Here is a 72089-nt window from a genome sequence, read left to right on the forward strand (position 1 = left end):
GAAAGTGCGGCCACTGTATCTTACTCCTCTGTTGACGTAGCTATGTCACTGGTGGTGACCGCGGGCGCAACAGCGCAGATGGCAAAGTGCGACATAAAGTCAGCTTTCCAGCAGCTGCCAGTTCACTCAGATGACTGGGATCTGTTGGGCATACAATTCGGCGGCCACTGGTACGTGGACAAAGCATTGCCGATGGGCTGCTCCATGTCTTGCGCACTTTTTGAATGTTTCAGAACGTTCCTACAATGGTTGTTTACGGAACGGACGGGTCACCAAGGCGTGGCGCATTACTTGAATGACTTCTTTTTTGTCGGCACCTCGGGCTCCGCGGACTGCCAGAAGGCTCTGGACAGTTTCCAAGAGATCACGAGGGATATGGGCGTGCCGCTGGCCCCAGAGAAAACACAAGGGCCTAGCACGGCACTGGCTTTCCTAGGCATTGAACTGGATTCCGTTTTGATGGAAGCGCGCCTTCCGGCGGAAAAGAAACAAAACATGTTGGAGCTGCTGGCGAGTGTGTTGGCACGACAAAAAGTGACGGTCAGGGACATCCAAGTGTTGCTGGGACATCTCAATTTCGCCTGTAGGGTGTGCAGAGTAGGGCGGACGTTCTGTAGGCGACTGGGGAGAGCATTGGAGGGGCAGAGGCCCCCGCACCACCATGTGCGGCTGTCAGCCGGGGTGAGGGAAGACTTGAGGATGTGGCAGTTTTTCCTGCAGCAGTTTAACAGGGTGCCGTTGATGAAAGATATGGACATGGTGTGGGACGTGCAGATTTTCTCAGATGCTGCGGGGAGCAAGGGTTTTGGGCTGTACTGGCAGGGGAGGTGGTGCGCAGAACCCTGGCCCTCAGAATGGTTGGCGGGCGGCAGGAGTATTGCCTTCTTGGAATTCTTTCCCTTGGTAGTGGCGGTCACATTGTGGGGAGCTTTGTTGGCCCACAAGAGGGTCACGTTCAGGATTGACAACATGGCTGTGGTGCAGGTGGTCAACAGGCAGTCGGCAAGGGACGAGCAGGTGCTCAAGTTGTTGAGGGTTTTTGTGCTGGGGTGCTTGAGACATGATATGGCGTTTCGCGCGGTGCATGTGCCAGGTGTGGACAATGACATTGCAGATGCTTTGTCTCGTTCGCAGTGGGGGAGATTCCGTGGGCTCGCCAAGGACGCGGACGTGAATCCGGACAGAATGCCGAACCAACTATGGGAAGTAGGCAACACAGGATGCTACAATTGGTTTTAGGCTCATTAGCACAGTCTACACGGTTGGCATACCGGGCGGCATGGGAGGAGTTTGTCCGTTCGGGGGCGAGGTGGCGGGCTTCCATGGGCGGCCAGACAGGAGGATGTGGTGCAGTTCATATTGGACTTGGTGGAAAGAGGCCTGACGAAGGTGACAATTGGGGGCAAGTTAGCGGGGATCGCTTTTGTCGGGAAGCTGTTGTGGGGCTACGCCCCCTCCGCAGGGGAACTGGGGGCGCGGATTCTGGAAGGGTGGGCGCGGGAATGTGGGAGCATGGCTTGGGTGAGGAAACCACTGTCCTGGGAGCTCTTGGAGGGGGTGATGGGGGTTCTGCCCGGGGTTTGTCTGGACGACGGGGAGGCCATACTTTTTTCCACACTCATGTCTTGGATGTTTTTCGGGGCCTTTCGGGTGTCGGAATTGTTGGGATCCAAAGGGAATCGGGGTCTGGCCTGGGGCGAGGTCTCTTTCGGGGCGGAGGTGGTTAGTATTTGGCTCAGAAAGGCTAAAACGGACCAAAAGAGCCGGGGAAGTGGGTTGCTTTGAAGAAGGGGAGCTCGCCGTCTGTTTGTCCGTTTCGGTGGGGTTTGCGTTGGAAAGCATGCTCGGGGGGCTGAGGGACTTGGTCTTTTTACATCAGCAGGGGTGGGGCGTTAAGGCTTCACAATTACTGGCCGTGCTGCGTAAGGCGCTGAGGAGACTGGGTGTAGAGGAGAAGGGTTTTGGCACGCATTCTGACAAGCTTTGCCTTAACTTTCTTTCTACTTTAAAAGATGCTGGATTAAGCCAATTGGTTTCTCAACCTACGCACAAAGCTGGTCATACTCTTGATCTTGTTTGCTCGAATTTCTCAAACATCCTGATTGAGGATCCCTATCCGGTGATTTGGTCGGACCATTTTTTTTTGTTTTTTGCTATTCATTTTTGCCAGCATGTGAGACCTAGAATTGCCCCTAAGGCGGTAGGACGTAATTGGAGTAAGATCTCCCCTGTCGCCCTACATCTTGTAAATACCACTCCCACAGACGCCCCTGATTTAGATTCACGCCTGACTAACCTCAACGGCTGGGTCACCTCTGCTATGGACTCGCTCGCTCCTATGCGACCGATTAAAACCTTTCGAGCAGCTCCCTCCGCCCCATGGTACTCCGACGAGCTTCGGAAATATAAATCTTCTTGTAAGCTGTTGGAACGCCGGTGGAGGTCATCCTATTCTATTGACACAAAACTTAAATATAAACTGGCCCTCAAAGAATACCGTAGGAAAATAATTGAGCATAAAAAACGTTACCTGGAGGAGAAAATTATTAGAGCGCATGGCTCGGCCAGGGAAATTTTTTTCAAAGATCCCTTGGCTCTTAAACAGTGTCTTCCGGTCTCTCAGGCCCTTTGCTCCCGCCTCTCTGACTTCTTTGAAGACAAGATCGCGAAGATCTATGACACATTCCCCAAGAACAATGATCTAGGGAGTGAAACGCCTTTACCTGACCGCATCGAGTCTTCTTCCACCTTTTCAGACTTTGAGGCAATCTCACTGGAACACTCACTGATGGAACTGTCTAGATGCCGCTCCGGCTCACCACTTGACCCTTGGCCAGCCAAGCAATATAAATTATTGGCCTCTTTTCTTAATCCCTTCCTCAACTACATCTGGAATGACTCGCTCAAAATCGGAATTTTCCTGGAGTCTTGGAAACATGCCCAACTGGTCCCGATTTTAAAGAAAGCTAATACAGATCCTAATGAGCCGGTGAACTATCGACCCATTTCTCTGCTCCCAGCCCCTGCCAAGGTCCTTGAAAAGCTAGTGCAGCAACAACTGGCAGGTTTTCTTGAATCCCACGGCCTACTTCATGAATCCCAACATGGTTTTAGAAAGTGCCATAGCACTGAGTCTGCCCTTATAGAAATGGCCGACTCTGTGCGGTGGAAACTGGATGGGGGTTCCAGAGCGGTGCTGGTGCTGCTCGACCTGTCGGCAGCATTCGACACCGTCTCTCACCCCATCCTGATTGACCGTCTTCGGTCGAAGGGCATTCAGGGGAAGGCCCTGGAGTGGCTGACCTCTTTTTTGTCTAATCGCACCCAGGCAGTCTATACTCACCCTTTTACTTCTGTTAGCTGTACCCTGAAATGGGGTGTCCCTCAAGGCTCGGCTTTGAGCTCACTATTGTTCAATGTCTATTTTTCTCCTCTGGCTGAACTAATTGCTAGGTCGGGCATCATAGCTACTTCCTATGCAGATGATATTCAGCTGCTTTTCTCCTATGAGAGTGCCACGCAGACTACTTTTGATCCTCTGAAGGATTGTCTGCGGGACATTTCAAAATGGATGGACCATAACTGCGTCCGCATGAATGCGGCGAAAACGGAGGTTCTCTTTTTCCATCAACCCTCCCCTCTTGATGCAACACTCTGGTGGCCGCAGGAACTTAGGCTTCCCCATGTCCCTAAGGACTCTGTAAAAAATCTAGGGGTCAAGTGGGACTCAAATCTTTCTTTTAGCAACCAAATACAGACCGTTTCAGCCGCTTGTTTTTCCAAGATCAGGATGATTAGGAAATTCATCACCTATCTCCCTAGTGACACCAGGAAAACCATAGTCCAGGCATTGATTACATCTCACCTGGACTATGCGAACGGCCTGTATTTAGGGTTGCCCGCGGGCCTCCTACATCGGTTCCAGACAGTCCAGAATGCGGCTGTTCGGCTGGTCTGCGGGGTTTCCCTATGCACCCATATTTCGCCACATCGCAGAGCATTACATTGGCTACCAATCCATCAAAGAGCTGCATTCAAAGCCATGACCTTAGCCCATCGAGCAACTAGGGGTAGGGGATCGGCCTACCTCTCTGTTAGTATCCGTCCTTACTGTAACTCTCGGAACCTCCGTTCCAACTCCCAACATCTGCTTTCCATACCAAGATTCAGGAAAGCACGTTCTGGAGGTAAAACCTTCCAGGTCTGTGCCACAACTCTCTGGAACGAACTCCCGATTGCAATTAGGATGATCCAGGAAGAATTACCCTTCCGTAAGGCACTAAAAACTTTTCTCTTTTGTTAACCCCCCCAGGACTATCACTCTGCTTTCACTCAGAAGCGCCGGGACACCCCGTTGGGGTAGCTGCGCGCTATATAAAATACACAAATATAAATTCCTTCCGAATTGGGGCCGCATCAGAGGCACATGTGAGGGGTTGGGAGAGTGGGGACATCATGCGGTTGGGTAGGTGGTCATCGAATTGTTATCAGCGGTATGTGCGCAGCGAAACTGGGGGTGGGTTTCCTGGTTTTCATTCTTGTTTTTCTTTTCAGGTTCGGTTATGGGACCCCTTGCCAGGGAGATGTCCATTTGGATTGTGGGGCACTCGTTTGTGAGGCGGGCGCAGGTCCAGGCCCGGGAGAGTTACTTTGGGGACAGCCTGGGGTTCAATAAAGATTTATTCTCGGTGGCATGGCGGGGAAGGGGTGGCATGCGATGGAAGGAGTTGGTAACAGTATTGAACGGGATTTTGAGGGGGGGTCGGTGCCCGGATGTGTTGGTTTTACATTTGGGGGAGAATGACATGGTCAGGGAGACAGGTTTGGCGCTGATGCGGGCTATGAAAAAGGACTTGGTCTTGATCTAGGAAAGATGGGCAGGGTGTTCCATTGTATGGACTGAATTTGTTCCACGGAGGAGTTGGAGGGGGGCTGTAAACCCTGGGGCGGTGGATAAAGCGAGGAGGAAGCTCAACACGGAGATGGTGCGGTTTTGTCGTCAGGTAGGGTTAGGACGGGTGGCTCATAAGGACCTCCGGTATGATGCGCGGGAGCTCTTTCGGGATGATGGGGTACACTTGTCCCGGATGGGGATGGACCTTTATCTGTTGGAGTTGCGGGAGGTCCTAGTGCGGTTGCTAGGGGTTTACAGGCGTTAAGTGTAGCAGGCGGTTCCGCAGGGTTTTTGGGGGGGGGGGGCAGAAAAAAGGGAGGAAGGGGCGTATCCGCCGACACTTCCCCCTTTTGTCTGGGTGGCGGGGTGGTTGACAGTTGGCCGGGATTGGCTAGAGTTTGTTGTTATAGGTTTGGTAGTTTGGGTCCAGGAACAGGGAAAAGGTAACCAGTTTGGATAAGTTTAGATTAGAGGTTGGATAGTTACAGTTGCACAGAAGACAGGTAGGGGTTACGGTCAGGGGAGTTTGGGAGTTGGAAAGGCTACATGGTGTAGGATTGGGTTATATGTTGGTTATGGAATGTTATGTTGTATTTTGGGGGATGGGGGAACTGATGTGGGGATAGTAGGGGTGGGGGTAAAGACCAAGGGGTCAGGAAGTTATTGTATAGCGAGGCGTTAGTTTTGTAAGGCAGTGGCCAAGGACTTAAAATTGTGATATGCACCTGTTTCAATAAAGCGGCCTTTTTTACACACAGTAAGTGGTCTGGTGTCGGCTTGCCCCTCCTCCCCCCTTAATCTCCCAATGGGAGCTTGGGGGGCGGACGAGCACAGCGAGGTCCGCTCCCCGGGCAGATTGGGAGGGGGGAGGAGGGGGTGTGGCCGAAGCGACCATTTTGTAAGTTTTGGGCTACATTTGGGAATAGCCCAAATGTAGCCCAATTTTCGTAAAAAGTAGCCCAAGGACTATATATGACAGTTACGCGCTTTCCCAGCCACCATTTTAGGTTTGGTGACCTGGTGGCTGGGAGCGCTAGTAGCAGGTTAAAAAAAAATTCCCCTCCCGCCCACCCTAATTTTATGGGTGGAAGGGGTGTTAGGTCCTTGGGGTGGGGTTATAAAGGGGGAAATCTGGTGGGCAGCATTTGTTGGAACAGTTACATAGGGGCAGTTGATGTATTGTCGCTTGGAACAGGTGCAGGCGGGGTGGTTGACAGTTGGCCGGGATTGGCTAGAGTTTGTTGTTATAGGTTTGGTAGTTTGGGTGCAGGAACAGGGAAAGGGTAACCAGTTTGGATAAGTTTAGATTAGAGGTTGGATAGTTACAGTTGCACAGAAGGCAGGTAGGGGTTACGGTCAGGGGAGTTTGGGAGTTGGAAAGGCTACATGGTGTAGGATTGGGTTATATGTTGGTTATGGAATGTTATGTTGTATTTTGGGGGATGGGGGAACTGATGTGGGGATCGTAGGGGTGGGGGGAAAGACCAAGGGGTCAGGAAGTTATTGTATAGCGAGGCGTTAGTTTTGTAAGGCAGTGGCCAAGGAGTTAAAATTGTGATATGCACCTGTTTCAATAAAGCGGCCTTTTTCACACACAGTAAGTGGTCTGGTGTCGGCTTGCCCCTCCTCCCCCCCTTAATCTCCCAATGTTGAAGAGGTTGTTGGTTGTCATTTTGAAAATAGCTCTGGTGTCACCTGCTACGCTAATGTAGTGCTGAATGTTGTATTTTATCTTGAAAGTTTGCAAGAGCAGATAATACTAAACCATGAAAAAAGATTTTGTTCTCTGCTGAGTTTCCTTTATGAGAAGTTGAGTAATGATAAAACTAAAATAGAAAGTGCCTCTGATGTTAGAAATCTGTCCGTCTGTGGGCACGGACGGTGCAGGTAAGGGGGACGAAGGGAAGAGCGACACGGGGGTGACGGACAAGAAGGGGACAGGCGACGCTAAGACAGGGGAAGGGGAGACGAAGTTGGAAAGTAAGGAGCTGAAGATCAAACGGTTGCCGTATATGGGGGTCACAAAGCCCTTGGGGGCGCATCTGATGGTGACGACTAAAGAGAGGATCTGGAAAGGGGAATACGTGGAGGTGCTCAAACTTCTGCACAGGGAGGTCAGGGCTAAGGAGGGCTCGAAGGAAGAGGAGTTTGAGTTGGCAAAGGGGCCTAAGGTGCCGTTGACGATAGAAAATTGGACGGCGGCTTTTCTCATTTACGCTAGTGTGTATTGTGAGAAATTTCCAGAGAGGTCGGTGGCCATGTTTAAATATATGGATGTCATTCGGAAGGCACAAATTACAGGGGGTGGATATGCATGGGCGCAGTACGACGAGGAGTTCAGGGCGCGCATGGCTTGGGATACGGAGGCAAAGTGGGGAGAGCTGGACACGGATCTGTGGCAGCACACGATGGGGCTCGCGGGGTCGGGGAAGACCATTTTTACGGCCAGCGGGCTACCGCTCGTGTATCAGCCCTTTCGAGGGGGTCCCACCCGAGGGGGGGGTGGGAGGAGCAGGCAGAGGTACGACAGGAGAGAAAGGTGCGTGCTGGGACTATAATAAAGGAATGTGCACGCGGGAATATTGCCGTTTTCGGCACGAATGCTCAGGCTGCGGAAAGCGGCATGCGTTGGTCAAGTGCTGGGGGGCCCAGGGACAGTTGCCAGGGGGTCAGCAGTGGCAGTCAGGCGCCTTCAAGGCTGGGGGACAGCAGCAGTCGCAACAGACGGGAGGAGGGAGGGGGGCTAAGGGGCCTGGGCCAAAGGGCTCATACTCCGGTTAAGCTGGAGGTTTTGTTGGGGGCTCTGGGGGGGTATCCGGACAGGACAGCGGCAGAGCGGCTACGGTTGGGATTTCTGGACGGGTTCAGGCTGGGATATGAGGGTCCAAGGGTACGTAGATGGGCAGACAACTTGCGATCGGCACGAGAGCACCCACAGGTGGTACAAGCGAAACAGGATAAGGAGGTACAGGAGGGCCGCATGGCGGGACCCTTTCAGGATTGGCCCCTGCATAATTTGATTTTGTCACCCATTGGAGTGGTGCCCAAAAAAGAGCAGGGTCAGTTTCGCCTGATACAGCATCTGTCATGGCCGGAAGGTGGGTCGGTCAATGACTTTATTGAGGAAAGTGCGGCCACTGTATCTTACTCCTCTGTTGACGTAGCTATGTCACTGGTGGTGACCGCGGGCGCAACAGCGCAGATGGCAAAGTGCGACATAAAGTCAGCTTTCCGGCAGCTGCCAGTTCACTCAGATTACTGGGATCTGTTGGGCATACAATTCGGCGGCCACTGGTACGTGGACAAAGCATTGCCGATGGGCTGCTCCATGTCTTGCGCACTTTTTGAATGTTTCAGCACGTTCCTACAATGGTTGTTTACGGAACGGACGGGTCACCAAGGCGTGACGCATTACTTGAATGACTTCTTTTTTGTCGGCACCTCGGGCTCCGCGGACTGCCAGAAGGCTCTGGACAGTTTCCAAGAGATCACGAGGGACATGGGCGTGCCGCTGGCCCCAGAGAAAACACAAGGGCCTAGCACGGCACTGGCTTTCCTAGGCATTGAACTGGATTCCGTTTTGATGGAAGCGCGCCTTCCGGCGGAAAAGAAACAAAACATGATGGAGCTGCTGGCGAGTGTGTTGGCACGACAAAAAGTGACGGTCAGGGACATCCAAGTGTTGCTGGGACATCTCAATTTCGCCTGTAGGGTGTTCAGAGTAGGGCGGACGTTCTGTAGGCGACTGGGGAGAGCATTGGAGGGGCAGAGGCCCCCGCACCACCATGTGCGGCTGTCAGCCGGGGTGAGGGAAGACTTGAGGATGTGGCAGTTTTTCCTGCAGCAGTTTAACGGGGTGCCGTTGATGAAAGATGTGGACATGGTGTGGGACGTGCAGATTTTCTCAGATGCTGCGGGGAGCAAGGGTTTTGGGCTGTACTGGCAGGGGAGGTGGTGCGCAGAACCCTGGCCCTCAGAATGGTTGGCGGGCGGCAGGAGTATTGCCTTCTTGGAATTCTTTCCCTTGGTAGTGGCGGTCACATTGTGGGGAGCTTTGTTGGCCCACAAGAGGGTCACGTTCAGGATTGACAACATGGCTGTGGTGCAGGTGGTCAACAGGCAGTCGGCAAGGGACGAGCAGGTGCTCAAGTTGTTGAGGGTTTTTGTGCAGGGGTGCTTGAGACATGATATGGCGTTTCGCGCGGTGCATGTGCCAGGTGTGGACAATGACATTGCAGATGCTTTGTCTCGTTCGCAGTGGGGGAGATTCCGTGGGCTCGCCAAGGACGCGGACGTGAATCCGGACAGAATGCCGAACCAACTATGGGAAGTAGGCAATACAGGATGCTACAATTGGTTTTAGGCTCATTAGCACAGTCTACACGGTTGGCATACCGGGCGGCATGGGAGGAGTTTGTCCGTTCGGGGGCGAGGTGGCGGGCTTCCGGGGCGGCCAGACAGGAGGATGTGGTGCAGTTCATATTGGACTTGGTGGAAAGAGGCCTGACGAAGGTGACAATTGGGGGCAAGTTAGCGGGGATCGCTTTTGTCGGGAAGCTGTTGTGGGGCTACGCCCCCTCCGCAGGGGAACTGGGGGCGCGGATTCTGGAAGGGTGGGCGCGGGAATGTGGGAGCACGGCTTGGGTGAGGAAACCACTGTCCTGGGAGCTCTTGGAGGGGGTGATGGGGGTTCTGCCCGGGGTTTGTCTGGACGACGGGGAGGCCATACTTTTTTCCACACTCATGTCTTGGATGTTTTTCGGGGCCTTTCGGGTGTCGGAATTGTTGGGATCCAAAGGGAATCGGGGTCTGGCCTGGGGCGAGGTCTCTTTCGGGGCGGAGGTGGTTAGTATTTGGCTCAGAAAGGCTAAAACGGACCAAAAGAGCCGGGGAAGTGGGTTGCTTTGAAGAAGGGGAGCTCGCCGTCTGTTTGTCCGTTTCGGTGGGGTTTGCGTTGGAAAGCATGCTCGGGGGGCTGGGGGACTTGGTCTTTTTACATCAGCAGGGGTGGGGCGTTAAGGCTTCACAACTACTGGCCGTGCTGCGTAAGGCGCTGAGGAGACTGGGTGTAGAGGAGAAGGGTTTTGGCACGCATTCTGACAAGCTTTGCCTTAACTTTCTTTCTACTTTAAAAGATGCTGGATTAAGCCAATTGGTTTCTCAACCTACGCACAAAGCTGGTCATACTCTTGATCTTGTTTGCTCAAATTTCTCAAACATCCTGATTGAGGATCCCTATCCGGTGATTTGGTCGGACCATTTTTTTTTCTTTTTTGCTATTCATTTTTGCCAGCATGTGAGACCTAGACTTCCCCCTAAGGCGGTAGGACGTAATTGGAGTAAGATCTCCCCTGTCGCCCTACATCTTGTAAATACCACTCCCACAGACGCCCCTGATTTAGATTCACGCCTGACTAACCTCAACTGCTGGGTCACCTCTGCTATGGACTCGCTCGCTCCTATGCGACCGATTAAAACCTTTCGAGCAGCTCCCTCCGCCCCATGGTACTCCGACGAGCTTCGGAAATATAAATCTTCTTGTAAGCTGTTGGAACGCCGGTGGAGGTCATCCTATTCTATTCACACAAAACTTAAATATAAACTGGCCCTCAAAGAATACCGTAGGAAAATAATTGAGCATAAAAAACGTTACCTGGAGGAGAAAATTATTAGAGCGCATGGCTCGGCCAGGGAAATTTTTTTCAAAGATCCCTTGGCTCTTAAACAGTGTCTTCCGGTCTCTCAGGCCCTTTGCTCCCGCCTCTCTGACTTCTTTGAAGACAAGATCGCGAAGATCTATGACACATTCCCCAAGAACAATGATCTAGGGAGTGATACGCCTTTACCTGACCGCATCGAGTCTTCTTCCACCTTTTCAGACTTTGAGGCAATCTCACTGGAACACTCACTGATGGAACTGTCTAGATGCCGCTCCGGCTCACCACTTGACCCTTGGCCAGCCAAGCAATATAAATTATTGGCCTCTTTTCTTAATCCCTTCCTCAACTACATCTGGAATGACTCGCTCAAAACCGGAATTTTCCTGGAGTCTTGGAAACATGCCCAACTGGTCCCGATTTTAAAGAAAGCTAATACAGATCCTAATGAGCCGGTGAACTATCGACCCATTTCTCTGCTCCCAGCCCCTGCCAAGGTCCTTGAAAAGCTAGTGCAGCAACAACTGGCAGGTTTTCTTGAATCCCACGGCCTACTTCATGAATCCCAACATGGTTTTAGAAAGTGCCATAGCACTGAGTCTGCCCTTATAGAAATGGCCGACTCTGTGCGGTGAAAACTGGATGGGGGTTCCAGAGCGGTGCTGGTGCTGCTCGGCCTGTCGGCAGCTTTAGACACCGTCTCTCACCTCATCCTGATTGACCGTCTTCGGTCGAAGGGCATTCAGGCGAAGGCCCTGGAGTGGCTGACCTCTTTTTTGTCTAATCGCACCCAGGCAGTCTATACTCACCCTTTTACTTCTGTTAGCTGTACCCTGAAATGGGGTGTCCCTCAAGGCTCGGCTTTGAGCTCACTATTGTTCAATGTCTATTTTTCTCCTCTGGCTGAACTCATTGCTAGGTCGGGCATCATAGCTACTTCCTATGCAGATGATATTCAGCTGCTTTTCTCCTATGAGAGTGCCACGCAGACTACTTTTGATCCTCTGAAGGATTGTCTGCGGGACATTTCAAAATGGATGGACCATAACTGCGTCCGCATGAATGCGGCGAAAACGGAGGTTCTCTTTTTCCATCAACCCTCCCCTCTTGATGCAACACTCTGGTGGCCGCAGGAACTTAGGCTTCCCCATGTCCCTAAGGACTCTGTAAAAAATCTAGGGGTCAAGTGGGACTCAAATCTTTCTTTTAGCAACCAAATACAGACCGTTTCAGCCGCTTGTTTTTCCAAGATCAGGATGATTAGGAAATTCATCACCTATCTCCCTAGTGACACCAGGAAAACCATAGTCCAGGCATTGATTACATCTCACCTGGACTATGCGAACGGCCTGTATTTAGGGTTGCCCGCGGGCCTCCTACATCGGTTCCAGACAGTCCAGAATGCGGCTGTTCGGCTGGTCTGCGGGGTTTCCCTACGCACCCATATTTCGCCACATCGCAGAGCATTACATTGGCTACCAATCCATCAAAGAGCTGCATTCAAAGCCATGACCTTAGCCCATGGAGCAACTAGGGGTAGGGGATCGGCCTACCTCTCTGTTAGTATCCATCCTTACTGTAACTCTCGGAACCTCCGTTCCAACTCCCAACATCTGCTTTCCATACCAAGATTCAGGAAAGCACGTTCTGGAGGTAAAACCTTCCAGGTCTGTGCCACAACTCTCTGGAACGAACTCCCGATCGCAATTAGGATGATCCAGGAAGAATTACCCTTCCGTAAGGCACTAAAAACTTTTCTCTTTTGTTAACCTCCCCAGGACTATCACTCTGCTTTCACTCAGAAGCGCCGGGACACCCCGTTGGGGTAGCTGCGCGCTATATAAAATACACAAATATAAATTCCTTCCGAATTGGGGCCGCATCAGAGGCACATGTGAGGGGTTGGGAGAGTGGGGACATCATGCGGTTGGGTAGGTGGTCATCGAATTGTTATCAGCGGTATGTGCGCAGCGAAACTGGGGGTGGGTTTCCTGGTTTTCATTCTTGTTTTTCTTTTCAGGTTCGGTTATGGGACCCCTTGCCAGGGAGATGTCCATTTGGATTGTGGGGCACTCGTTTGTGAGGCGGGCGCAGGTCCAGGCCCGGGAGAGTTACTTTGGGGACAGCCTGGGGTTCAATAAAGATTTATTTTTGGTGGCATGGCGGGGAAGGGGTGGCATGCGATGGAAGGAGTTGGTAACAGTATTGAACGGGATTTTGAGGGGGGGTCGGTGCCCGGATGTGTTGGTTTTACATTTGGGGGAGAATGACATGGTCAGGGAGACAGGTTTGGCGCTGATGCGGGCTATGAAAAAGGACTTGGTCTTGATCTAGGAAAGATGGGCAGGGTGTTCCATTGTATGGACTGAATTTGTTCCACGGAGGAGTTGGAGGGGGGCTGTAAACCCTGGGGCGGTGGATAAAGCGAGGAGGAAGCTCAACACGGAGATGGTGCGGTTTTGTCGTCAGGTAGGGGTAGGACGGGTGGCTCATAAGGTCCTCCGGTATGATGCGCGGGAGCTCTTTCGGGATGATGGGGTACACTTGTCCCGGATGGGGATGGACCTTTATCTGTTGGAGTTGCGGGAGGTCCTAGTGCGGTTGCTAGGGGTTTACAGGCGTTAAGTGTAGCAGGCGGTTCCGCAGGGTTTTTGGGGGGGGGGGGCAGAAAAAAGGGAGGAAGGGGCGTATCCGCCGACACTTCCCCCTTTTGTCTGGGTGGCGGGGTGGTTGACAGTTGGCCGGGATTGGCTAGAGTTTGTTGTTATAGGTTTGGTAGTTTGGGTCCAGGAACAGGGAAAGGGTAACCAGTTTGGATAAGTTTAGATTAGAGGTTGGATAGTTACAGTTGCACAGAAGACAGGTAGGGGTTACGGTCAGGGGAGTTTGGGAGTTGGAAAGGCTACATGGTGTAGGATTGGGTTATATGTTGGTTATGGAATGTTATGTTGTATTTTGGGGGATGGGGGAACTGATGTGGGGATCGTAGGGGTGGGGGTAAAGACCAAGGGGTCAGGAAGTTATTGTATAGCGAGGCGTTAGTTTTGTAAGGCAGTGGCCAAGGACTTAAAATTGTGATATGCACCTGTTTCAATAAAGCGGCCTTTTTTACACACAGTAAGTGGTCTGGTGTCGGCTTGCCCCTCCTCCCCCCTTAATCTCCCAATGGGAGCTTGGGGGGGCGGACGAGCACAGCGAGGTCCGCTCCCCGGGCAGATTGGGAGGGGGGAGGAGGGGGTGTGGCCGAAGCGGCCATTTTGTAAGTTTTGGGCTACATTTGGGAATAGCCCAAATGTAGCCCAATTTTCGTAAAAAGTAGCCCAAGGGCTATATATGACAGTTACGCGCTTTCCCAGCCACCATTTTAGGTTTGGTGACCTGGTGGCTGGGAGCGCTAGTAGCAGGTTAAAAAAAAATTCCCCTCCCGCCCACCCTAATTTTATGGGTGGAAGGGGTGTTAGGTCCTTGGGGTGGGGTTATAAAGGGGGAAATCTGGTGGGCAGCATTTGTTGGAACAGGTACATAGGGGCAGTTGATGTATTGTCGCTTGGAACAGGTGCAGGCGGGGTGGTTGACAGTTGGCCAGGATTGGCTAGAGTTTGTTGTTATAGGTTTGGTAGTTTGGGTCCAGGAACAGGGAAAGGGTAACCAGTTTGGATAAGTTTAGATTAGAGGTTGGATAGTTACAGTTGCACAGAAGGCAGGTAGGGGTTACGGTCAGGGGAGTTTGGGAGTTGGAAAGGCTACATGGTGTAGGATTGGGTTATATGTTGGTTATGGAATGTTATGTTGTATTTTGGGGGATGGGGGAACTGATGTGGGGATCGTAGGGGTGGGGGGAAAGACCAAGGGGTCAGGAAGTTATTGTATAGCGAGGCGTTAGTTTTGTAAGGCAGTGGCCAAGGAGTTAAAATTGTGATATGCACCTGTTTCAATAAAGCGGCCTTTTTCACACACAGTAAGTGGTCTGGTGTCGGCTTGCCCCTCCTCCCCCCTTAATCTCCCAATGTTGAAGAGGTTGTTGGTTGTCATTTTGAAAATAGCTCTGGTGTCAACTGCTACGCTAATGTAGTGCTGAATGTTGTATTTTATCTTGAAAGTTTGAAAGAGCAGATAATACTAAATCATGAAAAAAGATTTTGTTCTCTGCTGAGTTTCCTTTATGAGAAGTTGAGTAATGATAAAACTAAAATAGAAAGTGCTTCTGATGTTAGAAATCTGTCCGTCTGTGGGCACGGACGGTGCAGGTAAGGGGGACGAAGGGAAGAGCGACACGGGGGTGACGGACAAGAAGGGGACAGGCGACGCTAAGACGGGGGAAGGGGAGACGAAGTTGGAAAGTAAGGAGCTGAAATTCAAACGGTTGCCGTATATGGGGGTCACAAAGCCCTTGGGGGCGCATCTGATGGTGACGACTAAAGAGAGGATCTGGAAAGGGGAATACGTGGAGATGCTCAAACTTCTGCACAGGGAGGTCAGGGCTAAGGAGGGCTCGAAGGAAGAGGAGTTTGAGTTGGCAAAGGGGCCTAAGGTGCCGTTGACGATAGAAAATTGGACGGCGGCTTTTCTCATTTACGCTAGTGTGTATTGTGAGAAATTTCCAGAGAGGTCGGTGGCCATGTTTAAATATATGGATGTCATTCGGAAGGCACAAATTACAGGGGGTGGATATGAATGGGCGCAGTACGACGAGGAGTTCAGGGCGCGCATGGCTTGGGATACGGAGGCAAAGTGGGGAGAGCTGGACACGGATCTGTGGCAGCACACGATGGGGCTCGCGGGGTCGGGGAAGACCATTTTTACGGCCAGCGGGCTACCGCTCGTGTATCAGCCCTTTCGAGGGGGTCCCACCCGAGGGGGGGTGGGAGGAGCAGGCAGAGGTACGACAGGAGAGAAAGGTGCGTGCTGGGACTATAATAAAGGAATGTGCACGCGGGAATATTGCCGTTCTCGGCACGAATGCTCAGGCTGCGGAAAGCGGCATGCGTTGGTCAAGTGCTGGGGGACCCAGGGACAGTTGCCAGGGGGTCAGCAGTGGCAGTCAGGCGCCTTCAAGGCTGGGGGACAGCAGCAGTCGCAACAGACGGGAGGAGGGAGGGGGGCTAAGGGGCCTGGGCCAAAGGGCTCATACTCCGGTTAAGGTGGAGGTTTTGTTGGGGGCTCTGGGGGGGTATCCGGACAGGACAGCGGCAGAGCGGCTACGGTTGGGATTTCTGGACGGGTTCAGGCTGGGATATGAGGGTCCAAGGGTACGTAGATGGGCAGACAACTTGAGATCGGCACGGGAGCACCCACAGGTGGTACAAGCGAAACAGGATAAGGAGGTACAGGAGGGCCGCATGGCGGGACCCTTTCAGGATTGGCCCCTGCATAATTTGATTGTGTCACCCATTGGAGTGGTGCCCAGAAAAGAGCAGGGTCAGTTTCGCCTGATAGAGCATCTGTCATGGCCGGAAGGTGGGTCGGTCAATGACTTTATTGAGGAAAGTGCGGCCACTGTATCTTACTCCTCTGTTGACGTGGCTATGTCACTGGCGGTGACCGCGGGTGCAACAGCGCAGATGGCAAAGTGCGACATAAAGTCAGCTTTCCGGCTGCTGCCAGTTCACCCAGATGACTGGGATCTGTTGGGCATACAATTCGGCGGCCACTGGTACGTGGACAAAGCATTGCCGATGGGCTGCTCCATGTCTTGCGCACTTTTTGAATGTTTCAGCACGTTCCTACAATGGTTGTTTACGGAACGGACGGGTCACCAAGGCGTGACGCATTACTTGAATGACTTCTTTTTTGTCGGCACCTCGGGCTCCGCGGACTGCCAGAAGGCTCTGGACAGTTTCCAAGAGATCACGAGGGACATGGGCGTGCCGCTGGCCCCAGAGAAAACACAAGGGCCTAGCACGGCACTGGCTTTCCTAGGCATTGAACTGGATTCCGTTTTGATGGAAGCGCGCCTTCCGGCGGATAAGAAACAAAACATGTTGGAGCTGCTGGCGAGTGTGTTGGCACGACAAAAAGTGACGGTCAGGGACATCCAAGTGTTTCTGGGACATCTCAATTTCGCCTGTAGGGTGGTCAGAGTAGGGCGGACGTTTTGTAGGCGACTGGGGAGAGCATTGGAGGGGCAGAGACCCCCGCACCACCATGTGCGGCTGTCAGCCGGGGTGAGGGAAGACTTGAGGATGTGGCAGTTTTTCCTGCAGCAGTTTAACGGGGTGCCGTTGATGAAAGATGTGGACATGGTGTGGGACGTGCAGATTTTCTCAGATGCTGCGGGGAGCAAGGGTTTTGGGCTGTACTGGCAGGGGAGGTGGTGCGCAGAACCCTGGCCCTCAGAATGGTTGGCGGGCGGCAGGAGTATTGCCTTCTTGGAATTCTTTCCCTTGGTAGTGGCGGTCACATTGTGGGGAGCTTTGTTGGCCCACAAGAGGGTCACGTTCAGGATTGACAACATGGCTGTGGTGCAGGTGGTCAACAGGCAGTCGGCAAGGGACGAGCAGGTGCTCAAGTTGTTGAGGGTTTTTGTGCTGGGGTGCTTGAGACATGATATGGCGTTTCGCGCGGTGCATGTGCCAGGTGTGGACAATGACATTGCAGATGCTTTGTCTCGTTCGCAGTGGGGGAGATTCCGTGGGCTCGCCAAGGACGCGGACGTGAATCCGGACAGAATGCCGAACCAACTATGGGAAGTAGGCAACACAGGATGCTACAATTGGTTTTAGGCTCATTAGCACAGTCTACACGGTTGGCATACCAGGCGGCATGGGAGGAGTTTGTGGGGCGAGGTGGCGGGCTTCCGGGGCGGCCAGACAGGAGGATGTGGTGCAGTTCATATTGGACTTGGTGGAAAGAGGCCTGACGAAGGTGACAATTGGGGGCAAGTTAGCGGGGATCGCTTTTGTCGGGAAGCTGTTGTGGGGCTACGCCCCCTCCGCAGGGGAACTGGGGGCGCGGATTCTGGAAGGGTGGGCGCGGGAATGTGGGAGCACGGCTTGGGTGAGGAAACCACTGTCCTGGGAGCTCTTGGAGGGGGTGATGGGGGTTCTGCCCGGGGTTTGTCTGGACGACGAGGAGGCCATACTTTTTTCCACACTCATGTCTTGGATGTTTTTCGGGGCCTTTCGGGTGTCGGAATTGTTGGGATCCAAAGGGAATCGGGGTCTGGCCTGGGGCGAGGTCTCTTTCAGGGCGGAGGTGGTTAGTATTTGGCTCAGAAAGGCTAAAACGGACCAAAAGAGCCGGGGGAAGTGGGTTGCTTTGAAGAAGGGGAGCTCGCCGTCTGTTTGTCCGTTTCGGTGGGGTTTGCGTTGGAAAGCATGCTCGGGGGGCTGGGGGACTTGGTCTTTTTACATCGGCAGGGGTGGGGCGTTAAGGCTTCACAACTACTGGCCGTGCTGCGTAAGGCGCTGAGGAGACTGGGGGTAGAGGAGAAGGGTTTTGGCACGCATTCTGACAAGCTTTGCCTTAACTTTCTTTCTACTTTAAAAGATGCTGGATTAAGCCAATTGGTTTCTCAACCTACGCACAAGGCTGGTCATACTCTTGATCTTGTTTGCTCGAATTTCTCAAACATCCTGATTCAGGATCCCTATCCGGTGATTTGGTCGGACCACTTTTTTATCCCTTTTGCTATTCATTTTTGCCAGCATGTGAGACCTAGAATTCCCCCTAAGGCGGTAGGACGTAATTGGAGTAAGATCTCCCCTGACAGTGTCGCCCCACATCTTGTAAATACCACTCCCAAAGACGCCCCTGATTTAGATTCACGCCTGACTAACCTCAACTGCTGGGTCACCTCTGCTATTGACTCGCTCGCTCCTATGCGACCGATTAAAACCTTTCGAGCAGCTCCCTCCGCCCCATGGTACTCCGACGAGCTTCGTAAATATAACTCTTCTTGTAAGCTGTTGGAACGCCGGTGGAGGTCATCCTATTCTATTGACACAAAACTTAAATATAAACTGGCCCTCAAAGAATACCGTAGGAAAATAATTGAGCATAAAAAACTTTACCTGGAGGAGAAAATTATTAGAGCGCATGGCTCGGCCAGGGAAATTTTTTTCAAAGATCCCTTGGCTCTTAAACAGTGTCTTCCGGTCTCTCAGGCCCTTTGCTCCCGCCTCTCTGACTTCTTTGAAGACAAGATCGCGAAGATCTATGACACCTTCCCCAAGAACAATGATCTAGGGAGTGATACGCCTTTACCTGACCGCATCGAGTCTTCTTCCACCTTTTCAGACTTTGAGGCAATCTCACTGGAACACTCACTGATGGAACTGTCTAGATGCCGCTCCGGCTCACCACTTGACCCTTGGCCAGCCAAGCAATACCAAGCAATATAAATTATTGGCCTCTTTTCTTAATCCCTTCCTCAACTACATCTGGAATGACTCGCTCAAAACCGGAATTTTCCCGGAGTCTTGGAAACATGCCCAACTGGTCCCGATTTTAAAGAAAGCTAATACAGATCCTAATGAGCCGGTGAACTATCGACCCATTTCTCTGCTCCCAGCCCCTGCCAAGGTCCTTGAAAAGCTAGCGCAGCAACAACTGGCAGGTTTTCTTGAATCCCACGGCCTACTTCATGAATCCCAACATGGTTTTAGAAAGTGCCATAGCACTGAGTCTGCCCTTATAGAAATGGCCGACTCTGTGCGGTGGAAACTGGATGGGGGTTCCAGAGCGGTGCTGGTGCTGCTCGACCTGTCGGCAGCATTCGACACCGTCTCTCACCCCATCCTGATTGACCGTCTTCGGTCGAAGGGCATTCAGGGGAAGGCCCTGGAGTGGCTGACCTCTTTTTTGTCTAATCGCACCCAGGCAGTCTATACTCACCCTTTTACTTCTGTTAGCCATACCCTGAAATGGGGTGTCCCTCAAGGCTCGGCTTTGAGCCCACTATTGTTCAATGTCTATTTTTCTCCTCTGGCTGAACTCATTGCTAGGTCGGGCATCATAGCTACTTCCTATGCAGAAGATATTCAGCTGCTTTTCTCCTATGAGAGTGCCACGCAGACTACTTTTGATCCTCTGAAGGATTGTCTGCGGGACATTTCAAAATGGATGGACCATAACTGCCTCCGCATGAATGCGGCGAAAACAGAGGTTCTCTTTTTCCATCAACCCTCCCCTCTTGATGCAACTCTCTGGTGGCCGCAGGAACTTAGCCTTCCCCCTGTCCCTAAGGACTCTGTAAAAAATCTAGGGGTCAAGTGGGACTCAAATCTTTCTTTTAGCAACCAAATACAGACCGTTTCAGCCGCTTGTTTTTCCAAGATCAGGATGATTAGGAAATTCATCACCTATCTCCCTAGTGACACCAGGAAAACCATAGTCCAGGCATTGATTACATCTCACCTGGACTATGCGAACGGCCTGTATTTAGGGTTGCCCGCGGGCCTCCTACATCGGCTCCAGACAGTCCAGAATGCGGCTGTTCGGCTGGTCTGCGGGGTTTCCCTACGCACCCATATTTCGCCACATCGCAGAGCATTACATTGGCTACCAATCCATCAAAGAGCTGCATTCAAAGCCATGACCTTAGCCCATCGAGCAACTAGGGGTAGGGGATCGGCCTACCTCTCTGTTAGTATCCGTCCTTACTGTAACTCTCGGAACCTCCGTTCCAACTCCCAACATCTGCTTTCCATACCAAGATTCAGGAAAGCACGTTCTGGAGGTAAAACCTTCCAGGTCTGTGCCACAACTCTCTGGAACGAACTCCCGATCGCAATTAGGATGATCCAGGAAGAATTACCCTTCCGTAAGGCACTAAAAACTTTTCTCTTTTGTTAACCCCCCCAGGACTATCACTCTGATTTCACTCAGAAGCGCCGGGACACCCCATTGGGGTAGCTGCGCGCTATATAAAATACACAAATATAAATTCCTTCCGAATTGGGGCGGCATCAGAGGCACATGCGAGGGGTTGGGAGAGTGGGGACATCATGCGGTTGGGTAGGTGGTCATCGAATTGTTATCAGCGGTATGTGCGCAGCGAAACTGGGGGTGGGTTGCTGTAAATAAAAAAAAATAAAAAAAGGAGAAGAAGAGTTTTTAGGGGGTGTTTTCCTGGTTTTCATTCTTGTTTTTCTTTTCAGGTTCGGTTATGGGACCCCTCGCCAGAGAGATGTCCATTTGGATTGGGGGGCACTCGTTTGTGAGGCGGGCGCAGGACCAGGCCCGGAAGAGTTACTTTGGGGACAGCCTGGGGTTCAATAAAGATTTATTCTCGGTGGCATGGCGGGGAAGGGGTGGCATGCGATGGAAGGAGTTGGTAACAGTATTGAACGGGATTTTGAGGGGGGGTCGGTGCCCGGATGTGTTGGTTTTACATTTGGGGGAGAATGACATGGTCAGGGAGACAGGTTTGGCGCTGATGCGGGCTATGAAAAACGACTTGGTCTTGATCAAGGAAAGATGGGCAGGGTGTTCCATTGTATGGACTGAATTTGTTCCACGGAGGAGTTGGAGGGGGGCTGTAAACCCTGGGGCGGTGGATAAAGCGAGGAGGAAGCTCAACACGGAGATGGTGCGGTTTTGTCGTCAGGTAGGGGTAGGACGGGTGGCTCATAAGGACCTCCGGTATGATGCGCGGGAGCTCTTTCGGGATGATGGGGTACACTTGTCCCGGATGGGGATGGACCTTTATCTGTTGGGAGTTGCGGGAGGTCCTAGCGCGGTTGCTAGGGGTTTACAGGCGTTAAGTGTAGCAGGCGGTTCCGCAGGGTTTTGGGGTGGGGGGGCAGAAAAAAGGGAGGAAGGGGCGTATCCGCCGACACTTCCCCCTTTTGTCTGGGTGGCGGGGTGGTTGACAGTTGGCCGGGATTGGCTAGAGTTTGTTGTTATAGGTTTGGTAGTTTGGGTCTAGGAACAGGGAAAGGGTAACCAGTTTGGATAAGTTTAGATTAGAGGTTGGATAGTTACAGTTGCACAGAAGGCAGGTAGGGGTTACGGTCAGGGGAGTTTGGGAGTTGGAAAGGCTACATGGTGTAGGATTGGGTTATATGTTGGTTATGGAATGTTATGTTGTATTTTGGGGGATGGGGGAACTGATGTGGGGATCGTAGGGGTGGGGGTAAAGACCAAGGGGTCAGGAAGTTATTGTATAGCGAGGCGTTAGTTTTGTAAGGCAGTGGCCAAGGAGTTAAAATTGTGATATGCACCTGTTTCAATAAAGCGGCCTTTTTCACACACAGTAAGTGGTCTGGTGTCGGCTTGCTCCTCCTCCCCCCTTAATCTCCCAATGTTGAAGAGGTTGTTGGTTGTCATTTTGAAAATAGCTCTGGTGTCAACTGCTACGGTAATGTAGTGCTGAATGTTGTATTTTATCTTGAAAGTTTGCAAGAGCAGATAATACTAAATCATGAAAAAAGATTTTGTTCTCTGCTGAGTTTCCTTTATGAGAAGTTGAGTAATGATAAAACTAAAATAGAAAGTGCTTCTGATGTTAGAAATCTTTTAGATGTATGTTCTGGATGTACACAGTTTACACAAAATGTCCAGCAAGATGCACAGGAATTCTTAATGTATATGCTTATGGTACTGGAAGATGAAGGGGTAGAAATAGAAAATATGTTTGGTCTCTCTTATAAATCGGAACATTGTTGTGAAAACTGTTTGAACACATGCAGCTCTAATGTTGATTCTGAAAGGTTCATATATTTAACATTACCAGAGAGTAAATCAGTGACTTTTAGTAAATTAGTTAAAGATGCAAATCACAACATGGAATGTTCTCAATGTAAATCAAAAATGTTATCAACGTTATTTTTAAAGAAATATCGACAGTATATAATTTTAATGATGCAACGTTGTAGAGCTGATGGAACAAAATTGGACACATTAATAAAGAAGTTTGTAGTAAATCAATTATCAATATCAGGAAAGACTTTTGTTGCAGTTGCAATAATTTTCCATGATGGACCTTCTATAACTTCTGGTCATTACACAGTTTATCTAAAATGTGAAAAAGGCTGGACACTGTGTAATGATTCTCAATTGATTTTCAAGCAACGTTTGCCTGCAGAATTACCAAATTCCTACTTAATTTTTCTAAAACCAAAATTTTAGATACAAATTGCAGCATCTGAAGAAACCATTATTTCGATTTTATTGGATTACCATTGGATATTTCACCAAAAAAGAATTTAAAAATTACCATTTGGCCTCATGGAAAGGTAACTGTTTCTATTGTGGACTTCTTTGACAGATATTATTTTGGTGTATGTGCTTAAGCAACAAGATTTACAGACGTTATTTATTGTAAATAGTTATTGTTCTTAGAAGATATTTGTAATATATATATTACATTTCTATCAAGGTATGTTTTACTGAGGATAGATTCAGGGCTTTTTTAAACAATATTTCAGATTGTTTATTTTTTTGCCCGCTGTTAAGTGATGAATGCAATTGATATCACTATTTTCAGTGAAATTCAATATATTCTGAAAACAGCAAAAAAGGGCAAAAAATTACTTTGTTAAATATGAAGATATGTGTACTGTATTCTAAAATGTATTGATAAATATTACTACTTTTTTCTTTTTTTTTCAGGTCGAGAAAGAAAATTTAGGAAATTGAATCCATTTTTCTTGTAATTAAAAAACCCCATTTATTTCTAATTAAGTTATTTTGTTGGTCAGGTAAGTTTAAAATATCTGTATTTGTCACCCCTTCACTTTCATGCTCCCTTTTCTTCACTTCTCCTCACTCTGCTTTTCTCATTCCTCTTCCCTCTCTCTTCTTACTTTACTGCTCTTTCGTAACTCCCTCACTCCTTCTCTACTACTCCCCTAGGTTTACTGCCTCCATCACTATTTTTTCAACCATGTTTCTCTCCCTGTCTCCATATGTCTCAGTTATTCTTACTGCCTTACTCCTTCTCCTTGCTCTCTGTCTCTGTCTCTCTCCCGTTGTCTGTCTTACCCTTAATTTCCTTAACATCTCTGGAGCAGATTTACAAGCCTCCTGCGCCACCACTACGTCACTTTTCATGACGTACTGGTGGCGCAGGGGCCTCCTCCATATTTACAAGGAGAGGAAAAGCCACCCTGCGTGACTTTTCCTCTCCTCGTAAATACAGCCACTTCACACGCAGCACTGTGCGTTGAAGGGGCGTTCAATGGGTGTTGTTGTGGGTGTTCCCACGCAACACCCATAGAACTAGACACATCTCCAGATTTACGAGAAATCGTAACTCTGGAGATGCATGTGAATGCTACGCCACCCTAGAGGTGGCGTAGCGAGGCACAACGAGGAGAAATGTTTTCATTTCTCCTTGTTTTTTCCTCTTTCAGTGCGTGCTGCATGCTACAGCACGCATTGAAAGAGGAAAAAGCCTCTTGTGATTGTTTTTGTGCAGGAAGGTGTCCCTTCCTGTAGAAGAACAATCTCCCCACCACGCAGGCATGCTTGCAGCATGGTGCAAGGGAGCCTGCGCCGGCGCATGGCTGCAGTTTCTGCGCCAGCGCAGGGGAAGCATAGAGATGCGATATATTCTTGTAAATATGTTGCATCTCTGTGCTTCGAAACTAACGCAGCACGGCGCAGCAAAATTACTTGCTGCACCGTGCTGCGTTAGTTTGTTATTAATCTGCCCCTCTATTTCTACCACTCCTCCTCTCTCCATCACTCATTTTCCATCTATGTACATTTTTTAACCTTCTCCGTCATTCTCCTTCCCTCACCTTCCCTAACTGTCACTATCCTTTACTCATAGTCACTCCTATTCTCCTACTTCACTTCCTCCTGTCTGTATCTCACACCCCTTCACCTTTTCGCATGCTTACCTTCACTCTCCCTCACTCTGCTTTGCTCATTGAAATCCTGACTCCCTTTCTCTCACTCCAGTTTCCTAAATCCCTCCATCCCCTCACTCCCCATCCCTCACTTTCTCTTACCCCTTTTTTAATCCTCATACCTGTTATTTCACCATCACTCCACTTCTCTTACTTTCAATCCCTTTACCCTGCTGTACTTCATCCGCTTCGTCTGTTACTCCCTTTTCCTATCTCCGTCCCTTACTCTCCTTTTCTCACCCCCCCCTCCCTCTCTCTCCATAACTCACTGCCATTCCCTTACTCATTTACTCTTATTACCTGTATCCTCTACCCTTAGTCCTTTTGTTGCAGTCAGTCTTTCACTTCCCTTTCATGACTGATCATAATTTCCTTTTCTCACTCATTCTGTCTGTCCTTTCCTCCTCTTCACTCAGTCAGTCATTTCAATCATTTCAATCATTCATGTATACAGTACACATTCATTCAATCAAAATAAAAAACAGTATATTAGGAATATAGCTTTTTTTGGAGAAGTGAAGTGAGTTCTTAAAAGAACTGTTTTTTTTGTCTTTTTTTTGTTTTATGGTTTTTTTTTTAGTTTTTTTAATTTTTTTTTTTTGGGGGGGATTTTTTTACAGCACCAAAACAAAACTGGGAATCAAAAAACTGCTCAAAAGGAACAAAAAAAAAATATTATGACCTGGAGCATGTGTGCTGCTGTATACGGTTTTCAATTAAATTTATGCTACTCTCTCCGTAGCAAATTACCTCATTGCAATGAATGTGCACTTTTTGGAACAGGGGCCGGATGTCAAGAGGCCTTGTGCATGGTGAATCTGCGGCCGCAGATGATGTGCTCGGCTGAGAAGGTCCAGGTGGAGGGTTCTCCCTTAGGGCTCTTGTGGTTTCACGAGCATACCGAATTGGATGCATTGATTTATATGCCTGAGCATGCAATAAATGCTGAAGGAGTATTTTTTGGCCGGATCCCCTCTAGACAGGACACTTCCGCAGATTGTACAAGTGACCTTTGGCTCATTCACTTTTTTTTGCCCCTCTGGAAAAGTAAAATAATTCAAAATAAAAGAGTGCTTCTGTTTGCTCTTTCTTGGTGGTTCTTGAAAGGTCTCCTCACTGTCTGAAGATGACTGGTGTTCTGCCATTTCACTGGAGTAGCTCTTTAGCAACCTTCTCTCAGGAAATAAGTAGAAATAGTGAGGGGAGTGGGAGTGGGTGTGGTTTTTGAAGATTCTGGAACAGAAACTACTATGAACCAATGAAAAGTGTTGTTTCGCAATCACATGATTTGCTGTGAGTGCTCCGTGCGTGTACCGTGCGCGCACGGAGCACGCACGCCTGCGCACTCGGAGCACGCACGGAGCACGCACGCATGCGCACACGAAGCACTCATGCGCACACGAAGACGGTGCGCGCACCGTACGCGCACGGTGCATGCACGCACACATACGCGCACGGTGCACGCACGCATGCGCGCACGGTGCACGCACGGATCGGAAATGAATTACTTTGAACCCGATTTCCAAAACATAAAAAGGAGGCAGGGAAGACACTCCCTGACCCCCTAGACCTTCTCAGGGGGTCCCTAAAGGACCTCGTAAATAAAAAAAAACCATTTTGTTTGATAAAAAAAGAAATCGGCCGTGCGCGCGTGCGCACCGTGAAGAACCCTTAAAAAAAAAAAAAAACATTTTAAACTGTTTATAAGCTTATAGAAGATATTAGCTATGCTGTTCAACTTTATCCAAATTAAAAAAAAAGAGCTGAGCCATTCCATAGTACAGGATACAGTCAATCTATAACTATATACATAGGTAGTTTATTGTAATATAAATATATAAAAAATATAATATTACATAGATAAATTAGCATTTAAAAAACCTTGCAAATTCACTGAAAAAACCATAGGTTTCACACACGTTATAGTTAGGCATTAGCATTTAAAAAACCTTGCAAATTCACTGAAAAAACCATAGGTTTCACACACGTTATAGTTAGGAATTAGCATTTAAAAAACCTTGCAAATTCACTGAAAAAACCATAGGTTTCACACATGTTATAGTTAGCTGGACATTTCACTCGTACAAAACCATTGAAATTCCCCCGTTATAGTTAGTTCAGCTAACTATAACTCGCGCGACCGCAATCCACTGCTGATGACGTCACATATTACATCACTCATGACATGGTCAGTGACATCACTCATGACATCACTGATGACATCTCAAATGACATCACTGATGACATCATCCTTGTTAAAGAGTGGCAGACCTCCTCTTATCCTAATATAAACTTTGATACACACATTGAAAAATACAAACTAAAGTTTTGAAAACTATAGAGATACCAATACCAGTTAGAACAAACTATTCAGTAATTCCAAAATCTACATACGCATCCACTCATTCATCAACACTTCTATATAGTCACTCATACATGTACTCAGTCATCATATGTACTCATACACCTATACATCCTGTTACACACCTACACTCATACATAGAGTTACTCACACACATAGTCACTCATGCAAATAAACATCAATTTACTTGCATATACAGCTATACACACACCACTACACTTACTTCTACAGAAACGTACACATACTTACTCTCTTAAACAATCACTTATAGAAACACATGCTTATTTATACAGGAACTCTTCCAATCTCTCACTCTCATATATCCTTCATATATCCTCACTTATATACTCACATATACTAGTTCAAAACATATGGACTTACCCATAAAAACACTCGAGACAGGCCTCGGTGAGGTCTGGGGATGGATCGGTGGTCCTGGTGACGGAGTCAGCCTCGTGCCATTCCTCTCACTCTTCCAGGAGGGCTTCTTCAAGGTCAGCCACTCCTATGTTCGCAAGTCTCCTTCAAGACAAAAGGAGGTCCCTTCTGCTGTTCAGTTGTCCCCAAGATGGCAGCTGCCCTTACATCACTGGCAGGACTCAGGGGCGACAAGGCAAATGCAGGAGTATGCCGGTCTGGTTCATAGATCTCCTCTTCAGAGATTGGTGGACGAAGTGGACAGAGTGAGTTCTCCCAGGCATAGGCACGAGAGGTCCCCTGAGAGACGGCACTATAGATCGCGTTCCCCCAGGCGAGAAGAACGCGCAGTCAGATCACGAGAAAGGAGGCACCGTGCTCATCGGCGAAGTAGAAGAACACCATCTACTTCCTCGACTTCCTCTACCCGGTCCTCCAAGAGGGATTATTCCCCCACACTATTGGACAGCCCGGTTTCCAGGGTCTCTCCCATAGATGACCTTAATACATACCATGAGGGGTGCTCAGAAGCTCAACATTGAGATGTCTGTCCTGCAAGTCACGACAACAGTGATTTTCGAGACTCTTCATCAGAAGACTGCATCTCGGCCATTGCTTCCATTGATTCCTGGGTTCCTTGACCCAGTCATGGACACTTTTTTAACTCCAGCAACCATCAAAGCGGTGCCGGCTCGCATCCTAAAGAAATATAAGCTGGCTACCTCGGATCCGGTCTTCGTCAAGACGGAACCTCCTGCAGACTCAGTCATCGTGGCGGCAGCAAAGAAGACGCATGCTGTAACGGCCACTTCTTCTGTTCCACCGGATAAAGAGAGCAGGTCTCAGGACTCGTGGGGTCGCAGAGCCTGCACTTCTGCAGCTGCATCCCTTAAGGTCTCCAGCGCGGTTGCGTTGCTAGGCCGTTATGACAGAGCTCTCTGGGACTCTTTGGAGCGGTTCAAAACCAAACTCCCAAAGGAAGACCAAAAGGATTTTGACTAGATAGACACTGAGGGATCTTTGGTGGCAAATCAAATGATTAGCACAGCGGCAGATGGTGCGGTGCTATCAGCGCACTCTTACGCACATGGAATATGCGCCAGGAGATTATCCTTGTTAAGATTGACAGGGCTAAAACCGGATGCGCAGCAGAGGATCTTGAACCTCCCATTCTCTGGCTCTTCTCTCTTCGGCACACATGCAGATGAAGAGATGAATAGAATGAAGACCGAGTTGGACACCCTCAAGGCGGTTGGGTTGGAGAAAAAGAAGAAATTTAAACGCCGCTACAGATCCAACCAGCGCAAGGGGCCTCAACAGAGGGTTCAAACCCCTCAGTGGTCCCAGAACAAGAACCAGGGGAGGTCCCAGTTTCGGGGAGGAAAGTCCAACAGGGGTAGAGGGGGTCACCAGCAGCAGTCCTCCACCACGGCGAGAGCGGGAGGGAAGTCATGAGCAGTGGCTTCCTCTGCCGCCGTTGCCCACTCCAGTGGGAGGAAGTGCTTCACAACATCTGGCAGAGTGGGACAGCATCACAAAAGATCGCTGGGTGCTGAATATACTGCGCAATGGATACGCGCTACGTTTCTGTGCGCTTCCAAAGGACATACCACTGAAAAAGTCTTGTCCTCACCAGTTAAAGCTGCTTCAAAAGGAGGTGAGGGCTCTTCTTCAAAAGCAGGCTATAGAAGAGGTTCCGCCCTCTCAAAGAGGAAAAGGAGTTAACTCCAGGTACTTTCTTGTCCCCAAAAAAGATCAGGAGCACAAGTTTCGACCGATCCTGGACCTTCGACTTCTGAACAAGGTCATAGTGAAGGAGAAGTTTCGCATGTTGGCCCTTCACCAAATATGTCCACATCTGCAAGTAGGGGATTGGATGTGTTCGGTGGACCTCCAAGATGCGTACTTTCACATTTGCATTGCAAAACGTCATCGCAAGTACCTACGGTTTGTGGTCGGCCACTAACATTATCAATTCAAGGTTCTGCCCTTTGGACTCAAGTCGGCTCTGCGAGTCTTCACCAAATGCATGGCAGTGGTGGCAGCTTTTCTTCACAGAAAAGGTCTCTTTGTCTATTCATACTTAGACGACTGGCTGCTGAAAGGTCCATCCCCGCTGCAGGTGAGGCACGACTTCCAGATCAGTCTACAACAGTTGCACGATCTCGGCCTTCATGTCAACATGGAGAAGTCAGTGCAGCAGCCCACCCAGACCATCCACTACCTCGGCTCCGTTCTGGACACAAGCGTGGGAAGAGCGTATCCTTCAGACAGAAGTGCAGGCTTCTGCTCCAGGTGCAGAATCCGACAGTCCGGCAGGTGGCATCCCTGCTAGGATCCATGGCGTCCTGCATCTTTCTCGTTCCCAACGCCAGGCTGAGGATGCGGCCTTTGCAGCAGTCTCTGGAGGACCAGTGGGATCAGTCAACAGGTCGCTGGGAAGATCAGATATGTCTCTCCCAGGCGGCGAAATCCTCCCTCACATGGTGGACTCAGCAGCGTAATCTGATGGTGGAAGTCCCACTTCCAGTGCAATCGGTGGTAGCAGACGCGTCTCTGCAAGGCTGGGGGGCACACATGGTGTGCCTTCAGATACAAGGACGGTGGTCGGCGAAGGAACAGACCTATCACATCAATATGCTGGAGCTACGAGCAGTCCACCTTGCTCTGAAAGCTTTCCTACCGGCAATCGAGTCCGATTCGGTCCTGGTACAGACCGACAACATGACGACCATGTTCTACCTAAACAAACAGGGTGGAACTCGGTCGCGTCCTGTTTCCCTGGAGTCACAGGCGATCTGGCACTGGCTTCTCGCCCGGAACCTCTCGGTGGTGGCAGTACACCTTCCAGGAGAGCTAAATGTCAAGGCAGACGCACTCAGCAGGCACTTCGAAGATCAGCCTGACTGGATGCTACACGACGAGGTAGTGGCGGACCTTTTCCATCGTTGGGGTCGTCCGGAAATAGATCTATTCGCAGACGACGAAAACACAAAATGCCACGCCTTCGCGTCCAGATTCCACCGTCCAGGGACAAGGGGGAATGCGCTTTTGATGGACTTGTCAGGGACATTTGCCTACGCCTTTCCTCCTCTGCCCCTGATCCCGAAGGTGGTGTCCAAGCTACTCAGATCCAGCATGACGATGATTCTGATAGCTCCAGACTGGCCACGGCAGTGGTGGTACCCGGACCTTCTTCATCTGTCGGTACTTCCACACAGGAGACTACCTTGCAGGCCGGACCTGCTGACCAAGATTGGCAGGAGGATTCTTCATCCCAACCTTCCCTCGCTGAACTTGACAGCATGGCTCCTGAGGTCCTGCAATACGGGCATTTGAAACTGCCTCCTGATTGCATGAATATTTTGAAAGAAGCGAAAAGACCCTCCACAAGAGCGTCATATGCGTTTAAGTGGAAGAGGTTTTTTCTTTGGTGTAGAGAACATCACCTTGATCCTACGAAGAGGCAGGAGGATGTCATTCTCCATTACCTTCTGTACTTAGCAAGATCGGGTTTAAAGTATGCTTCTATCAGGGTGCATTTATCTGCCATTACGGCGTACAGGAGATTACCTAATCAGCCCTCCTTTTTCCAAATGCAGGTGGTCAAGGACTTCTTACAGGGTTTGAAGAAAGCGTATCCCCCTGTTCGAAACCCTTCTCCTCCGTGGGAGTTGAACCTGGTGTTATCTAAATTGATAGGCCCACCTTTTGAGCCAATCCACAGAGCTTCCTTGCAGCATTTGTCTTGGAAGGCCGCTTTTCTGGTAGCCATTACATCAGCGCGCAGGGTAAGCGAGATCCAAGCGCTGTGTACCAATGAGCCTTACACTGTTTTCCACCATAACAGAGTAGTTTCAAGGGCACATCTTTTCTCCCTAAGGTGGTGTCTGATTTTCATATCAATCAGTCCATTACCCTTCCATCTTTTTTCCCAAATCCAGCGACCCCGGCTGAGCGGTCGCTTCATTCCTTAGACCTCAAGAGGGTGCTTAAGTTCTACTTAGAAAGTACCAAGGGCATAAGGAAGACAGATCAGTTATTTGTCAATTATGGCGCCATGAGAACAGGCTTCCCAGCCGCTAAGAGATCCATTTCGAGATGGCTTGTATCCTGCATTACCTTAGCTTATCAGCTGGCGAAAAGACCCTTACCGTTGCCTCCTAAGGCGCATTCCACTAGGTGGAAGGCGGCCACAGTTGCTTTTTTACATGACGTCCCATTGTCAGAGATTTGCAAGGCTGCAACCTGGAAATCGGTTCATACCTTTACGAGGCACTACTGACTAGAATCTGATTCCAGGACTTATGCTCAAGTAGGCCAAGCCTTCTTGAGGAATCTGTTTGGATAGTTCTTCTTTTTTTGCTCTATCCGAGCTTGGTTTTCTAAGCTTACTGATCACATTTATGTGTTCTCCTTTGCCCGCAGGGAGATGAGGTGAGGCTCGCTATTCTATTCTAATGCTTATGACTATTGATGAGGATCCCCTGGAAGAGAAGGATTAGTTACTTACCTGTAATCCTAGTTTTCTTCCAGGGGTATCCTCATCAAAGTCATAAGCAACCCTCCCGCCTCCCCGAGGAAAAGGATTGTTATATTTTGAAGATATTGTTAACTCTTTGTACCATGGCTTTTTCAGTCTCCGCAAAGAACAACTGACCTAACTGTCACTCCTGAGGCATGATGGGAAGCTGGGGGTCAGGAGTGCCTTAAAGGCACGGTGTCAGTTTATTGCTATTCAGCTACAGGTTAGCTTTTCAGTCTTTTTAGACTGGGTATTTGCAATGCAGCCTGGGAGCTTCCTATGCTTTCAGTGATTTATGAGAATGTCTACTGTTTGCTGAGCATTAAAACAGTTTCTAAACAAATGTTGTTGTTGTTTCTCCTGTTTCTGATGCATGTTTGTCATGTATGGTGGAAATTCCTTACAGCATGATTCAGCTCTGGTGTTTATTAGGCTGCAATTGCTTATTTTTATATATATATATGTATATATATATGGATATCACAATAAATCCACTGCGTCTCACTTTCCAGGTGCTGGACGAAAGAACAAACAGCTGGAAAGTGAGACGCAGTGGATTTATTGTGATTATTGGGGGTGGCTACCCCTGCCGTGTGCCCGCCGTCAAAAGAGGCTCGGGAACAGCCACCAATTCGGGGAATATATATGGATATATATATGTGGGGCACATATAATATAGTGTTTCCGGGGTCCCGCGCATGGGCGGGAATATACTAATGCTTATGACTTTGATGAGGATACCCCTGGAAGACAACTAGGATTACAGGTAAGTAACTAATCCTTACTTACCTTCAGTAATGCATTATCTGGTAGAGACATAGTCTAGCCGCAGATTCCTTAATCCCTTACCCATTGTTCCTACTCTGCGAACGACCTATAATGTACAGGTTATACCCTTTTTCAGCACTGGTAATATACACCAGTGATCACTGTTTCACGTAGTTGTGTGATTCAACAAACCATTTGGTTTCACCTCATACATCTTGGCTTGGTATTGGCATACAATTCATTTCCATTTTCTGGTGATTGCTTCAAAGATACATTGATCTTTTTTGGCACACTGTTCCTCCAGCCAGTCTCTTTAGTGGCTCTGTGTTTTGGCGCGGAAGGTTTAACAGAATAAACTGACATCCGCGCGACAGAGAACTTATTGGACCCCACGTTATGGAGTCGTACAACGTCATCCTGCGGCACTCAGAGGTACTGCTGAAAAATGTCCGGATCCAGACTGGCTCCTGAAGAGAATTCAAAAGTTAAGAAATCTGCAGCTAGACTGTCTCTAGCAGATAATGTTTTACCGAAGGTAAGTAACTTGTTCAACTTGTAATAACTGACACCAATGGCAATGCTTATTTCAGCCATGTATATGTATATCTCATAACTGTTTGTTCCCAAACAAACATTGGGAATTGTACAAGACAAAATAACAAAAAACATAGTGTGATATTTGTGAATCAATGTTCCACCACCTTCAGAAATATGCAATGCCCAATTTCTTTTTGGTTTTTACAGACTTGAAAGTTAAAGTCCAACAATAGTGCGCTTTGGTACAGCCTGACTGCTAGTCTATATGGAGTGCCTACATACATGCAATATTTTGGGTGCACTGATGAGGGGTGTTGTTTTCCTTTTCCAGAAACTGGTGAGCTATCTCTTTTTAAAAGTATCTTCCTCTTTCAATATGTATGCTTCTGATGGATACTTCTAAAATGAACAGATGACGTAATGAGATTGCTAGAGCCATATAGCACCCACCCTGTTGCACTGATATAAAATACCTTTTTTCACTCCTGTAGCGTTGTGTAAATACAGAACTCTTTTGGTTCAAGATGGACTCCGTAGATCTGTGACGTAAGCATTGGAGGGTAATGAAGGGAATGTAGCTTTAGAACGTTGAGATCTTGCTTGCACGTTGAAGAATAAAGATGTGTATAACTACTCTCTGAATGTGGCATAGTCATTTGTGAGTACTCGGGCTGAACAGAACTCTACAACTGGCAACAAGTAGGGGTAAGTAACTCGTAGGTCAACAGGGCTCTCTCTCAAAGAGTATGCCATGGTCCAGCAACTTGCGTGCCACGTGTGTTGCAGTCAAAGTGCAGAATTGACACTGGCACCTGTATAGAGTCTCAACAGAATGCCAGCTGGTATAACGCTTGTGTGAAAGAAGAAAGAATCTACACATCGGTGGCCAAAAATCGAATGAAAAGGCCACAAACAGAAGTACTGTGCTACTATGCAAATTAATAATATATGTCATGCAAAGTGAGAACGCTAAAAGTAGATGCAACCAGTTCTTGAAAAACAGAGTATTGTGGCAAACCAGTGGAAGCTAAACTGTAAACTGATGTCCAATGAAGAAGAGATCAACCAGGTGGTTATGAACAGACATTTAAGTGGAAAGCTAATTGAATATCATAAGGTTATCTGCTTATCAAATCATTCAAACACGAAAAGACTTGTCTACTTACTGAAACCACTAAAGAAAGTGATCAGACCACCGCCTGCTATAGAGTGGCCTCAGAGAGAGGACAGGGATTGTGCGTGTGAAGCTGTCCATAAAAGAAGCAGCCTGCCATCAAAAGCTGCAGAGTGGGTGCTCCAATGGAGAGCAAAGGCGAGGTCAAAGCTCCTCCAACTCTCGAGGCTGACCCTGGAGTCAGCACATCACAAAGCTCCAGAGATGGTCTGCATGAGCAAGTTCACCAAGAAGTGTTAAAGAGATCACTGTCGTTCAACAATGCTTATACTGCTGATGCCTTCTTAAAACTGCCATCATCATTTGATACTGACATACAACACAATATTGGCAATTGATGGACTGCTTGGTTAGAGACTTTTGGGGATTTCATAGGTTTCATTGAGGAAACAGATGACAAAAAGATTATCAAGTATCTGAAGAACATGCCTGGTGAAGGGGTAAATGAGGCCATAAAACTGATACCACAAGACAATGACATCAAAGCAGCATTGAATGTCAAGTTCAATCCAATGCCAATTGCAGAATTCGAACAATACATCTTCAGTCAAGAACGCCAGGGAGTAGGTGAAAGCGTCAATGAATTTGTTGAGAGACTGGAGCTCTTCATAAATCACAGTAAGTTCAATTAATTTAATGACGAGGAAGGTACACACGTCAGAGTGATAGATGGAATGTCTATCGGATTCTTTTTGATGACAAATGCTGACGGGAACTTTGAGCTTAAAGCACTTTCTCATGGATGCTCGCTCTGAGGGGCATGCTAATCAACAAGTGGCAGACATGGAGGCTGGAGGTGCCCACAGAGTGCCTCAGAAATGAAAATGAAAAGAAAGCCAAAGCATAAAGCTGAGGGATGCAAAGTGATGTCTCCACAGAAATTATCCTTAAGATAAATTAGTGTTCAATACCTCTTATTATTGATAGATCAACATTATGCCTGAGGAGAAATATGAAGAATGATTTCCATTATTATAACTTGCGCTATCCATATCTAAAGTATATGCACGGGCCGCATTGATACCTTTAAAAAGTCAAGCTTCATTTGTAGCTACGAGGAAACACAAGAAAACAGTAGTGCAAGCGCCTATTCATGTGCTTCAAGGTACGGCTTCAAGTGTCAGTCTACTCAGTATCAACACCGCTAATTATATAGGACGAATATCATTGAACTACAACGTGAATGCTCATCATTTAATAGTAAATCAATTTCCTTTATTATTTCATGGGTTAGGAATGCTCAGGACTATGAAAGTACAGCTACATTTAAAATAGGCTATTTGTCCTATTGCCCAGACACAGGCAAATTACATTTCATTTGCAAGAAGCTGTTGAAAAATAACTTAATTTGCTGCTCAAACACAATATCATTGAACGCTCCACTGGTGCAATGTCATGGGTTTCTCCCATAGTGGTAGTGCCTAAAAGAGAGAGTGAAGGAGCTGTAGGCATTGGCGTTTACATGTGTCAGGCCAACTGAGAGAGAACGATATCCAGGAACGCACATTGCTGATACGATTACTCAATTAACGGTGCCAGTTTTTCTCCAGACTAGACGTAAACAAAAGATATCACCAGTTTGGACTAAAAAACAGAACTGCCAGTACATTACAACCTTTTGTACAGAAATTGCACTGTTCCTGTATAAGTAACTGAGTTTTGGTGTATCCTCTGCTGCAGACGTTTTCCAAGACATCAGTTTTCGAAGCTATTCAGAGAGAGCATGGGAAAATCTCATGCAAGTATGTTGTTTGCTAAATGATGCTTATTTGACTTTGAATGCTGACAAATATGAATTCCCTAAAAGAAAATGTTAATTATTTGGCCATATCTTTTCTGACAGGGGTATGACAACTGATCAAGGCAAAGTGCAAGCACTATCTACTGCTAAGATGGCCACTTACTGTTCTAGATACATACAAGACTTGCCATTGCCAGTGCACCGTTATGAGAATTGACAAAAAAAGAATGTGGTGTTTCAGAGGTGATGAATGGTAGGAACGTTTCAAGAGAATCAAGCAAGCCATCAAAAATGCCACTGAAATGGCCTGCTTTGATCCCAGGCTCCATACATAAGTGATGGTTGATGCTAGCCCTGTTGGGGTGGGTGCCAATTCTTGCACAGCACAATGGACAGCCAAATGCCATAAGGCATATTGTGGCTTATGTCATTGAAATCTTGTCACAAGCTTAACATGATTATTCACAACCTGAGACAGAAAGCTTGGCAGTGGTGTGGGCTTGAGAATATTTTCATGTCTTTTTACATGGAAAGTCTTTCACAGTAGTGACCGATCATCAAGCACTATTGACAATATTTGACAATCCTAAATAAAAGATGCCTCCTCGTACTGAGTGTTGGGGCCTGAGATTACAAAAATACAAATACACAATTGCTCACTGTCCAGGGAAAGATACAAATCGGTCTGATTATTTTTCTTGAGTGCCATTACAATGCCCTGGAACCCCCATCTTAGATAGCTGAAACCAACAAAAAATGTCATTGTAAAATCAAGTGCACCAGCTGCCATGTCTTTAGAACAAACTGTCACTGCTACAAGCCAAGCTAGTGACAGCATGAAATTGAAAGACATTATTGCTCACTAATCTTGAAACCAGCACTCTCGACCACTCACAAACAACAGTGAGTACTTAAAATTCAGAAGTGTCAGAGATAAATTGTCTGTGACTCAGGAAAGCCTCATCTTACGAGGTACATGAATTGTCATTCCTGAGTCTACGACAACAAGTAATTGAAGTAAACCATGAGGGACAGTAGGAAATAGTTGCCACAAAGAGAGCTCTTCAAGACAGAGTCTGGTTTCCTCCTCTCGACAAAAGGGTTCAAAGAGAGTTATAGGCCTGTCACTTATGCAACTGTCTCTCATCACACCTAACTTAGCACCTGTTAAATATGTCGGAATTGGCTAACCATGCTCTGGAGAGAATTGCTGTTGATTTCTTTGGTCTTCTGAAGAATGGAAATAATCTAATGGTCATTGTAGAGATGAGGTGGTCTAGTAGCTGGTGTGGGCGGAGCAGAGTGGGTGGAGACAGGAAGGGGCGGAGGAAAGGGATAGCCAGGCAGTCGAGCGTAGGGCTAAGCTGGTGTGAGGACGTACAATAAAGTGTCCTGAATAGAACCCTTCGTGTCTGTCCTCATTGATGCGCTTAGGACACGACAGCTGGCGACGAGGGTGGGATCGAGCTAGCTGCTCTCCCTGGAACACCAGCACACTAGCGAGTCCGGTGAAGGGCTGGTCAAGGAAACCAGCGGAAGCGCCGCCACTCGCGACACACCCGAAGCGTGTGAAAGCCCCACAACAGAAAAGAACAGGATCGCGAGGTGCGCCCTGTTTGAGGAGAGGCCGGCACCCGGAACAGCAGGAAGGGAGCGACGACGCTGACACGCGTGTCCCCCGAGGCCGATTGGAGCAGTGAGCGCGAAGAGAGACCCTGCCCGCCTACCTGCTGCTGAACAGTGAGTGAAGCGGATGATGAGAGGGGCCGCCTGAGCAGCGCGCAGTCCTGAAATGAATGGAATGAGAGCCCGGCACCACGTGTGAGATCTACGCGCGTCGTTCGGCCGGCGGCCATCTTGAAGTCAGGCGGATTTCCAGACGCCCCATGCAAAACAGACCCGGGCGGCCATTTTGAAGTCAGGCAAAGCTGAAATTCAAACAAGCACAGGCTAATACAAAAAAAAAAAAAAAAAAAAAAAATACAAAGAAACGAGGTACATACCTGAACATAGCTCACAAGATTCCACGTAGGACTCCCTGGGCCTGCATTGCGCCGACGCTGCGCACATCGCACGTGCATCACGATGTCGAACCACGGATCCCCTGCTCATTCTCCAGCGCGCCAGGATGCGAAGCCGATCATCATGGGGCTGTCGCACCTGCGCCCCCCAGAACCTTTAGCGCTCGTGGTTGGGAGCAGCATGGGCCCTCGCTGGGAAGAGTGGATTGAGGACTTTGAGGACTACATCAAGGGCTCGAAGGTGATAGGGGATGAAGATCAAATGATCGCACTTCGGAACCTCGTGGGCAAGGACATCAGCAAGATGATAAAGGAACTTCCTGCCGCAGACGCGGGAACGTATGCAAGCGTGCGTGCAGCACTGGACAGGAAGTTTGTGCACAAGAAGAACGTAGATTACGAACGCTACGTGTTCCAAAGAGCACGTCAAGAGAAGGATGAGGTCATGGGCTCATACATCACAAGGCTGCGGCGACTGGCGCGCCACTGTGAATTCGACAAGTTCTCGACGGACGACGCCATCCGCCTGCGGGTGATCGACGGTTGCCAGTCAGAGACGCTACGCAGGAAGCTACTAAAAAAGAGCCACACATTGGATGAAATAGAAGAGATCACAAGGCTCCATGATCAGACGGAAGAACAAGCCAAGACCATGGAAGCAGGACGCGTGGATCGTAAGGAGGTGGTGTGTCAAGTGCGCACCGACCGCCCTCGCCGGGGGTCGAAAGAACGGGAACGACAAACTCGGCTGCCATCGAGACACCCCCGCCGCTCTGGCCATCGGCGGCCTGACTCGGGGAAGAGAAGCCGGCGTCAAGACTATGGGAAGAAGGCGCCGTTGAGAAGATGCTACCGTTGTGGATACGACTTCCCACACATCGGGGCGTGCCCGGCCCTGGGACAGAAATGCCACAAGTGTGGTCGCGACAATCATTTCGAGACAATGTGCGGGGACTACCGCCGGGAGAAGGAAAAGGCCTCCACGAGGTCTCCAAGAGGCGAGACGCGCCGCCATCACGCGCGTGCGGTACGAGACCGCCGGAAGTCCTCCTCCAAGTCCTCTCAGTCCAGCAGGGAGTCGCGGTCCTCACGATGGTCTAGAAGGTCACCATCCAGAGACTCCGACTCACTTTCAAGTGAACATGAGTACTCCGTTGAATACGCCAACATGATCGCCGATCCAGACCAACTAAAAAAGTACCCTCGGCTGGACATCAGCGTTGGCACGCATCCTACGAAGTTCGTGATGGACAGTGGAGCGTCCCTCAACTACATCCCAGTGACGGAGTACAAAAAGATGAACCCTCGGCCTCGGCTCAATCCCGCACATGTGCGTGTCTACACCTGGATGTCCAGGAAGCCACTCCCTTGCCTTGGGAAGTTTTCAACGACATTGAGGCATCAAACAACGTCTATTCCGGCTGTGATTCACGTCATCGAGGGACCGGAAGCTGACTGTCTCCTCAGTCTCCCGACTGCTGAACGGCTGAAGTTGGTGGAAATCCTGTACCGCGTCACCAGCGACAATGACACCATTCACAAGTTCCCGAGGTTGTTCTCCGGCCTCGGAAAAATGAACAGAGGCCAGATCCGCCTCCACATCAACGACCAGGTCCGCCCGGTTGCCCAACACCCGCGGAAGGTACCGTTCCACCTCCAGCAAGCGGTGGAGGAGGAGCTGCAGGATCTGCTGGACGCCGACATCATCGAACGGACAGAGGGCGCCACACCGTGGGTTTCTCCAGTCGTGATAGTACCGAAGAAAGGAACACCAGGGAAAGTACGACTCTGTGTGGACATGAGAATGCCCAATACCGCCATTGAGAGAGAGCGTCATCCGGGACCCCACCTGAGTGACATGATCGCCGCCCTCAATGGGGCGAGGGTGTTTTCCAAGCTGGACCTAAATAAAGGCTACCATCAGCTGGAACTGCACGAGAGTTCCCGCTATATCACGACGTTTGCAACACATCTGGGGTTGTTCAGATACAAGAGACTGAACTTTGGCATTTCATCAGCCGCGGAAATTTTCCAAGAAGCCATCCGGCAAACGATACATCACATCCCAAATACGCTGAACTACAGCGATGACATTCTCGTCTACGGGGCAACACTCCAGATCCACGACACGGCCTTAGACAGGGTCTGTCATGCTCTACTGGAAGCCAACCTCACACTCAACAGGGAGAAATGCGAGTTCCATCAGTCGCAACTGAAGTTCTTTGGCCACATCTTTTCAGGAGCCGGAATGCAACCAGACCCTGACAAAGTGAGTACTCTGAACAGCACCAAGAGTCCACTTGACGTCAGTGACGTGCGGTCGTTCCTCGGCATGGCGAGTTACTGCTCAAGATATATTAAGGACTATGCCACCATCAGTCACCCACTTCGCACTCTCACCAAACAGGGGCAGGCATTTGAGTGGACCCCTGCATGCGAACAAGCATTCCAGGACATAAAGAAAGCTGTGGGCACAGTGGAAAGCCTGGCCTATTTCAGCCCGGATCGCAAGACTGAAATAACAGTAGACGCGAGCCCCGTCGGGCTGGGAGCCATCCTGGCTCAATATGACAAGGACACGGACCACCGCCACATTGTGGCGCACGCCAGCCGGAGCCTCTCCGACACGGAGAAGGCCTACTCCCAGCCGGAGAAGGAGAGCCTTGCAGTCGTATGGGCGTGTGAGCACTTTCACGTGTTCATCTATGGGAAGCATTTCACCATGGTAACGGATCACCAGGCGCTCGTCACAATTTATGGCAACCCCCGGTCCAAAATGCCACCACGCATCGAGAGGTGGGGACTCCGTCTGCAGGAATACACGTTCACAATCGTGCACAAGCCAGGGAAGGCTGCCAACCCGGCCGACTACATGTCGCGCCACCCGGAAAACTCGCAGCGACCCACACCGTCCATGGCAGACGAATATATTCACTTTGTGGTGGACCACGCACGACCGCCAGCAGTCCCCCTAGAGGCCATCCTGGACGCCACCCAGCAAGACACCATGCTACAACAGGTGATCCGACGGGTCCGATCAAACAGGTGGCGGCACGAAGAGCCGGAGGACGGGAGGGGTGACAGCACACAGCGTCAGGAGTGGCAAGCATTCCGGAATGTGTGCGAAGAACTATCTGTCACGCCCGATGGCCTACTGTTACGGGACAACCGAATTGTAGTACCCCAGCAACTGAGACAGGGAGTCGTCAACCTGGCACACGAAAGCCATCGAGGAGTAGTCACGACGAAAAGAGCACTTCGCGAACGTGTCTGGTTCCCCTTCCTTGACAAGATGGTAGAGAACACGCTGAAAGACTGTCTGCAGTGTCAAGTGGTAAGGCAAGGAGACCCGCCAGCACCACTTCAGATGACGCCCCTGCCACCAGGAGTATGGCAAGAACTGGCCATGGATTTCTACGGCCCCATGCCGTCGGGCAAGTACGTGTTAGTCATCATAGATGAATACTCGCGGTTTCCCATCGCCCGGTTCGTCCCATCCACCAACGCGGCTGCCACGCTTACCATCCTGGATGAAGTCTTCGCGGCATGGGGCATACCCGCCGAAGTGAAAACAGACAATGGACCCCCTTTCAATGGCCGGGAGTTCAGTGACTTCCTGACGCTCATGAATGTGCGACACCGACGGATAACACCACTATGGCCGCAGGCCAACGGCACCGCGGAAAGATTCATGGCCACTCTCAAAAAGACATTCCAACAGGCTGCTCTGGACAAGAGAGACCCGCAAGCAGCCCTCAATAATGTGCTCCGAGCCTATCGGACGACACCGCATGCCACCACCGGCAAATGCCCGGCCACACTCATGCTGGGACGCCCAGTCCGGACACGGATACCCACCTGGGAGGGGGCACTACGACCCATTTCCCCCAGCCGCATCCATCGAGAAGTGGAAGCCACCGACAAAGCTCGCAAAGAAAGCATGAAGGCATACGCTGATGGCAGAAGGCGTGCTCGGTCCCTCTCATTCCACGAGGGAGACTGCGTGGTCGTCAAGCAGGAGCAGTGCAAGAAGACGGATAGCAGGTTCAGAGCGGAACCTCTAACGGTCACCCGACAAAGAGGTACCATGCTGACAGCGGAGTCAGACAACAGGCGTGTAACAAGAAATGTGTCCCACTTTCAGAAGTGCAGCCCGGGCCTACAAGAGACCCTTGAGTCGCGAGTGACATCGTCAGGAACTCGACAATTCGAAGCACAGAGTGACGGTGATGCCCACCTGGGACAGATATCCGGCGCCGGCACCGCCGCAGTGCCTGAAGGCCGCACACTCAGACCACGACAAACAATCCGCCAGCCCAAGCGGCTGATTGAAGAAATGTAACTCTTGGTGACTCTTTTCTTGCTAACAAAGGGGGAGATGTAGAGATGAGGTGGTCTAGTAGCTGGTGTGGGCGGAGCAGAGTGGGTGGAGACAGGAAGGGGCGGAGGAAAGGGATAGCCAGGCAGTCGAGCGTAGGGCTAAGCTGGTGTGAGGACGTACAATAAAGTGTCCTGAATAGAACCCTTCGTGTCTGTCCTCATTGATGCGCTTAGGACACGACAGTCATTGTTATTGAATACTCCCATTTTCCACTGGTAGAAGATCTTTCATCTATCGCCTCACAAAAAGGTTATTGAAAGATTAGATGGCATCTCTGCAACATGGGGTGTCCCTGTGATCTTGAAATCTGGTAATGGCCCGTCCTTCAATAGTCGAGAGTCAGAGACTTTCTCAGCCAACTCAACATGAAGCATCAGAAAAGTACTACTCTTTGGCCTCAGGCCAATGGAATAGAATAACGATTCATGAGCTTGAGAAAGCTGTGCAGCGTGTTGCATTACAGAACCTCGACCTAAAGCTTGATTTAATTCCACAGTTTGAGCTTACCAATCGACCCCTCACTTGACGACAGGGAGAAAGCCCTGCAACCTTAATGTTTGGGAGAGGCATGATGACTACCTCAAAGGACCAACCTCTGATCAAAGACTGAGAAAAGACATTTGCACAGAGGTTTCTCGTCACAAATGGAAAATTAAAATCTATGCTGACAAGCGATGTCATGTGGAAAATATCACTTTGAAGAGAGGAGATTGTGTCCTAGTTCGACAATCCATAAAATGAAAATCTGATGCTTCTTTTGAGGCCAAACCCTTCACTGACACATGGTGAGTGCCCAAAGTCCTGGAAATCCCTTACGAGAGATTCTTCTCACTTCAGACATGGGGCTCATAACTCACAAAATATCGATGTCGCCATAGAGACTGGGCCCAGACAGCAAATGATCCTGCAACTTCAGTCGTTTCCACCTCACCTATTCAGATCACAAACACTTCAATTGCCAGCTCCCGGTTTCCGATGACCCGATCAGGATAGGAGATCCAAGTGGTACGAAGGCTCATTGAAGAGTTATAAGTGCATCTGTATTTATAAAATATTTATGTACTAATTTATTCATTTATTTATTGTAAAAAGTTGCAACTTTTTATTTAACAAAGGCGGAGATGTAGTGTCGTGTAAATAAATAATTACGGAACTCTTTGCTTCATAGTGGATTCTGTAGACCTACGACGTAAGTATTGGAGGGTAATGAAGTGAATGCAGGTTTGCATTGAGTTCTCGCTTACACGCTGAAGAATAAAAACGTGAATGGCCGAATCATTGGCGGTCACCCAGGCTAGGCAGGATGCTACAATGCCTATTAGGTGCGGATTCAGAGCTTGCTTTTCTATCTTCTCGCGAGGAAAATTCATTGAAAAATATTTGAACGTTCGTGTTTGGTGCTGTGAAATATCTTACCAGGGTTGGGATTTAAGACTTGCCTGGAATGTGGGGCCCAGATTTCAATGAATAACCCTCATGATGTCAGCCTTTGGTGCTTTGACTTAGACCATGGGTTCGTGAGGGGCAGATAATATCAGACCATGCATCACAAGACACTCAAAGAGGACCATGGTGGCCACAAGTCACAACCGTGGTCAGGGTTGCTTTCGACATCTGGCAAGAAGTGTTAAAGAAAAATTAACAAAAGCATTCACGGTCGCCAGGGAAGTCTCCAAGTTCACTGCAGATTCTGGACATGGCTGGCATGCCACCCACTATTGAAACGCCTCTGTTGACTCCGCAGGCTCCAGCCAGGCGCCGGTAGCTCCAGGCCCCTTGGGTCTGGCAGCCTCATCCCACCTAAAGTTTTACTTAATGGCAAGTCCTTTGAGGGGCAATGTGAACTTCTGTTGGTGGGTCACCCTTTGGCTCCCTTTGCCCCATTCCTGCTTGTGCTGGGTCTTCCTTTGGTGGCGGTGCCTTCCCCAGCTCTGTTGACTCCGAGGCCCTCTCCGATGGCAATGGCACATGGTATGATTCTGACGCTGACCCTGGTGCCGCTTGATGTTCCATCGACACAGCCCCCAGCACCACCACAACATAGTTTTCATACCTCAGGTGAAGATCTGACCTCAACTGACCCCCTCTTTAGGGCTAATAGAGATGCTCAATAGCTGCAGGAGTACTCTGCCCGCACTTACAGGGACAGGTTACAGAATCTCTTCGGTCCTTAATCAGATTTAGTGAATGATGAGGATCAAGCCGAGGATGATATTCAAAGCCACCAAGAGGCTAGTGGCCATGACACTTTACCTTGTCAGGAATTATATGTGAAACTAGGATACCCCACACTGGAAGTGGTGCCTTACCACCAGGTTCTCAAAAAGGCTGCTTAAATGTTGGAGCTCTTTTTAACTGCCTGTGGAGACAAGGGCCAGCATTTTGTCAAAGGTCTCCTAACCCTTTCTTCAGGCAACAAAGCTATTGATACCCTTTACTGAAGCCTTATTTGACCCTGTCATGACCCCGTTTGGGAGAAACCATACTCAATCCCAGTGCTAAGCTGGTGGATTGAACAAACAGACTGTCACTGATAGATTCGCCTTTTCTTTCGGCACACCCATCACAGAGAGTTTAGTGGTGCAGGCATCATATATCTGCAAGCTAAACTTGGGCTATTTTCCTTTTGCCCCTGTGGATCAAGAGTCCGAAAGCCTAGAAGTAGTTGTTAAAAATATATTTTCTGCTAGAAGTCTAGCCCTAAAATTTCTTAACACCACCTGCCTGCTGGAATGCTATTCTCATGCTGTGTGTGAAGGGGCCAGCATGTTTTTTTTAGTTTTTTTTTTAGATATGTAAAGTTAGGTTGACACAGCTCGTAGCACACAACCCGGAGGCCGGCAGCTAGTCTTTGGTTTCAGCATTTCTCTCAATACACAGCTTACGTGCCTACAACCCAACGGGCCGGCAGCGATGCAATATAATCGCATTACAGCTTCCACTGTACCAGTATATCATCTTAGTGCCATTCTTTACAAAATTTGTGCTTAATTAACTTAATCCAAACAACTAACAAACCCCCCCACCCACCCCCTCTGCCTTACTTTCCTTACCTCAAACGGTTTACAGATATCTGCCGGCCTGGATCTGAGTGGCGTTAACTCCCAATATTGCGACAGCTGATCTTGGGGTGTATGAACAGAGAGGAAGAAATGAAAATCCCAAATCCAGATCTACTATGATGTCGCTAAGATGCAATTAGATGTGGTTGATTGTGTTGAAGCAGTTCAGAAAAACAAAATCATACAGATTGGCTAATGATTGGGGCAAAAATACTCCCCATCGAAGTTCCTGAGACTTGAAGGTACATCTTCTCTTCGAACTTGAAATTTTTTTCCGTCATTGCCAATCTTGCACATTCCATAATGAACGGAATGGGTGTAATGGTTATCTATTATAATTTTCTTTATTGTTATTTTTAGGATTTGAATATTACTCCACGAATACTCGGGAGGTTTTCAGAACCTGCATTCAAGTAGGTTTTGTATTTTCATTTCTTTGGATAACACACCATATAGCAGTAGCATGTTGATTCTGGTCCTGACGAAAGCCTGATTGACACCCAATCGATAGGCTGCAACATGTAGACCAACTTTAGGACACTAGCAGTTATTCTTTCAAACTGCTTTTGCACTGTTTTTAGTCTCATCACTTGGCCAGTTATTAATAAAATGGTTGTACTGACCCAGTAGATGTTTTTAACATTTGCACTCACTGATTTTGTTTTTCTGCACTGCTTCAACCACATCTAATTGCATCTTAGCGACATCATAGTAGATCTGGAGTTGTGATTTTCATTTCTTCCTCTCTGTTCATACACCACATGGTTCTCCTGAACTTGAGTCGAGTGTATGGTTGAATCCTAAATGATGATGTACGCTACTTTTAGTGGCTGATGGGATTCAATATCAATGATACTGTTCACTTTTGTGCTTTTTTCCTGACTTTGAAGGTGCTTATATAGAAAGTATTGGCTCCCAAATTTCGACCCTGGTTTCCGTTTGTTGATATTGCATTAAGGTAAAGGGATTGGTAACCATAGGGTCGTTAAATATTTTTCCCTCTGACCCCCCACTCAAAATTTATTATTGATATACCTCAAATACAAAACCTAAAAGCGCCGTCAGAGGGGAGGCCTGTATGTGCTACGTGATTTTTAGAACATGCTCGAACACTTCCTCCCAATACCTCCCTATCTGTTCACAGTCCCACGCCAGGTGTGAAAATGTAGCTCCCGGTGTCCCACACCTCCAACAATTAGTGTCCGGGTGTATACCCATGCGGTGCAGCTGGGTTGGCGTACGATATAGTCTATGTAAAAAGTTAAAATGTATTAGCCGCAATCTATAATTGGGTGATAGGTGTTCTAGCTGCGAACAGCAGTAATGCCACTGCCTATCCGTGATATCAATACCTGTCTCTCTCTCCCATTCAGCCCTGGCCGTACACGTCATGATCGGCGATTCCTTTTGCGTGATGCTATATATACGCGTAATCAGTTTGCGAGACGACGAATTCGCCAGCACATTCTCTAGCGCTGGTAGTGCGGGCGGCACCTGTGGGAAAGACACGTAACGAGCACGGCAAGCAGCTCTAAGTTGATAATATAAAAGTGTGTCTGACGCCGTGGGCTCCCTATCCTTGCACATCTGTTGTATTGTTATAAATGTATCATCTGGATAAAGATCTGCGCCCTTCACCAGTGCGTGGGCCGAGGCTCGTAATGTAACTGCTTTGTCCACTAGTGGAGCCAGGAGCGGGTTGCCTCCTAGCGGCATAGATGGCGCATATTATTCCTCAAGTTTTGCTCTCTTAGCTATCCCTGTCCAATCCCACCTTAGTGCTTTCACCGTATCAATTTCTAAATGAGGCCTTTTGTAAGGCTTTTATAATGCCGTATTCAGCGGAGTGGGAGCCACTCTATCTTTTTCTATGGCTACATGGGGTTGGAAGGGAGTGGGGTGGTGCCAAAAAAACAAATATTGCGCCTGAGCACTGTAGGCATAGAGTTCAAAATCTGTGGCTCCCAGAACCCCCTGAGCCAAGGGAAGCGTCAGCAGCTTCCAGGATGCTCTTGGTTGCATCCCCGCCCATACCAAGTCCAATACATGAGATTTCAGTTTTCTAAAAAAATGCGTATTTAACGGCATTGGGATGTTCACGAACAGCGGAAGATGTTTCCATTTTTGTACCCTGCACTCTATCCAGTCCATCACCCTCCCGTAGTTTGCCAGCCATATATCTTGCACCGATCTGTTCACCTATATTCCTGAGTATTTGACTTCTTCACCTGCCCACCGCATGGGGTATTCTGTTTCAAACTGGGTGGTATCATCAGTGAACGGAAATACCACTGACTTGGTCCAGTTCACCTGGATACCTGATAGCCCACCATAGCGAACAATCTCACGCATGACTTCCACAAAGTTTTCCCTGGGATTTGTGAGATAGATTATCATGTCGTCAGCATACATTGATATCAACAGTCCCCTGGACGTGAACCCAATACTTCGCTGTGTGTGGTGTTGGTGGAGCCTTGCCGCCAATGGTTCTGTGGCAATAGCGAACAACAGCGGCGACAGTGGGCAGCCCTGTCTCGTCCCCCTTGTTATGGCAATGGGTGCCGACACCTGCCCATTTACTCGCACCCGTGCCATAGGGTTCGTATATAGCAGCTGTATTTGCTTAATAAACAAGGGGCTAAATCCCATGCGGTGCAGCAGTACAAAAAGAAATCGCCATTCCAGCAAGTCAAATGCCTTTGTTGCGTCTAGCAGCGCTGCAATTGCCTGAACATGTGGGGCCAGATAGTGCAGGATGCCAAACAGCGTTCGCAGATTATGAGCAGTCGATCGGCCCGGTATAAAACCAGACTGGTCTGGCAGTGCTATCTGTGGCAACATGGGCTGTAATCTATTTGCCAATAGTTATGCATAGATTTTCGCATCCAGTTTATGAGGGAGTGCGGGCGATATGAGTCAGGAATACTCGGATCTTTGTCCGGTTTCAACAATGTTATAATAGTCGCCTCTCTGAGGGTAGGGCTCACGTTTCCCTGGCCTCCAGATATACCTGCAACAGGCACGGCACCAGGATATCAGAGTACTCTTTATAAAAGGCCCCTGTTAACCCGTCCGCCTCTGGAGCCTTTCATGCTGGCATACTACTTATTACTTGCCGAACATCCTCCACCGTTATGGGGAGTTCCATTTACTGCCTGGCGCTATTGCTAAACCATGCCAAAGCCATAGTATACAAGTAGTCTTCTATATCTGCCTGGGGAGGGTTAGTCTTGGACGCATATAGTGTTTCATAGTATCGGGACATTGTATTTAAAATGTCTAGCGGGACCTAACTAACTCGCCATCTTCTGTAGTTAGTTCTGTTATATAATCCGCCCCCCTAGGCTGTTTAAGTAAACCCGCCAGTTATTTCCCTGCTCTGTCTCCCTCTCCATATCGCCGCGCCTGTGCAGACTTGTATAAGTACGCTGTTTCTCTCTCCGCTTCTGCCTGATAATCCGACAATCGGGACCTGATCTTAGCCATATTAGTAGGATCTGGGGTGCAGGCCTGTATTCGCTCCATCTCCCCAATTTCCCGCTCCAACCTCCCCAATGTAGTTCGTATGTCTTCGAGTACCCCTGTCGTGAGTGTAATACAGTCGCCTCGTATCACAACTTTTAACGCTTCCCACTCAGTTCCTGGCGAGTCTACGGTGCACTCATTGAGTGCAAAGTAATCTTCTATCTTCCTCTGTAATTCTTCTCTGAAGACCTGATCCTGCAACGCCCCAGATGGGAATCTCCAGCTAAACTGAGCTATATATGGGCCTGGTACTCTAAATTTCAACTGTACAGGTGCGTGATCTGAGAATGTATGTGGTAAATGCTCGTTCTCTGCTACCCAGGTATATAGATCCCTTGACAACAACCAGAAATCCAACCTCGACCAGGCGCCATGATGATGGTTCGCACAGGTGCCCTCCCTAAGCGTATGGTGCAACATACTCCAAGAGTCTACCAGGTGCATATCTGCTATAATGTCATGCAGCGTCGTCGCCGCTTTTGGGTGGTGCTCACGTGAGGCACCCTGCCTGTCCGCACCGTCCGAGAGAACCACATTAAAGTCCCCCCCCCCCATATGACCGATGTGTAACTGAGTGTTTGCATCAAAAGTCCTATCCGCTGAAAGAATCCCGGGTCGTCGTTATTTGGGCCATATCTGTTTATAATCATCGTGGGTGTATTATATAGTGTACCCTGCAGCAGTATGTATCTCCCTTCCTTGTCTACCACTGCACGATGTGTGCGCCATTGTAGTCCTCTGCGCAACAGGATAGCCACCCCCCTTGAATAATTGGAGTATCCTCCGGACACCACCTCTCCCCACCGTTTATGCCAAGCAAACCCGCGGTGCTTTCTGTCAGATGCGTTTCCTGCAGCGGACATCTGTCTGCACCATGCCGAGCAAGATAGGAATGTGCCAGACTCGCCTTTCGACGATCATTTCGACCTCTAATATTCCAAGTAATGCATGTTAAGTGTGACATTTGTACATCAATGAGCCAACATTCCCACACCACGCCCCACACACCAAGTCCCCCATAACACCCTTACATTTCCCCTCCATTCCAATGCTATTTTGACTGTCAAGCGGGTTGCATCCGCATATGCATAAGTTTTTTTGAACGACCAACAATCACACCTGAATGTGCATATAGCATTTTGGCAGACTCCCCAAAGCCCCCAACTTCCCAGTCCCCCCTTCCCCACCCACACCAACCCCCCAATTAGGTTGTGAAATCCCCCCCCCCCCATTACCCCAACTTTTAACCAGTAGCCCCATAAAAGGAGCCTTAAGGGAATCATCCAGTGGGGAATGTAGGTCTGCCAGCATCACTCCCCTGCACTCATGGCAGGGTGGCCAAGCTTAACGCTGTCTGCCCCAGGTTTCAGCGCCATAGATATTATTAGTCTGTAACAACATGCATATTAATACTGCCATAGCGATGCCAAGAATTCCAACCGACGAACCAAGCAAAGTCTACAGTCAACGAGTGCCCCATCAGTTAAAACATTACAATACAGTGACCCAAAAGTATGGACTTATCTGACCCAACTGTGCAGCACGCTAGTGCCTTCAGTCATTGTCGCTCATGTTTCCTGCTTCGGTCGAATCCCCCGGCTTCGGATTTTGTCTCTGTTCCTTAGGCAACTGTTTTGCATATGACAGAGCAGCCTTTGCGTCCGTGAAGAAGGCAGGCCTGCCTGGGTCCTGTACCCTCAATTTGGCTGGGTAGATCAGCGAGTACTTAGTTCCAAGCTGCTGAAAAATCTTTTTGGCTGGCATGAATTCTTTACGGGCCGCCTGAACCTGCAACGTAAAATCCGGGTACATAGCAATGTTATTCCCGTCATATTGCCCGTCTCCCTTATTCCATGCTGCTCGGAGGATCACATCCCTATCTCTATAGTTCAGGACTCTCGCCAGGATAGGTCTTGGTGGTGCACCTGGTCGTGGCCTGGGGCCCAAAGTTCTGTGAGCCCGCTCAATGAGGAACATGGGAGATAAGGAGGGGCCAAACAGCTCCTTCATCATGGTCTCTATATAACGTTCCATGTTCTGGATATCCGTGGTCTCCGATACACCAGTAATTCGTACGTTGTTTCTCTTTGACCGTGCCTCCAAATCCTCATTCTTTAATCGAATTACTTGTAGCACACCATCCATTTCCCGCATTTGTTTGGCCATGTCCGTCTGTCCTTCTTCTGTCTCCGTTACTCTGGTCTCCAACACTCCCATTCGATTTTCCTGCTTGTCTACCCTCTGCGTTATTCGATCCATACGCTCTGCTAGGGAGTCCAATTTGGAATCCAGGCCTTGGATGCTTGCCTTAAGGTCCTTAAACATTGCTCAAATATCTTCTGCTGGTGGCACCGAAGTTGCACCCTCTTCCACTCGGCCTTGCGGACTAGTCTCACACTCTGCCGCTTTGGTGGCTTTTTAATCAAAAGTGAGCCTGGGCTGTCTTGTATCATTTTTCCCCATCCCGGCCAGCCACTGTCCACCTACTAAGGGAACTTACACAGGCTATTCCTCTGGCCACTCGGGAAGCCGCAATCGAGTGTGCCGGTCAGCCACCAGTTGCCTCCACAGAGGTGCAAGGCTCAGCCCCAGACTTCGCCTCACTCTTCCGACCGCTCCAGAAAGCTGCAAGTCAGGCTAGCAGCTCACTTCGCCCACGGGGCACTCTCACCTGTTATTAGGGTAGTGAACAGCCGCTCTCTGCCATCCGGTACGGTACTCTAGGGTACTCCCAAAATGGCATCCGCAACACACAGCAGCCTCTATGTTCATCGGGGAGCGACTCCTCTGCTCCCCCATGGTCTCCCGAGATGCTGCACAGTAGTATGCAGCCTCTTCAAAGCTGGCGCCCACCGCCCGCCACGTATCCACATTGGCCAGACTGATGTCCAAGCAGCCCGTGGCTAACGGTAGCAATACTCCACAGCTCTGCAGTCTGCTTTGCCTCACATACTTTATTGTGCATGCAGCCCTTTCCACATAGCCTTTTGCCAGGGGGGTTTAATCTTCAACTCCTCACGGCGCCTCCTTTCTTCTTTTAGGTGTATAGTTTAGCAATTTTAGCTTCCCCAAACGCTCTGCGTCAACAACATATTCCGCTTGTTACATACAGAGCCTACAACCATTCGGTCGTACTAGCACGCGCTAGTCTATGGCATGTCAGATGACAGCACCTGATTCTAATTCATTGTGGCCTGGCTCTGATTGTGGTAGTCTTGTTTGTTTCACCGTTTTTCTGTGCTTTTTTTTTTTTTGTTGTGCTTGCTTTTTTTCTTTCTTTCTTCCCCCCGGGGGGCAGCACTGCTCTCAGTGAATGCTGCGGGGGGCAGTCTCCGTACACCCCCCGTGCCGCGATCAAGCCGCTGCCAAGCGTACAGGCCGCCCTTGTAGAATTACACTACACGTCCTTCATGTGCCCCGCTGCCGCCTGCCGCCCTCTCCCAGTCAGGGACACTACCTTTGGTGCTCCTCCAGGTACCCGGTTTGTGTGCACAGCCTCCCGCGCACGTCGTTCCGCCGGCCGCTGGTGTTTAAAGCGACCCCGCCTCCAGGAAGCGCCGCTCCTCTCTTCCGTGGCCGCGCCGTCCCGCCGACAGTCAGGGTCACGCCCTCGCCCGAGGCCCCGGCTTTCCGCATCCCAGGCACGTGTAGGCCTCGCCACCGCCTCCGTCGTTCGACACTGCCGCTGCCTTCCAAACAGGTCACAAGGAAAGGCGCCGCTCCCGGCAGATATCAGGACGTCCGTAAACCTCCACCTCAAGCTGTATGCTCGGATTATTATAGGATTAATGAGGCTCGGCCGGCGGAGCCGCTTTAATGTGCGGCCATTCCGCAGCTCGGCTAAGCCACTCCCCTCAAGGGGCCAGCATGGTTATGGTCAACCTTACTGAGAACCTGAAGAAGCACTTCACTGAAATGGTGCAAGATGCTGAGGCCACACTGATGCTAATAATTGAAAGAGGCCTAGGCCCAGCCAACTCTTTTGCCCGTCCTCTTCCGTCACCCTATGGCACCGTGCAATGTTTGGAGTGAGTCTTTTTTCACCGGATGTGCAGGGCACACTTCTGGACCTGCCATTTGATGGTTACCACCTCTTTGGGGAGAATGCAAATTCGTCCCTTGAACGCTTCAAGGCAAGACCACAGACCTCCAGTTTAGACAACTAGACCCCAAGACTTATCTAAAGTTTCGGGCAAGGACTTAGATCCTCCCAGAGGACCCTCCAGGCAGCCCTGCAACAAGATTCCAACAAAAAGACCCAATCTACTTGGTACAGAGATACTTTCAACACTGTGTAAAAAAGGAATTGAGAAGTATCAACTTAACATCTTCTGACCCACTCCCCACCATATAGATTTGTAAGAGGGGTCCCTAATTCACCAGTCTGTACTGATATAAAATCTGCAAGAACCTTAACCAAATGTAGCTGTCACCATGTTCAAAAAACAATTTGTGAAAAGAACCCCGTATAGTCACAGAGGTAAATTACCCACACCATGAGTGTCAGTGAAAAAATGTGTGCAAAACAAGGTAGAGCCTCACGTGCGCAACACCACAGCGGGCTGACACTGGTTAGATTATCACCAGTACTGCCCCGTTTCTCATCATAGGTTACTACCTTGGACAAAAAAAAAACTGGAGAAATGTACCAGAAAAAATTAATCAACAAAGGTGAACATATGTGAACATCACACACCATAGTCCCAAGTTAAAATTGATAAAGAGCCATGGCCACCATAATTTTATTCTTAGCTCATGGGTCAGTTCAAAAATAAAAAGTGCTGTATCTTAACAGACTAAGATACAGCACTTTTTATTTTTGCACTGACCCATGAGCTAAGAATAAAATTATGGTGGCCATGGCTCTTAATTTTTTCTGGTCCATTTGTCCAGTTTTTTTTTTGCCCAAGGTAGTAACCTATGATGAGAAACGTGGCAGTACTGGTGATAATCTAACCAGTGTCAGCCCGCTGTGGTGTTGCGCACGTGAGGTTCTACCTTGTTTTGCACACATTTTTTCACTGACACTCACGGTGTGGGTAATTTACCTCTGTGACTATACAGGGTTCTTTTCACAAATTGTTTTTTGAACATGGTGACAGCTACATTTGGTTAAGGTTCTTGCAGATTGTATATCAGTACAGACTCTGGTGAATTAGGGACCCCTCTTACAAATCTATATGGTGGGGAGTGGGTCAGAAGAAGTTAAGTTGATACTTCCCAATTCCTTTTTTAAACAGTGTTGAAAGTATCTCTGTACCAAGTAGATTGGGTCTTTTTATTGGAATACTGATTTGAGTGGGGGATGACCCAATCTTGTTTCTTTCCCTTATAGCTCCTTGTTGATATGTCCAGCCCTGCAACAAGGCCAGAAACCCTTGTTCCTCCAGTACTGAAATTATGTTATGGAAAAATAGTCTTGGCCTCCTTCTCAGCCCCGACTGCGAAGTCGCTCTAGATTACCTGTCTGGCCACAACTCCCAGTGGGAAGACAGATGGCCTCCTTTTGCAGGCTTGAAGGGATATCTCTTATCACCAATGGTTCCTACAGAATGTAGAGCCGGGGTACACACTACCCTTCTAGCAGGACCCTACCCGAAATCCTCCTCCCCTTCTCACTTATGAGAACATTTCCGCATCGTCCAGCAGACTCAAGATCTTGCTCTGCGTATCACGCAGCAAAGAGGCCGACCAAACAGAGTAAGACAAAGAGGTTAGGCATATGGATAGATGCAAGAGGTCTGTGTACAACTTGCACCTATCCACATGACAGTGCTACTTCAGAAGAGAGAAGTGAAGTTGGTGCAAGAGCAGGAGATTGGATAGGGTTGCTACTCTTGGTATTTCCCGGTCCCAAAAAAGGACATTGATCATTGATTGTTTCTAAATCTCAGCCTCTGAACCATATTCTTCTTAAAGAGAAGTTCAATGTGCTGTCCCTGGCTCAGATTCTGTTAATGCTGCATGTAGAAGATTGGTTGGTGCCCCTTGTACTGCAGGATGCATATTTGCATATACTAATCTTGTGTTTCCTGGTAGGGAACACTCACTACCAGTTCACAGTCATCCTGGTCGGATTGACATTGCTCTACAAATATTTAAGAAGGTGAAAGGCAGAAGCTAGGGCTCATGTCAGGTCGGTAATACAGTATTCTAGTACCTGGAAGACTGGTGGCTAAAACAGTTTGCCAGAGTTGGTGTCTTGCTTTTCCGCAGTATGTCTTAGGCTTTACCACCAAGGTATCCAAATATCACCTGCAACTTTCACAGTGCCTCCTGTTTATAAAGCAGTATTGAACACAACATGTTCCTCAGCAGTTCCGCCACTTCAGAGGACACAGGAGATTTTTACAAGGCTCTTCATGTTCCTTGAAGGTGTTCGAGTTCAGTCCTTTTGGACCTGTGCTTGCTTGTTCTTCTCGCTTTCTGCATCCAATGAGCCACTCATGTCCACAGGAACATGAATGCTCTCCACAGATTATGGTTCCAGCACAGAGATCTCCATTGCCTCTCTTTCAAAGTGGTTTTGCCTGCCTCATTTAGTCGGTGGACCTTCACTAAGTAAACGTGAGTACTCCATCTCTGCCTCCTATATACACCTCCGATGGCCCAATGGAATAACGGTCTTCAGAAGTTTGGCCACGCGTTTGCCTGCCCTATTTAAAGTTGGCGAACACATGGAAAGTTTTCACGGTCCGTAACCACCACATACAACTTGTCATTGAGATGCAGTGAAAACTGCAAAATGACCACCACGCCAAGGAAACAATCAACAATAAAATAAAAATTCTGCTTAGGGTTTTTCTTTTTGAAAATGAAAAAAAAAATACTCAAGGTTTGACATAAGGCTCTGCCAAGCATTCAATGCTTTTACTGGAACTGACGCGAGAGTGGTTCCTGTAAATGCAAGAGATGTCCACAGGCCCTAAGTATGAAATGTCTGTGCTTTTGGAGAAATGTTTCCTTTCCAGCTATATCACTGCCTGATGCAAAGTCAGTCCATACCTTTCTAAGATTCATGAGGGGTGGGAGGGGCATGGATTGGAGCGTCAAAATAGCAGTCACAATTTAAGAGTGATTGTATGCCTCTGTCACCCGCAAGCCACTGGGATACCCATTACCATGTAATTGCACCTAACAGTCTCCCAGTACTGCCCTGCATGCTGTATGATCCCAAGGAGATGCTGGGGCCTAAACTGCCTGACATGCTGCAGTGCTCCTTTCTTTCCAACCTGGCGGCCTGCTTAGAATTGTCACTGCTGCGCTGCCGAGCCTGGAAGTGATGCGACCCCAGTTGGGCCACCTCACCTTGGCCCGGTCCGGATTCCAAGCGTCCAGATTGACGCCTGCTTGTGGGGTTGCCCTTTGTCATCTGGCTCCTTCTGCTGCTTGTCCTGAGGCATGAGCGTGCTGTGGAGCAGGCCCGAGTGGCCAGTATTATCTCAGGGGAGTGCTGCTGGACCTGAGATTGTGTGCTTGGACGCTGCCTCCCCTGCTGGACCCAGAGACTGACTCTGGATTGGCAGAGTCCCAGCCCCGGGATGTCAGTTAAAGGACATCATGTACGGATCCTAGGGCTACTACGGCCTCTTGCACGTGTGGTGATGCCTGGCCCGACAGCCCTCACCTGTTGGCTGCACCGGAGTTTCACCGGTCCTCCGCCCCGATCAGCCCCGTGGCACTACACCCATGAAGTCACTTGCCGGAGCACCTTCCTGTTGTGATAGTGCCTCTTAATGCCCCCCTGCACTCTACTCTTGGGACAGTGGCACTAGAACTAGAGGAACCTGCAGCCCCATGGCCTAGAACTAAGGGTTTGAAGTGGGAGGTTGGGGCGGTTCCGCTGGAGCACAAGTATTGTGCATCTGGCCTCCAACGACTCTGGGCTTTGGACTGTCTGATGCTCTCTCGTTGGTGGTTCCAGCAGAATCAACAAGAGATCACCAATTATCTGCTGCCCGACTCACCTGCCTTGATTGGACACAACATTCTCAGGAGGTTATGCACCTGAAATCATCTGAGGGGCCACCTCTATGGTGATGTGGTGCTCTGTTACCCCGGCTACGCTAAGTGGGAATGCAGCTCGATGGGAGCACATCCGACCCCCTCTCTTTTTGTCCCTCGATATCCTGGCGTCTCCCACTGACCTAAGCATTACAACTCACCTGGAAGAGGCCAACATAATCATCTGTTCTGCCACTGTCTCTGTGTTAATTCGGCTGACGGATTGAGTATCATGGGCCTCTTGGAGCCCCTACCCATTTCCTTAGGACCTTGCCTGCCTCGTTAGGGGCATGCCATGCCCACCCGTGGATCGGATTGAACTAACCAGGGGCTCTAGCTCCCCAGGCCCGGCTGCTCGTGTTGCTGCATTCCCATGGCAAGTGGGTTGTGTCCCCTTCGGAGTTCCGTCGTGACACCTCAGTCCATCGCCACCATGGGCTAGACAAAGTAATCCTACCAGCAGCCTTCAGACTAAGATGGACCAAAATACCGCAATTCGGGGCAAAGCCAGGAGAGGTATTGTGGATAGGTCACCATTACCAGAGGAGGACTTGACCACAATCCTACAAGCCATTCACACCTCCCAATCTGCACTGGAGACCAAGATCGGAGAAGTGCGTGTGGATGTGGCTCTTCTACGTGAAGACCTGCACAACAACACAAGCAGAAACACTGAGGCTGAGACCCGGCGGTCCACGGTAGAAGATGATGTCACCAACTTAATATTGCAAGTCTCCTCAATTCTTTTGCACACAGCGGAACTCCAATGATACACCAAAGATGTTGAAAATTAGTCCTGGTGCACTAACCTATGCTTCAAGGATATCCCTGAAGGCATGGAATCCCCGCAGAATTTCTCGAAACCTTGATCAAATGACTTCAGATCAATTTTCTCTTTGGTTTGCGATCGAAATGGCACGGAGAGCCCTGACGCCCACAACACCTCTAGGTGCGTCGCATTGACTAATGAACAACCGCATCCTTAATTTCAAAGACAGAGGTGCTATCTTGAGATTGGCTTGCTCTCACTCACAGACCTTAGCTGCCGTGACCTCAAGTGCTCATCTTTCCTGACTACACCAGAGAGGTGCAAATGCAATGCCGTTGAACGGAAATCCGAGCGTTCAACCTCTCCTATGGATTACTGTTCCTAACCGGGCTTTGAGTTGTGTATGCCAACGAGATTTACTTCTTTGACAATCGGGAGTCAGCTTGGACACGGCTCACTGAAAAGCGGCCAATCCGCAGGCCAAGCGGCTCCTCCCCTCCAAAGTCTGGGTCCTTGGATTCGATGAGGATGACCGCAGCTCCGAAACCAAAAAGTAACCGCACCTGCTCTCCCAGAAGGCATGATGTACAAAGACCTAACTATACCTCACCGCCCCCTCCTGTGTGGGACCTGCTGCCCTCTGTAGCACCATCATTCTTGTCTTCGACTGTGGTGGTCTCCCCGTTATCTTCGTAAGGCCCACAAGACGTGATCTCCACTCCCCCTTCTGAGCAACTAGCAGACACTGATCTGTCGCAGAGTCCCATGCTATGATCCACCAGACTTCCTGACTCTTGGCATGAGCCAAGCGATGTCCCTTGTTGCTCTCTGTCTGGAATAAACTCCTGATAGTTGTCTTTGATCCTACATTTAACGAGGGGCCCACCACTCCAGTCCCATTATCGAGTTGTGTTGTGTTTTTGTTTTTATTTTGTGTCCGACAAATGCTTCTGGGTTAGGGGGTATGGGATCAAGGGGCTGTTGGGGGGTTAGGATTGTGCACTGTTCTATTTGGGGGAGGTTTTTCACTTTTTTTATGCTCCTTTGTTTTGCATCGCACTCTGACAAATGCATATGCTGCAGTTCATATGCCACAACCTAGGCACACTGTCGTTCAATGCACCCATTGGGCAAATAATCAGAACAACATTCCCTGCAGGATTGAATATTCCCTGCCCCTACATCCAGCGCAAGATATTCCTACACAGACATTGGGGTCTTTACGGGTGTTGTCCTGGAATGTTAATGGGTTACGAGAATGAGTGAATCTTCCTGCAGACCTGAGATACACTGATTGCTTCAGTAAACCAACCTATTAGGGAACCACTATTCCTTCCTTGTCCTATATGCAGGTGTTGGAAGTTGAGCTGAGAGCAAACTTCTAAGCCAACGAGAGCTCGGTCCATTCGGTTGTCACCTTATGGGCACCAGTACGGCGACTTAGAGGGTTTGCCAAGGGCCGATTTAGGGAGCTAAAATGAGCGCGCTCCCAGCATTTGACTCAATTGGAGGCCCTTGCCCTTCGGCTAGAGGCACAGCTTACAGCCAGCCCCAGAGACATATACCCCGACAACTATATTTAGGGCGTTAAGAAATTTGCTTTCTGTCACTGGAAGCTGCAAAACAAATATGGCGTGCCTCAACAGCCACGATCTACGGGTGGGGAGACAAGAGCAGCAAACTACTATACCGGTTCTCCTGTCGCCCACTGCCGAACGGGATAATCCCTGAAATCATAAATGAGCAAGGCCACACTCTCCGGTCACTTCATAACACTGCGCAAACATGTGTGGACTATTACAGCTGCCTGTACACGGCGACCAACAGATTTCAATCTGAACTCGATCCTCACTGACTGCACGAGGTACCCCTTCTTGCCCTGGATGCCCTTCTTGGGGAACTATCCAGGGTATTGTTGGCCCTTCCCGATGGATTAAAGGTGATTGGAGGCGGCTTGAACGTGATCCTCGCTCCAGATACGGATGTCACGGGCATTCCCTCTGCCTTACGTTGAACTGGTGCCCATCGTCTTGTGGACCGAACCTCTGCCCTCGGTCTCTGGAGGGTGTGGAATCCCCATCACTGTCAATATACCAAACCTCAGCCACACACCATACCCACTCCCGCATAGATCTTATATTCATGCCAACTCCCAACCGCTGAGAGGTGGCCCAGATCTGAATCCTTCCACGAAGAATATCTGACCACTCTCCTCTCCTCCTCCGCCTCGGTTCTCCCACAGGTGATTCACGCCCTAAGTGGCAACTCAACGCTTGGCACCTCCAGGACGAGTCCTATATGCAGGTGTTGGAAGGTGAGCTGAGAGTCAACTTCTAAGCCAACGAGGGCTCGGTCCATTTGGTTGTCACCTTATGGGCGCAAGTACGGGGACTTAAAGGGTTTGCTGAGGGCCGACTTAGGGAGCTAAAACGAGCACGCTCCCAGCATTTGACTCAATTGGAGGACCTTGCCCTTCGGCTAGAGGCACCCCTTACAGCCGGCCCCAGAGACATATACCCCAACAACTATATTTAGGGCGTTAAGAAATTTGCTTTCTGTCACTGGACGCTGCAAAACAAATATGGCATGCCTCAACAGCCACGATCTACAGGTGGGGAGACAAGAGCAGCAAACTGCTATACTGGTTCTCCAGTCACCCACTGCCGAACGGGATAATCCCTGAAATCATAAACGAGCAAGGCCTGCTCTCCGGTCACTTCGTAACACTGTGCAAACATTTGTGGACTATTACAGCTACCTGTACATGGCGACCAGCCGATTTCAATCTGAACCCGACCCTCACTGACTACACGAGGTACCCCTTCTTGCCTATCACGCTCAGAGGCTCAGACAATGTTGGCAGAATAGGTAAGAGTGGCTATTTCTGCTATGGTCTCCAGAAAGACCCCAGGCCCCGAGAGTTTCCTACAAAATACTTTTCCACCGTTTGAGAAATCCTGACCTCTTGCCTACTATCGTTACACGAAGAAGCAGCAAAGGCTGGTACCTTTCCACCAGTAATAGTTAATGCTAGCATCGTAGTAATCCCGAAGACACAACCTCTCGTCGACCTCCTGCCGCGGCAACTGTCCAATCTCCCTTATTAATGGTGAAGTCCCTGCTTTCGTGGCTTCTTCTGCACACTATATTAGGCACCCACAGCACGTGTCTAGATCAACGGTGTCATCTCTGCACTTTTCCCTATCAGACGTGGAACTCAGCAGGGTTGCCCCCTATCTTCCTTCCTTTTCGCCTTGCACGTCTACTCTGTTGCAATGCCCAGGGACGTGGATGGTGATGGGACGAGGGTCATGCTACGTCGACGATGTCCTCTTTCTGGCAGATACGGCACTGTGTGGACCCTCTTGCCTTAAAATCATCCAGCTTTTCAGGGAAGCATCAGGCCTTCACTTTAATCCAGCCAAATCAGTCTCGGTGCCCCTAGGTTCAACTCAGGACTGTGTGGCCTGGCAGATTAACATTCCTATGCACTGCCTCAACTTCAAATATCTGGGTATATGGGTGGACTCTTAATCTCAGACCCATGGTACAAAAAGCTAAGTAGTACCTCAACAAATGGCAATCGCTCCCACTGAATGTGATAGTCTGATTTGTCAGTTACAAGATGATGGTGTTGCCCAGGTTCATCTATGTCCTTCAGAACCTAGCCTTGCCTCATCGATGGTTCCGCGGGCTGGATACGATGGCATCATCGTTCCTCTGGCAAAATTACAGACCCTGCCTCACCCTCGGTAATTGTCAGCAAGCCCTTTACGATGGAAGTCTGGGTCTGGCCAACCTTTGCCTCTACAACCTAGCCTTCCAACACTGGCTTAGTAGGGGTTCGTCCGATCCTGCTTCCCAACTGGAACTGGCATTTTAAGGGTTTCTGCGGATTATGGCCATGTTGAATGGATCCCCAGTCCCTATCGCTCTCCCTGTGTTGACCCGGTGGTTCTCCTCGCTTGGAGGGCCGCACTCCGATAAACCAATTGGGCCAATAAGCTTATGCTTCAAACCCCCCCTGTGGTAAGTCTCATAGTTGTGCAAGGTGGCAGCGCTGGAGGGCTTTGGAAAAACTGACCTCATTGGCGTAATACAACTAGAGAATGTGTGGTATGGAGCCCACATACACTTCTTTCGGGAACTCCAGGACACTTATGCACTCACCTCATCACAATTCTACAGATTTGCAGCTACGGCACATACTTTACACTCACATGTCACAAAACACCTATCCCCTTGAATTTAGTCCTCTGGAGGCTAAACTCCTGAGCCTTTTGGGAAAGGGGGGCATCTCTCAGATCTACCAAACCCTAGTCTTTAATGCTCTCAGTACACTGTACAACCTTAGAGCCCGCTGAGAGGGTGGGCTGGGTCCCCTGGAAAATGTCAACTGGCGAGATGCTATAATGGCACCTAGAGCGATAACAATTTCATTCAGGCTCTTCCTGGTTTCGACCTACAATATTTACTGTACCTCACTCCTGCCAGATTACACTGAGCAGGTCCTACTCGGATTCCACCTGTCCCTGAACCTCGCATGTCCCTAATAACGTCTACCACATGGTGTGGTTGGGTAAGCAATTCAGAGTTACTGGATTGCTAAAACACAGGGACTGACAGATGTGTTGGGTTGGAAAGTCCAACTTTCACATTTGCCTTTGCTGCTTGGGGTCCAGGAGGGTTCTGGGGGATTGAGGGCGACCAGGTGCTCTTGAGTACAGGCACAATGGTGGGGAAGTGGGGCATAGCAGCTTGATGGAAAGATTCAGTTCCCCCTATCATAAATCAGTGGCAGTGGGGTGTGGACTGGTGTGCACAACAAAAGAGGCCGATTTACGGGGTTAGGGTTTGTTCATCAAAGCATTACCGCATCTGGGGGAGATAGTTGGAGTAGCTGGTATGAGGTTTTTATTTCATTTTACTGCATAATTGTGTCTCCCCTCTTGATAATCGCCCTATGGTGCTTTGTACTTTTGTCTTATGTTATAACTAATATGTACTTTCTTGTGACTCCTGAGTGCATTACCACTTTGTAAAAATACAATAAAATTGGCTATGGAAAAACAAAAGATTCTTGCTGAGGTGCAACCAGTGACAACTTGAGAGAACTGCCAAGGCTTCAAGCCTTAAGCCAAAACTTTACTAAACAAATTCTATAAATAAACAGATCACCAATTCTTTACACAAAGTTCTTGTTTGATCTCAAGTGTCCCTGCCTAAGAATGAGCATCAATAGTTTATAATAATCGCACTTCCTGCTCCCTCTTACGACCATGAAGAATCATTCCACTATATTAGCCTAAAATACTCATTCGTGCAAGGGCTACAATTACTTTTGAACACTTTAGATACCTAAAGGAGTCTGTGCTCTAAAATACTACTTTACATGCAAGTGAAAGCTTTTTATGAACTTTCTTCATTTAATATCGTGCCAACTGTTGCACATATAGTAACCTAACTTAACATAAGCTTTCTTTGCAGATGTCTTATAGGCACTCTGTTAAGGATAAAACTATGTTACAGTGATACCACAGACTTTGACAATAGTGATCCTGAATATATACCATCTGAGGAGGAATGTGAAGAGTCTTCTTATGACAGTAAAACTGTCTAATGTTGCAAGACCAGTTCTATGGATACTCCAAAAATAAATATACCCTTAGCCAGAGCCATTTTTTCAGAACAGTTGACCACAGATGAAATAGAACCAACTCTTAATGCAACCAATAGCAATAACAATTACTCCATCAGAGATACTTATTCGAACAAGCTCAATATCTTTGCAGTTGAAAGCTTTGAAAAAAGTAAAAGAGGAAAACTGATTCGTGACAAACAAAATACTGCTATTTTGTAATGAAAAAAAGAAGGTTAATATGTTGTGCCACCTGTGCAGGAAACATAAAAATGACAAGGAGAGATGTGTCATGCAGTGGCAGCAAAATGTTGAAAAGTACTGTTTAATAAGTTCACTCTAATTAGAAACACAGGAAACTACCTAAATAACTAGAAGCTGAAGAAAATGGGAGAAACAATTGTTATTGTATTCTGGAGGCCCGGGAGTAAAATAGCCCCAAGAATTATTTGTACTGCATGCATATTAGCAAGTATGTGTTAGAAGATTTGAGTTATGGAGACATAAAGACCTGTGCTTTTCCTCCAAAATCCAAAGCAGAGGAAAAGAACCAATGCCCGCACAAGCTCTTGCTTCTTTTGGTTAAGCTAATCCAGCTAGTATTTCCATCGGTCTTTAGGAATTACTTAGCCATAGTCAAAACAATGAGATAATATATGCAATCTGAAATGATTTTTCAATTATAGATTATGGGCAGGATCCGTATAACAAATTTCAACATGATCTAGACAACAAAAAACATAATGCACCAAAAGTAAATTATATGAGTGAAGACGACTAGTTCTTCAGATAAGAAAAGTAAAACATGTGAAACAACTTTGAGCATGTAAGGTCAACTGTCAAAGCTGCTGCAGGTATACATCGTACTACTGAAGCACTGAGGACACAATCACTTTTAATGTTATGGTATTCATTGAAGTGAATAGCTTATCTTACCCAATCAAAAGCTGTAATGACTAGAGATAAGGTTCGAAAACTACTAGCTACGAATGCTATGAAAACGTTATCAAACTCTTGAATGGAAAAAGGTTGTTTCTTTAACAGCTCACACACAACTAATAGAAGCTGAATGGAACACAACTCTTTTACCTTTTAAACAAGATAAAAGTATTTTGCATGCATATTTGGATAAATACATTTGAGAAGCAATGATAAAGGGTACTACAAATCATATCTTCTATGCGCCTCTTCTAACACAACTAATTCTATGTCAACTCATCCTTTTTGACCAGAGAAAAGTATGTGAAATTTCCAAAGATAAAATGATAGTTACATTTCCCATTGTAGGCCAGAATTCCATCATGATGTTGCACTTGCTTTAACTGACTTTGAGAATAAACTCAGCAGCACTTAGGGAGAATACAAATGAGAGGTTAGAGGTTAACAAGGTAAAAATGTGCCTACACTTTTGACACCGAGTGTGATTAAGGCTATCGACCCCTAATATTCAACATGAAATGGAAAATATTTATGACAAACAAAATACATAACCTTTTGCCAGACCAGTGCCCTTTTAACATTGTGGGCCAAGCTGCGTGAGAGAATTTGTTGAAAAATGAGTCACCATCAATGTATACCTTGACATTTATCGCCTTAAAAAAAACTTATTGCTACATATTCAGTTATACATTTAAATAATGAAGATCGAAAACAGCTTGCAACATTACTTGGACATGAAATAAATATACATAAAGAGTTCTACTGGATACCTGGGAACACATTCTAAGGAGAAAAATTGCAAAAGTGCTAGCTGTTATGGAGAAAGGAATACTGGGCAGATAGAGGTGAATCGGCTGGATGAAGTTCAGATCAACAAAAATGTTAATATGGTAACTGGAACTATCTTCATTGTTTGACCTCTAACAGTCTATTTATGTTAACAAAAGGCTAGATATATGTTGTGAATGTATCTTCTAATGAAAGCATACACGTTCTAACATATATAGGTAGATATAATCTGTGTGACAATATGCTTAAACGCTAATGCTTACATTTTCATAAAGTATTGTAAGGACAAGAATGTGATCAGCATAGTTTTATGTTTTCTTTTTATCCACAGAAGAAACAAACATTTCTTAAGCACTTCTTTAAATGATTAGCTATTTTTTAACTGAATGAGTGTTAAAACAAAACTAGAACGCACCGATAGGTAAGACAGGATCAGAGGACACTGGATTAAATGTAATTGGTACGTTTTCATGCGGGTCGGATACATACATTTTCTTAAGGCAACACGTCTTTCAGGATCTAAAGAAGGGGTTATTAGCAACAAGAGTCTAACTGGGCATTGGCAGAAGGGCAAAAGTAAGCATAAGGAGAAAATGAAGGAAATAAACACAAACATGCTTTCCTCCTTGTCACTTTACTCAAAGAAAGCATCAGAGAGATCCCTATAGATTGTATATCTGAAACAGGGTCAATACTCAAAAATGTCTCATACAAAGTAGCAGATGAAAACAAACTTCAGTGGTTCCTATCTTTAAGAATAAGTCAAAAATACATAATCCAAGAAGAAAGTTTAATGTAAGCAATACATTGAGGAAACACTCTCTGTAGCACTGGGCTGCTGAAGGTATGCAAAAAGATGGAAGGGGGATGGGAGCTCACTGCTTCACCTCCCAGTCAGTTCACCCCTTAGCATATGAAATGAAAATGAAATGAAATTTTGTACTTGTATAGCGCACTGCTGCCCCAGCGATGGGGCGTCCTGGCACTTGTACTCATACCGCTGTGGAACCCTTCCTGGCTTTCCCTGTGAAATGTCCACTCCTGAGCACCCCCAAGGTGAAGCCAGGCATCCCCAGCGCTGTTGGGGCCGTTGTGGAGATTAAGCAAGCTATTGCCCAGAGTTGCAGAGTGGGACCCATGATTAGAGTAGGCACCAAGGCGAGAATTGTCAGGTCCGAGGAAATTGAGCCCAAGACCCGCCGAGGCAGGAATTGAACCCTGGTCCCGGGCCAGACCTCTGCATCAGGGTCTGCCGCTCTAACCATTGAGCCACACTTCTCCACAATATGGTAAATGCAGTTCACTTTGAATGCTTACTTGATTTTTTGCTGAAGTGTTTCACCAAGGTTGGTGCAGGTTAGTGCTGTGAATCTCTAGACACATGTGTTTCTGGATATCATTGTTCATCAGTAGAGATAAAAAACTAAATTAAAAAATGTAGCAGAAGATGATAACAAACTTCAGCGGTTCCTGTCTATAAGAAGAAGTCAAAAATACATTATCCAAGAAGTAAGTTTAATATAAGCAATTCATTGGGAAAATACACTCTGTAGCACTGGGCTGCTGAAGGTATGCAAAATGAAGACATGATGACTAGCTCAGGACTTTGGAAAACACTCTAGAAGAATGGCTTAGTGATGTCTAGTTTGCAACACACAATATGTATACCTACATCTTCACCCTCTTGCTTTGTTTTTTAGGAACATAGAAATCTTTGGCAGTGTGTTTTGAGAATGTGCCAGAGGAAGATGCTCTAGACTTAATGCTTCCTAAGACATCAGTGAGTTTAGTAAAGACTACACTCAAATCTCTGGCAAGAGTCTTCTGAGGTGTTAATACAGTGGCAATGTTTTTATTCAGGACACTCATAACTAACATAAAGGAAGCCATCTTCTGCTGCTGACTTGTTGGAATTTAATAATGCACCAACTGATATGTGCTAGCTGCTTTTTAATTTGAGCCACATTTTAACTTGCTGGTCTTGTTTCTTTTCTTTGATGACTTCATTAATATCAACTAGAGAAGCATCAATTACTTTGAGCTAAAAATAGGTGTTTCCCATTTTCCGAGACAAGTTCTTCTTTGGGCTTAGACACTTTCGGACTCCTTCCTAACTTTCCATCAGTGTATCTATCTCCTTCATGAACTCTTCAGCAATGCATTGATGCGTCCTTTGAATTTGTCTCTCGAATATCACTTCAAAATCATTTCATCTTAGTGTAGGAGGAACTTGAGGAACTTGTAGAATCAGTGTAACATTGTTGTCACTTGCCAAGATTAGTAGGAAATTATCCAAAACAACCTTAACTTCAGTAAATATTTCCTCCTCCAATGAGGGCAAGGTGACATCAAAGGTCTCAAAGATGGCATTGTAACTCATTACATCACAAGATTCACTGTCAGGATTTGAAAAAGAAACACTGAGAATCTCATCATGCCAATGTAAAAGAGTAAATAACACTGAGAAGATTGAAGAGAGTAACATGTTTTCCATATATTTCAAAAACAGCAATAACATCTACTATTTGGTTATACTGAAAAGGATGTTATAGTTAGGCTCAGATTTCTCTCATACAAAACCATCGAAATTCAGCAGTTATGGTTACCTAAGCTAACTATATCTTATGCCCCCACAATGCACTGCTTATGACCTCACATATTACATCACTCATGGCTGCAGTGGGTTCCCTTAATGACAAGATCTTGACTGTCGAAAAGGAACTTGGTTTAAAAGAAGATACACCCATCTTACCCTCTTTGGGCGCAAGTGAGATTAGTTCCTCACAGGTTGTCTTGCCCCTCCCTGGATGCCCAGAAGAAGATCGTGATAGCAGAGGTGCATCGTGATATATGTTTATCTTCAACTGACTCTATTCAACCAGCAAACAAAAAAAATAAGAGGGACACAGGTGTCAATAAAAATTGCGGTGGGTCAAAGGTCAAGGCCACTCGATCAAGAGACAGTTAGATCCAGAATAATGTGGATGAGGTAGTGACACTTATGGAGGGAAAATTATCAAACGTGGAGCTATTGCTGTCTAACTTTATGGGAATGATAGAATCAATTGTTAAGGGTGCTGTAACCTCCCTATCCAATAAAATATCTTTAATTGAACTGAAATTAGAAAAGCTCTCTGTTGAGAGACCTGTCAACAATAGCGTAGGCTTTGAAGGGTTTAGAGACACAGTCAGACATCCAGTTTGATCTTTCCCTCCCTATCTTACTATTAATACCCCTTGTTCCTTTACGAGTAATCCCACTAAGGAGACACAACAGGTAAATTACACTACCCAAGGCCCTATGCCTCAGACTAGTACTGGTGCCAGCAACAGTATAAAGGGTAGCACCAGTCTCCCGAGAGCACATGATCACCCTGATAGGCCAATGTTCCCTTTGTGCAGACCACATTTACCACTGGAATCTACCCCGTTAGTGGCTATCATGAATAAGGCCCCTCCTCTAAAAAAAAAGGCGCAAGGGAATCTGGACCGGATTTGTTCAACAAAGTTATGTACTGGGTGAATGTTCAAGGAAAGCTAGGGAAACACTTTGCCAGGCATATCATTATGATTACGAGATGTGACTGGGTGGACCCAAGGGATAAGCTATGGGAGGGTGATTGTGGAATTATCTGAAAGAGACAGTTATTTGTAGATTCCTTACCTTCTGATCCAGAGATTTTTCGTTAGCCGTACCCCTGTGCGTCGGTAGGTGTCGTCGGTCGACTCCGCATCCGTCTTCGCGCCGGGATGACATTGCGGTGCCTACTTAGACGCTGCCTCTGCACACTGACGTCCGTTCTTTCTTTTTCCATGCCAGTCTAGCGCAGATGTGAAGAGAGCTACCAGGTAGTCATTTTTGGCTATCTTTTTTTTTACTTTTGTCAACATCTTTTTCGAGTCTTGGAATCCTGGTGCGCGAGGGATGTGCCAACGACCGACCGGTTTCAACCCCTGCGGGTCCTGTCATACGATGATGTCAGTGACGGACCCGAACCTCGTGTGCTTATGGTGTCTAGAGCACAACCAAGACCCGAAGCCGTGCTCCGATTGCTGGGCCATACACCCGAACACTTTGCGGGAGTTGTCTCGAAAGTTGTAGAAGGCCCGGCAGTCAGCTCTGTGTCGTTCCCAATCTCGTTCAAGAGGAAGGTCTCGGTACTGTTCGCGGAGACCCCACTCCTCGTCGCACTTGAAGTCATGGAGGTCTTCTGGTAAGTCGAAATACAAGAAGAAGGCAAAGAAGCATAAGCACTCTTCACCTTCTCCCCGTCAGTCGGCTGACGCGATGCAGGACTCGGGAGCGTCGTTGCTCAAAGGCTCCATCTCCGAAGGCTGTTTCAGGGATGACTCCACATCTCCCACCGTTCAGGGAGCCAGAGCGTCCACTGCCTAACTTAGGCAGTTCCATGAGGCCTTACACCTCGTCTTTGGGCAGCCCGACTCTGCCAACGAGCCTTTGGGCCCCACGGAGCGGGTCGGGGTCCTGGGTCTTTGATGCTGGCTGCTCCGGCACCGGCGGGCCGCACACATCCCGGCCTGGATCCGGATCAACGCGGTGGCTCTTACTTGACCTTCCTCAGCGCTGATCCTGACTACGATGCCCCTGGTGTCGATTGTGCCACAGGTCGACGCCATCCCCATCCTCAGCCCCAAGTTGGACCCGTAGGTGGACTGATGCGGAGGGTACTTTTGTTACTCGTTTAACCCTGGTGTTCCCTACCGACCAGAGGGTTGTGATGAGGACTGGAAGGGTTGCTGGACCATTTAACTGACCAGATAGAAGAACTGGACGGGTGAGAGGACCGGGGTACTGCCAGTGGTCTGGACACATCTCCAGACACTGGTTTGCTTTCTCCCCCTACTGTGGCTACGGAGAAGGAGCATCCTGTGGTGGTGAGAAGGGCTGCCGAGGTCTGGGGCCTTGGGCTCCCTTCGGAGGACTGACCTCCTGACAGAAGGTGCTTCAGCCTGTGGCGTCCTCTTCTGAACCCCTTTTGCTGTTCAATGAAGCCCTCACTGATGTCCTCCTGGGCACTTGGATCAAGCCCAGCACAGGGGCTCCTGTGGAGAGGACAATTGCCCACAGCCACTGCTCTGCCCCGGGCGACCCAGTGTTCTTGACCCAACACCCTTCCCCTGAGAGCTTAGTGGTCCAAGCATCTTCTTCTAAAGGCACATTCCTTTCTGCTCCTTCAGATAGGGAATCCAAGAAGCTGGATCACCTTGGGAAGTGTATGTTCTCTTCCTCTAGCGTGGCACTGCGGTCGGTGAATACCACGTGCCTCTTGGGCCGTTACTACCATACCATCTGGGATACGGTCATGCAGGTGTTGCCTTAGTGCCTGGAGGAGGCCCGGCCCGTTCTCGCAGTGGCAGATGCGAGAGACGCAGCCAAATTTGCCATTAGATGTGGACTGGATACTACCGACTCATTGCAGAACAATTGCCATGTCGGTAGCCTTTAAGCGCTACGCCTGGTTGAGGACATCAGGCTTTTCAAGGGATGTCCAGTCAACTTTGATGGACATGCCCTTTGATGGCCATCGTCTTTTTGGCAACAAAGCAGACTCTGTACTGGAGCTTTAAAGATTCTAAAGCCACGACCAGATCTTTAGGCCTCACTGCATCTTCTCGCCCACTCCAGTATGCTTTTCATCCCTTTTGTGGCCACGGAAGGGGCACCCAACCATGTCTGGCACAGTCTAGCCACCGGTTCATGCAAGCTGCCCAGCCTCTGTTTGGCCGCAGACGTGGGACCCAGCGACCTTGCGGGTATGGGAGCCAGTGGACGAGCCAGTCCACCCTCCCCCTACGGCAGTTCCAAACCTTCCTAGTCTGACATTTCAGGCCCATCACAGGCCAGTTGGAGGCAGGATTCACCATCACCTCCTCCACTAGCAATCCATCATGTGGAATAGGTGGGATTTGCAAATCGTCCAAAGGGGCTACTCTCTCCACTTTGAGACTATTCCTCCTTCCAAGCCACCCTCTTACGAACGCATATCAGAGATCATTTGACACTTCTCCGCCAGTAAGTTTCAGCTCTCTTGGCCAAGGGAGCTATAGAGGGGTCCCTGTACCAGAAGTAGGTCGTGGTTGTTATTTCTGCTATTTTTGGGTCCCCAAGAACGGCAAGAGAAGTTCAAGTTGCTCACATCCTGTCTGCCCTCGACCCCTGAGACTGGATGGTGGCATTGCAGGACGCTTATTTCCATATTACCCCAGCATACAGACACTATCTGGTGCCACAAGCACTTTCAGTTCACTGTGCCCCCCTTTGGCCTTACCAGTGCCCCTCGGGTGTTCACAAAGATGAAGGTGATGGCAGTGGTCGCAGGTCATCTGCGCAGAACAGGGGTTCCAGTATTTCCCTATCTTGACGACTGGCTGTTGAAGGCGGGCTCACCCCTGGCTGTCGTCTCCCACCTCCAGACTACGGCGGACCTCCTGCACTCGTTGGGGTTCACTATAAATGTGCCACAGTCAAACCTGACTCCCTCTCAGACGCTTCCTTTTATCGGAGCTCTTCTCAACACAGTAAAGTTTCGGGCCCATACTCTCCCGAGCAGCGAGTCTGGGATATTCGGGTTATGATACCGATGTTTCAGCCTCTATCCCATATTTTGGTGAGAATGACTTTGAGGCTGCTGGACCTCATGGCCACCTGCTACGGTGATGCATGTGGAGCCGATTGACGCCACCTACCGGGGTTCAGGGTTACTGTTCACAAAAAAGCATCCGGATCCAGTCTGATGCCTTGGGAAATTCAAAGGTAGGGAATCTGCGTCTAGATTTAGTATCTACCAGATAAGGCATTACTTAAGGTAAGTACCTTGCTCAAAAAACACCTTAATATTTCTATTCTTTGCAGGAAACAGACCTATGTGATTAATGGATTGCTACCAAATAGTCTAATAACAAAGTACATATAACTGTTTTTAATGGCTATTCTCCAATCCAAAATGATGTAGTGTTTTGGTCTGATCATGAGAAAGAATGTCTTCAATTTACTGATGAATAATTCTTTTAGCTGGAGACTGTAATCAAATATGCAACCCCTTTCTCGATCGACAATGCCATGTTA

Source organism: Triturus cristatus, chromosome 6, assembly GCF_964204655.1.
Source record: "Triturus cristatus chromosome 6, aTriCri1.1, whole genome shotgun sequence".
Lineage (NCBI taxonomy): Eukaryota > Metazoa > Chordata > Amphibia > Caudata > Salamandridae > Triturus > Triturus cristatus.